This window comes from Sturnus vulgaris, chromosome 1 (genome assembly GCF_052056855.1).
Source record: "Sturnus vulgaris isolate bStuVul1 chromosome 1, bStuVul1.hap1, whole genome shotgun sequence".
NCBI lineage: Eukaryota > Metazoa > Chordata > Aves > Passeriformes > Sturnidae > Sturnus > Sturnus vulgaris.
The window spans coordinates 117,602,307-117,655,223 of record NC_142243.1 but is presented as its reverse complement, the minus strand read 5'-3'; the positions used below and the strand labels follow the sequence as shown (position 1 = coordinate 117,655,223).

Below are 52,917 nucleotides of genomic sequence, written 5' to 3'. Positions count from 1 at the left end.
TCTAAGCATAGTAAGATGAAACTCATCATGAACAAATTCAAGGTATTTTAGTAAGGCTGGAACAATCTATATTAAAGATGAGGAATGTAAAAGTAAGGAATAATGACAAATAAAAAAATCTTGAGGGGTAATTATAGATGACAGCTAAACACCGGTCAAGAATATCATGCTGCTGAAAGGAAGAGGAAAAAATCCACCACATTGGGCTATGTTCTCTTCAACCTGTGAAGCAACCTTCAAAAAGACAAAATAAGAGTTTTCACCTCCCTAGACAGTTGATTCAGTTTAGATTAACAATCACCGAGGACAGGGCAGAAAATCATTACGTAGTTAACCTGCATTAAGAAAAATTTAGCTACAAAGATAAGAAAAATGCTCCGAAGAAGCTGAAGACCTGGAATTGTGTGAACATGGTGCCTATGGATAAAGCATTCCAGTTTTTATAAATAGAAATCAAATCCATTTTAAAATCAGGTTGGCAAATATCTGTATAAAATAGCACACCTACAGCTGATTTTGCTTCGGGTCACAGAATCACAGAATGGTTGAGGCTGGGTGGTTCTCTGGAGGTCATCTGGTCCAACCCTCCCACCTAGAGCCAGTTGTTGAGGATGGACACTCCACATTCTGTCTGGGCAACCTGTGAGGGGGAAGGCTAGTCAGCCCCTGAAGTTACTTCTAGCCTTAAGTTTTCTGAATGAAATGAAAAATGAAAAATTATGCTAATATTTATCTTCGACTTTAGAATTTGCCAATTGATCTTCATTTATATTTAAATCCTTATTTTACCATTTCAATATCATAATACAGCCTTGTTAATTTAGAGATGGGAAAAGGAACATTTCTAAAATAAAATAGAATAAATAGATTTTATACCCTGGAATTATGCAAACAATCTCTTGGCAATATTCCCCTAGAGAAAACATTGTAACTGCCCAGTTCTGATTTTGCATTGCATGCTCAGATCATGCTAGTTCTTCCTAGTTTAATTTTCAACTCATGCACAATGTACATTAGTCCCATTGGTCAGCCTTGCAATGAAAATAAAAGGCAGATGTTCCAGTCAGCTTTGATATCAAGTTCCTCATGAGGGGTTTAATATTTCCAGTGAACAGAACAGAAAAAATCTTTTGCATACACATATTATTAATTATTCACACAAAGCTGTGAGAAACTAATATTTAAAATTATAAGGGCTGCACAAACTAAGCATGTTCTGAAAACTTTATTTTTCTAATGTGTTTCAAGAATTTTTTTTTACTCAAATATTGAAATTAAAAAAGTTAAAATCAATCCTCAAATTTGAAAACCATCCCAAAGAGAAAATTACAGAAATCTTTTAAGGAAACATACAATTTCTTCCTCCCATTTAATAATCCAGAATCGTGTAAGTTTAGTATTGACCTTGCAATTTATATGTAAGTACATGACAGATCCCAGGTAAATAACATCTCTGTAAGCATCTCTATCCGACCATAGTTTTGTTTTAAGATACCCTGCTACATCCTAGAATACCTTTCCTAAATAAACTCCAGAAGGTAAATACTTAAGACAATAGCAAATGAGGGGTGAATGAATGTAAGAACATCAAAGGTTCTTTGAGGGAGCTGGACCACAAGAGGAGCTTTGAACCCGGGTTAAAATGTCACAGGGTGCTACCTGAGCACTGCATTTATCAATTTAATTCCTTCAGAATCAACAAATAAACTTTGTAACAGAGATAAAGAAAATTTAAACTCATGTTTCTTAAAGCTGTCTTTGAAGTTACCTTACACCTTAATGTATAACTACCAGTTTAGACACACATTTTAGAACAGTTAAAAAAATTCTCAGCAAAGATGCAATCATAATGAGTCACAGACACAACACCTCCCAAAAAGCCTGAATTCCATCAAATAGTAAAATAACAGTAAAGCTAGTTTTCATTGTTAAGAATTTTGGGAAATAGGTACCATTTTTCTACTCAAGTACTCTATCCAAGATGAACAGCCACAGACATTAAATACAGAACACTATCTAACAAAGTAAATAACACTACAGAAATTCAATTAATGAGAAACTCAGTACTAAAAAATATTTCCAGATCTATCAGCCTTTTAAAAGAAGACTCTAAAACTGTGCTTGTGAATCTGAGTATTAATAGCCAAAGCCACATTTGCTCTATTATCTGCACTTAAAACAAAAAGATTTCTTTCATTGCTACCAGTTCTACGTACAGTAATGCATAACTGAGAAGCGCTTCTAAAAGTCTCCCCCACAAAATCACTCAATTTACCGATGTATCAAAACAATATTTTTTAAATTTGTTAAGTCTTCATGAAATCCTATCCCATGAAAAATACTGCCTCAGACCCTCCCTGTTCACACAGTGGAAGGATGGGCAGACAGCCCTAGTTATTGTTCTTCTTTTTCTCTTTTTTTTGATTCCTTCCACTTTGACATTGTCTGAAGTGCAGCAGACAAAAATACCAGCTTCTGATGTACAATGAAGAGGGTGAGGAAAGGGAAGGTCAGCTTTCTCATGCTTCCCATTATTGGAGGAATCAAAGTAAGGATAGTGGCCTGTGATGATTTAACTGTAAATTGGAAAAAGTCCTATTTTGCAGAAGATGGATGCATAGGAATAAGTATGATGGAAGATTATACTGGCATTCAGGATGTTTTGACTATTTAGAAAGGATACTAACTTGATTTACTGTATAGAAATTTATAGGGAGAATTTTTAGCTCTCTTTAAAACAAACTGATTTGCTTTGTTTTTGTTTTGGTTTTGGGTTGTTTGGTTTTTTTTCTCACTCAGAGCACACCATGAATGCTTCCAAAAATTTGTGAGTACAGCAATTAAAAAAAGAGGAATTTGGTAATAGTTGCAGTTTTAACAACTCACTGCTACACTTAGGCAGGTACATTCACAGCATCAGTCATTGCTTTTTCCACTTGCTAAAGAGACCAATGCCACAGTCCACAGAAAAAACATGGCTTTGGCCAAATCCTATGACTTTATGTTTGAATTTTAGTTCAGCCTACTACCCGCAGATGTTTGGAATCAAGTCAATGATGAGTTTAACTGCAAAGAGTATCTCAAATACACAACAGCTATTGTTGAAACAGATGAAACTGAAACAGCACATTAATGGAATTTTGTTTATTGTACATCAGTATGGGAATTAAGAATACACACCCTGTATCTTTGAAGGAGTGAAGGGAGCTCAGTGTCCCAGATGATGAAATGCAGAATATTAATTCTCAGTAATAGTTCTTAAAACACATGGCTGTGTTCTCTCAAGCTGTAGGAGTACCATGACCCAGAGTAGGGTACAGATAGTTTCATTTTATAGGCTGTTATGCTCAAACATCCCTTCCCTAGACAATCTGTCTATGACCAAGCACATGAAATATTTGGTAACAGATTTATAAAAAACAGTGTGCAAATGGAGCAGTAAAAAAATTCACAGGATTTATCTTCTAATAGGTATTAATGCAGGAGAAGTTTACAGAAGATTCTGTTTAAGGAGTAGATATCAGAGTTACACAAACAGAAAATATTTTATGCAAGTATCATGGAACCTGACAGGTCAAGACTCTCTGCACAAGTCTTTCAGCTCTGCTTCAATAAATGTTATACTCTAACATGCACACAATATTATGAAAAACATCTTTTAAATTGGACCCCCATGATCAAATGCTGCCTTCTTGAACTCTGACAAGCTTTATTGTTTGGTATGATTTTCTGACAAAGAACTTGTTCTGAGGCTGTTTAAGACAGACATTACTGAATTTTAATCCAAAGGGTTTATGAACAATGTATGTACATTCCTGCTTCAGAAATACCTGGCAACAATGTTGTATGGCAATTCCAACCAGACTATCTGCGTAGAAGATAAGCAGATTTAGCCAAACATGCTTTTATCCAGGATTGCAATGCATACACAGAATCCTGAAAAACTTCCACCTTCAGGAATTTGCTGTTTATTTTGGAGCACCTATTTCAATAACATGAACACTTACCACAAAGGTACTCACTGCTCTTCTCCCTAACAAATTTGAAATGGAATGTTTTGCTTTTAAATCTGAGAAGAAATAAAATAAAAGGAAATGAAAATGAACCATCCACAGGATAAGTTAACAAGAAGAATCTAACAGTTAACTTACAGAGCCTTTAATTTTTGCCATGACAACAATTCTATGATGTTTCCATGTCTGGAAAATTAAATTGCCTCTGTATTTTTGAAGGGAAAATTCTGTCAATACCATTTTATGTCTTCTAATATATTCTAACCCTCTTATCTCAAAATCTTAATTTGAGTTCAAGGTGCTGTTAACACCTTTATGCACTAAATAAAACAAGGTTGTTTTTAAATTGGAGTCACATCTACTAAGCAAGAGAAAAAAAAAGATGCAAAGAGGTACATGTGCTTGACTGACAATTACCCAGCTAGGAATGTGCTGATACCCTGCCCCAGCTCAAAGCTGAAAATTGCATCTCAGAGAGAAGAGGTAGGAGCTAAATAGCAAATTTGTTTATACAATTATTTTCCTTCCAGGTAAGAGACAGTCTTCCACTAAATCTCTGTTTGAGTGTCTGCTCCACTACCTATTAACCACTCTTTTCCTACTGCTTTTCTATGATATTTTAGCCACATCCATTATTTAGCATTTTTCCTCAATTGTTTCTTCTGTGTGTCAGAAATAGGATGATACATTTCTTACTTTGTTTAAATACATGCTCATTCTAGTCAAAGGGGATCTATTTAATTGCATGACCATTCTAACCACTAACATGAGTATACTCATTTTGCTTTTGTTTTATTCCCCATTATACCAACAGAGTTGTTTTGTTAAATCACTAACCACATTTCTTTCCCATCAGCCTGGTTTGTTTCTGTTTTTTTCATTATTCTTCACCTCAGATTGCCTGGTTTTGCAGAAAACTGACTTATGATAATGTGAGTGAAAGCTTGAAAAGAGAAATCTAAAGATATGCAACATTTAGGATTAATGTCCCCTTCTACACTCAATATTTTTTAATCAAACAAGATCCTGGAAGTAGACCTCTACAAATGCCATACACAAAAGAGAGACCCTCTCCATGAACTATTATGTGTAATACTGCTTTCTGCTAACAGGCAAAAGAAAGCAATATAACCTCTAATAATTTTAGTTTTGCCTGCTAACAGGCAAAAGAGGATGTAGCTGGGATGCTTAAATGGAAATAGCTTGATTACTCTACCTCATATAATAAAAATGGAGTGTCTCAGAAATACAACTCTAATGAAAAGTTAATAGCCAACAAAGAGTAGGAAACAAAGGATACCTGCCACTGGAACCAGCCAAATGCCACCAACATACTAAATAAAACTTGGAAATCTTTTATTGACTAGCAAGCTCAGCATGTTGGAATAATAAGGAAGTTTGGAATTTCCTCTCTCATTTCGAGTGTCTTTGCAGAAATATCAGCTGGTAACTACATCAGACTGTGCTATGTATAGCTTTGTTGATTTACTGAGGTCTTTAGAAAGCACACGCCCAATGTTTTTCTTCACATGAATAACCCTTATAGAAACTGCCTAACATACCCAAAGTTTGGAGAATGAGATAGAACATTAGTTTTTAAAGTTTAGGTCACAAAAAAGAGAAAATTGCTTAATTTCAGCACTATAAAATTGAGGTAATTTAACAAAATTAATTTCTAGTTATGCAAGTTATTCTCCAGACTTCCAAAGGACAGCTTCTTGCAACACAAGTAGTAGTTCTGAAGAAAAGTTGGAATACATTGCTTCATTCCAATCCCTTCAATTAATGTAATTTATCTGCTTTTATTTTTTCAAAATATAATTTGAGTTATTAAATAATGTTAATCAATTTTTGAACCATTATTTTCGATTATGCTAAAAGAAAGAAACCAGTACTAAGAAAGCAAATGGAAACATTAAATTAAAAATTGAATATTGCTCCTCAAATATTGCAAATTATTTTAATGTTTCAATTATTTGCATTACAACAGTACTTTCAGAGACAGGGGATAATGCCTTTGTTTTCCAAAACACATCTAGCAAAACAAAACAAAACAACCCACTGAGTGTTATTACTCATTTTAAAATGATAAAGAGTAGAGTTTAGAGGTTGTATGATTCATTTCATGTCATATTGGAGAATCTGTGGCAGAGTTCCAATTAAAACTTGATCAAATGAAGAAAGAAACGCAGCAGCCAAGTGACATTCACACAAGCAACCTTGTTAACATAGAAGTGAGGTAGTTGCTCTGCATCACAGTAAATCATCTCCCCTGCTCAGCTTGCTTTGCTCCTTCCTTCTTCACATGCACAATTCTGCCCAGCTGTAGATGGGAGAGGGAGAGAAAAGGAGGAGAAAAAAAAAGCCACACTGAGTTCTGAATAAGCAGACACACAGTTCTGATAAATTAGCATTTCTAATGGAACAGAATTCATATAGGAATTCAAGCCTACTTTCTTAAGAAAATTTCTAAAAGTGTTGAATGCAAAACTGCAGTTTGGACTGGGTATGGCACTATGCCTACCAGCCATGGAGAAATGATCAGCATTCCTATTCCTTCTTAGCATTTCTGCAAATCTGCTGATTTTTTTGAAGTTGCAGCAAACTTCAAGGAAAGAAGTCACAGATCTACAGATAACAGAATGATTTCTAAAAGCCATTAGCATAAGTACTCATCTAGCAAGAAATGCTGTGTGTATGATGAAGGGTTTACTTTCCCAGAAGTGCTTGTGGGACTTAAGATTGCACAAAAGGGCTGTGAAATGTGTTTCCCTCAGTTCTGGCTCTTTGGTTCCTGGAGCCTCAGGTCACATTCAACTCATAGTTCCTATCAAGCTTTTCCCAAAGGACCTTTGGGCTCCTGCAGTAGCCAAACTTCCCTGGAACAGGAAACTCTATTTACACTGATGTCTTAAAGCCTGGTGCTCATCCATAAAAGGGAAAAATAATACTTTTAAGAACAGCATTTTTCTTAACCTTTGACAGACCACTAGTTAGTCTAAAATGCACGTGCTGTAAAAGATTTTTGACACAATCAACCAAAACTATTTCTGAAAAAGTAAAAAATCCTCATACCCCTGAAGTGACTGCAACATTCTCACAGTGTGCAATGTTTTGACTGGAATGTCAGAGAGGACAACTTTCAGTGTCTCATATGACAGAAAAGCTATCTATAAGCATTAAAATAATAAATTGTTATTATCTTTTATCTGCATCATTTTTGATGCAGGTAATTTGGGGGGGTCATTGTACAGTGAGTGGAAAAAGTTCTGTTCCAACTATCCATTCATAGGGGAAAGCAAAAGCTTTCCCTGTGAGAGAGCTTTGAAAATTATTAAAAATAACCCTCATGATGTCAATATGATTCATGACCAGAAAGGTCTTGTAAGATCTGCTACTTATGGGACAAATTACAACAGGGTACTGGGAAGGTAAAGTAGAAATATCTCCTATTCCCTTTTTGTATTACATATTTCCCTTTGCAGTCTGTTATTTCACAAAGATCATAGTGATTTCCATCTGCCAAAAAGCTTTTTGATTGTTTTTTAACTGTCACTTTTCATACAGGAGAATAATCAATTAAAAGATTAAGGTGGGGATTTTTATTTTAAAAGCCCTAAAGACACAGTGTGACTTCATCTAAAGACACTTTCTAATTTAAAAATAAATTTATCTTTATGAACCTATGATTTGCAACTTTTTATTACTTCAACGCTAAGGTCAAGCATTCCTGCATTACTATATCTTATAATCACATCCTCTGACTTTCCTTCCCCTTAACATTTTTTGTTTACTGCTTTCTTTTCTGTCACATCTCAAGTGAATGAGACTGCCAGCTCTTAAGTTTCTGTAAAATGATTAGCACTTTACAAACCACAGAAAATAAGAGCATCTGTTCTATGCAGGATAGATGTGCTGAAGGCTGCTTTGAGATACTGAGCAAAATTCGTCTGAAAACAGTCGAGTTTTTTCATGAATGATATAAAACATCTAAGTCTCCATACAAAAAGCCTAAATTCTGTATTTAGACTGAGATTTTTCTTTTGAGAATATACTGATGTTTTCAGTAGATGTTCCTTAATCAAACTACTCTTCTTCCAAAATCGTTGTTTCAAGATGTAGATGTATCCAATAAAATAAGATATTTTGCTTTTGGACTCTTACTCATATTTTTACAGAAATCTACCTTCCAAATAGAGGTTTCAACTCCTTTGTCAAATTTCCTTTAGCTCCAGAGAAGAAATTGAGGTGCAGATGATGCAATCTGTTTGTAAGTGAATTTGCCTTTTTAAATCTAGCTGTAAAAAAGGACATTAAAGATATTGTTACAATAGCATATTTTTGGTGATGAGATTATTTTGCTCAAGGTCAGCTATTATAATTTCTAGTTTAAAGGTGAAAGTTGAAACGTGCAGTTACCTTGCTTACTAAGAATAGCAATCAGTATCTGCATGGCCTTTTCCAAATCATATATTCATGCAAGGTCTTTAGTACATTTACTGAGACTCTTGGATGGACAAACCTAATTTAATTTGGTTTCAAATGCTAGACATTTCTTGACCTCAGACCAGAAGTCTGGAGACATGATAGTTTTTTTCTAGGAGATTAAAGAAAGCAGAAGGACACAGGGGTTTTCCATAACTTTATTTCACTAGTCACAAGGAGTTGACAATATAACATTTCTAATCTGTCATCTAGGAAATGAGTAAGGTCCTAAAAATAATTGGGAGTATCCCAAGGTGAATAAGTGTAGATCTATGAGAAAAGTGATACATTATCTCTGTATAATGCTACGGGTTTATCTTGGCATTTGTCCATCTCTGTCTTGATCTTGTGCTGAATTTTTTATCTGTCTCACACTCATCATCACCTCAATTCGACAAGCTCTTCAAAGCAGCTGGTTGGATTTTTCATTACTTCTTATTACTACATTCTTGTTTTAAGTTGAAATTTAAGGAGAGATATTTACTATTAATAGCAAAAGCTTTTTTAAAATACTATTCTCCCTCCAGGTTTTAAGTATCCATAACATTGTGCATGAAATAAGAGACATTTCCCATTACTATCTAGATGCTATTTTTCCATCTAGATCTTTCTAAAAATATTAATGGGTCCAATTTTATCAGATTTTTTCTGGTTTGCACTCATTCTTTTGCTCCTGTGACTAATTTATTGATTTTGAAAAATAAAGTCTAGGATAACAATTACATAAAAAGTGTTATCCAAACATAGGCTTTTGGGTTTCAGATACAACATACCCAATGAACCTGAAAATCTATCTGTGGCATTAAAAGTTGCAGTTGAATATGTTTGTAAATATTTGTTAATTTAAAACTCTTAAGGCAACTAGCAGATTCAATTTTAGTGTAAACATCAGTAGTTTACTTACAGTAGTACTGCAGAAGGCAAGCACTTACTGACACTGATTAAAAAATGCTACTTTATAAAAAAACTCCACTAAAGTTGAACAAGATCTGACACAGTTTACAAAGGTGGAAAGTAGCAATTCTTAAGGAATAAAATGTCTCTCTGATATGATGCATATCCTTCTTTTTAGAAACTTTCCCACAGAAATAAGATATTTTAAATGCTCTGTTTCATATGTACAACAGAGGCCTAAAAGCCTCAGCTCCGAACTCCTTTTCCTCATCTGCTCTCCATTTCAGGTTCTGAAAATATCTGGGAGACTGAAGACATAATCACAGAATGTTAAGGGGATGGAAGGGACTTTAAAGATCACCTAGTCCCAGCTCCCCTGCCACAGGCAGGGACACCTCCCATCAGACCAGGCTGCTCAGAGCTTTATCCAACCTGCCCTCGAATGTTCCCAGGCATGGGGCACCCACTCCTTCCTGTTCAAGTGTCTCATCACCCTCACAACAAATATTTCTCCTGCACATCTAACCGAAATTTCTCCTTTTTCAGGTTGTTTCAGGCTGTACCCCTCAATCCTTATTCTGCCACTAGAGCTCCTGATGAAGAGTCCCTCTCTGGCTGCTCTGAGGCCATCACAGAACTTTCCCTGTGGGAGTCAGCCTGACTGGTATTCCAGGACAGGCAACCATCACTGAAAAGCAGTTGTATCCCAACCCTAGACCATGGGAATTATTTGTTAAGTTGTGGTGACCCCAGAGAAATGTTCCAAAGAGTTATGGGATTCCCATGCTAATATCTAATTTATTAGTCAATTGCCACCACTCTCATATCCAGAATGTTCTCCCTTCCTTGTGTTCCCATTGGCCCTCAGTTGATCCATTGTTCCACCCCACCTACCCCAGTGGACCCTCTTCCCCTCGTCCCACCTCTGCACCACTTTTCCCTATACCCATTGGACCCCACCTCAGCTCCATTCCCTCTCCTCCCCATATTTATACCCTGGAGCTCCCTTCACCCTCGTCTTCAACCACCGGTTCCTAAGGAGACCTCAGCCCCTTGGTTATTGTAATCGGATTTTTGGGCCCTGTCCCACATTTACTTTCAGTTATTAAAGTGTTTTATGTTACTAAGCCATGGTCATCACACTGCTCTTCTTTTATTTTGCCACTTATACCCTGAATATCTGAGAACCCTAAAAAGGATTGTCAGGGACCACCCTTGACTCCGATACTTCCCTTCTCCAGGGGGAACAACCCCAACTTTGTGTGGTGTAATTGGATTATCTAGACTTTCCTCTGTATTAATTTGGACCAAATCTCTGTGTTCATCATCTAACTAAAGCACAGATTTGCAAAACAAGTCATGCAATACTTCTCCACATTTGACTGATGTATTAATACTTGTACAGCACAGTCCCAAATACATAATTTTCTATCCAAATATGCAGTTATGAGTTACCTTTTTACTTTCTGCAATTGTTTGTTACATGCTTTCAGTCACAAAACGAGTATCTGAATCTTTTAAAATAGCAATTGATAAAATATATTGAAAACTGTATCTACTGGCAGTCCAAGCAGATAGTAGCTTGAGCTTCTACAGGTTTGCAGACCTCGACAGAAAAAGCTTGCTTTAGTAATTCAAAATCTGTGCTCAACAACTACAATTGGAAGGTCATTTTTTGTGGACACACACATTTAGAGAGCTAGGGAATTACAGCTTAGAAATTCTTTTCAGGCCTGGATTTCTCCTGACTCTCAGGTCCATTCCCAGGCTGACAAGCTGACTGCAGCTTCAGTTAAGGAGGAAATCTGCCAGAGTGATAATATGGTGAAAAACAGAGTGGAATTCATAATAAAGATTAACACCTGGTGTCTTTCCCGTGGGATACATCCTGAGGTACTGTCCCAAGGATGTTTTTCCCAATTGTCCAATGAACTACTGTCCTGTCCTAGCTGCATGGAACACACTTTAAATATGGGATGTCCGTACAATAAAGTTGGCCTTTTTTCCCCAAAAGAAGTCTGTGTGTGTTGCTGTCTTTTCTCTCTCTTTGCAGTGCAGTAACCACAATTTTTAAAACGACAGAATACAAAAAAAAAAAAAAAAAAAAAAAAAAAAAAGCAAAAGAGATTAATTTTCATTTAATAACTGGCTGAATAGCATGCTTGTCATATTTCCACTCCAGCTTGGAGTCATAGTTAGGAAATACTAAGAATCAGGGAATCATAGAATAGTTTAAGCTGGAAAGGACCTTAAGGCTCATTTAATTCCTACCTTCCTGCCACAGGCAGGGACACCTTTTATTAGACCAGATTGGTCAAAACTCTGCAACCTATACTGGAACACTTCCAGGGGATGTGGCATCCACAACTAGTCCAAGGTCTTTAAATATCCTGAATCCTACAACCATAAAATAATTATATAACCTTAGCATGAATAATTCCTAGTATGTTGTATTTCAGTGATAAAATCACAGGTATAAACATAAGCTATCCTTGCTTTAATGTTATCTGCACAGCATTAGGCAGATAAGTTCTCTGTTCCTTCGTTGAAGGACATCAATTCTGCCCTTTGCATGGCCACAGGACAGTTGTACCCAAATGTATTACATTTGAATCTCTCAAATGCCTCACAATTCAAGATTTCCACCAAAAACCCCAAACCCTTTCAAAGCAGACCTTTTTGAAAGTTTTTGTGTTAAAACAGTTTTTTTATCATTTTTCCAAACAATTTCAGTAAGTAATAATTTCAATTTAGTGCTTCATAAAGCAATGATTGAAAACAAAACTGCTCTTCCCCAAAACTTATAATCTAAGTATCCATCTAAGAATAATTTTGCAACAAACATTGTATTTACATGCACCGTCCAAGAAGCAAAGCATAAAATAAACATATATTTACGGAAAAGTTGATCGGAAATGACTAAGTATTATAGTCAAAGTGCTATGTTGGTTTATTTTTAATCTTACCATGTGCTGTGTTTAGATGATCAGTTACTAAACTGACAAACAAATCTCTTAATGGTAACTGAACATTATGAGCCTTTTGCAAGTGGTGTATTTTAAGGAGGGACATTTAAGAGGAAAGGGTGGAGGTATGAAATGAATTTGTTTAAAGCTAGTGGCCAAATTCACATATAACGGGACACTACCAAGTTCAGATTTTCGCTAGAGATAAATCTGGAGTAGAGATTTCAAAGCAGTTTCAAGAATTCCATCACATTGAGAATTGTTTTATTGGAGCATTTTCAGAAATATGAGTTCAGTCATTTCCTCTTCCCTTTATTCCCTCATTCTTTCTCATATTAATTTATAGTGATGTGTTTATAATAGTAACTTAGTCAGACACAGGTTAAGCACAAGAATCATCTCGAAGTGACTTCAACGGTCACATGAAGACTGCCTTTCATGCTTGTCCTTGACCTGGATATAGAAAGTAGCATGAAAACAGGAGACCTCACAAACATCAAAACACCCAAAACTGAAAAAATAAACTGTTTATAATTGTGGGGGTCTCATAACTGCATAACTATCTTTTTTGTTTTATTATTTTCCTGAAAAAGTTAAATCTAACCCAAACCCCCAAAAATACAATTCCTGAAATCCTGTAATTTCTCACTAAAATCTTTCAACTGCTGACTGAAAATATTTGATCACTTCCTGACTTGACTTTAAAAGTGAGTAATTCTCAGGTCTATAAAGGATTTCACAATCACACATACATTCAGTAGTCTGGGGGAGGGTCTCAAACTTCAGCAGAGTTATACAAACTCCTCCTTTAAATCAGAAGTTATGATTCTGATGACCAACGATTTCAACACATCTGTGGAAATCTGTGAAAATTTACAGCACAATGCTGAATGCAGTTGTACCACGGACAACGTGCAGGTGGGATATACAAAGTCTGACCACTTTTATAACAGCTGTTGAAGTGTGCGTTATGCAGATATAAGTAATAATTTAAAAATATTATTACCTTTTCCTCACAGTAGGAATCTATTCTTTTACTTCTTCTGCAGGCCTGGAAGTCAGGACCAATAGAATACTGTAAGAAAAAGTCATGCAGTGGTTAAAAAGGTAAAGATCTTGTGTTTGAGCAAAATGAGACCAGGAGAGAAGTGTATCTGTCTGTATTCTGCCCAAATCTTCAACAGCCCCCTGAAACCCACTTTCTCAGGCATGCCTTTATTCTCATTCTCTGAAACATGAGCTGATCACTTACCCTTCCCATCTGAAGTTATGGTTTTCCCTGTCCAGACTTTCAAAGTTTTCATTGATGTCTCCATGTTCTTTTCTCCCCCTTCCTTTCCCCCATGTCTATTTATCCAGTACGGCAAAAACTAAGCTTGTATAAACCTCAGATCAGCTCTAGCATATCATATGGAGCTGTCAGTTCTAATGGAACTGATTGCCCTTTATTTCTAGCTAAATATTTAAACCAAATACATAGAAAATATTGTATGTAAATATTGTACAGGGCTAAAGGCAGTGACAACATGTATCTGCATGTTATTCAAAATGTAACTCTTGCTTGTGTTGACGAACAAGAATCAGTTTAAAACAGCATTAGAGAAGTATCAATACAGCCCAATAACACAATTTGCAAAATCAGCTGCTAAGACTAAGCTTCCAGGTAAACAGTGACTGAATCCTGTGTTATCAGTTCCCAAATTGGCAACATGAAAATAAGCTTCAGTACATTTAAATGAACAAACATACCATCTTCAAAAACAGCTAAAGGCATATATAGAGAGTACAGAGATATAGTCATAAATGCAATTCATAAATTGAAATGGACTCTGCAGATGGAACTGAAGAAAACTAATTGTCCGTAACTAAAATTCATGTTTCTCTAATTTGATCAAGGTATGTTAATTACTCAGTTAAGTAGGGCTTCCCCTTTATGTCACACAAGTATTTTTCTATAGATCTTGTAAATATGGGTTTGATGTCAGTCATATATGTATTTATTCTTACAGAATGTCATTCATATGATAAGGCAGTAAGACAAATATCTATACAACTGCAGTCGGGGATTATGCATAGATAAGGTGGGTACGCTGACAGGAATTCAAGAGGGAAGAATTTCACGGACCAGTGAATAAGTCCTTTTTAAGTCTTCATTTAAGAAAAGAAGCATTATAAGTCTTCATACTGAACAAAATCCAAAAAACTACCAAAATTATGCCAAACACAAACAAGGGAAAGAATCACACACGCCTGCTGTGTGTTATCCAGTGAGCAAGAAGCAGCCATAGATGTGACTTTACGAACTGTTTTCCAATCAATTTTCAGATTATATTTTAGACACTTTTCAGAAAACAAATGAAAATATATGGAATTTTGGTAAGGGTAAATTCTTTATGGAAAATGTTTGCTTATATCCAATATTCTAGTAGTCATAAACACTTCCAATTTTTGTACTGAAATCTGCAGAAAAATCAACATTCAAATTGGCACTTCAGAAAGGGGGACTAGGTGGTCTGATAGAGATAGAGCAGAAACTACACTTCCACCAGTAAGAGTGTGTGAAAGAAGTTCCTGACAAAATTTTTGTGTGAAATTTGTGGGGTTTTTTTCCCTTTCATTAGTAAAATTAACTTAAATCAAGCTGGGAGGACTGATCTTGATAGGCAGGTATATGATTCTAAAAGTACAGTTGCCTTTGAACAGATGGGAGGGTTATAGGTATAGATCCAAATGCAAGAATGACTTCTCAGTAAACCAGCAGCACATGTGAAGACTCCTGATTAATTTAAGGTCTTTATTTCTATATCAAGGCAATTGTATAACTAAAATGTATCCACTGAAGAAACTACTTTTCTGTACTTTATTAATTCTAAGCAATTCAGCCAACAGGACTGTGGAAAATTAAAGTAAAATTAACTTTTTAAAATCTTTTAAAAAATCGTATTGGTCTTACTACAGGTCTAGTAGAAAAATTAGTAAAAAAAACCCAATTCGTAAAAGTGATGAGTAAGGTCATGTTGAAATAATTGATAAAACATCACAGGACCTCCACTCTCAATTTAGAGCAAGCAGTACCTCAATATGTTCTTGATTTAACTCTTATGTGCACATTTTATTGTATATTCATTAAGTTGATTTTAATAATCTGAATCCTTTTTTTTAGCTATGAGAATCAATACAAGGAGGGTCTGTCATATTTCCAGACCATAGAAAAAACACTCCATCCTTCTTTTCTGTAAAGAGAGTAAGGGATTTAGCCAGTGATCAAATGATAACTGTATGGCAAATACTAAATATTTTCCTGATATCAGGACACCTACACTTGAAATGCTATTAAAGGTTCCCTGAGATAGAAGAAAGTCAGGAATTTATTCATTTTAAGATAAAAATGCAAAGTAGAGAAGAATTAAACACAAAATCTAATGAATGTTAAGCAGTGTATAAACATGACAAATTTCTTTATATTTCTTTGGTATGTCAAACTGAGATCCTTGGTGTCATCTAGTAAGCTTTCCTGTGTTAACACAAAACTGCCCTCCTCCAAATAATGCCATCTGAGCCAAACTGTGTAGATAAAACCATGTCATCTTATGACGAGTGCACCACCCTGATTGGTAAGAATGATGGGTATAATGGATTCTTTTTTGGAGAAGAAAAGGGAACATTTTAAAACTTGTGGCTTATGTATTTTTACCATCTCACAGTTGCACAACACCAGTGATAACATTATAGAACTTACCTAAACTACAACTACTGTCTGAATAAAATCGCTGTAGTTCATAAGACATTAATTATCCTCTCTCTATAGTCCACTTAACATAATGGTCATTCTCTTGCTTATGTAAGGAAATATTTAAGACTAAGCACTAGTAAGCATGAAAGATATTTCCGTCTTTCTGCAATGAGATTCAGTTATTGTATAGAAATCAAAGTAAGAAGTTAAGCTTTTTAATACTACTGACTGTGCCTATTCCCTCATTCCACCAGGAAGATACTTTGCCAGGCACGTATCTAATTTCAATGAAACTGGATGATTCTGGCCCATTAGAAACAGACATACACACACATATACATATATATATAAGAAATTATATTTTCTGAAACAACTTTGTTTTTAAAATACATTAATACACTAATAGGTTTGTGCATTAAAATGAAAGAGAATGTTTATTAACTATTCATAATCCAGTTACTAATACTTTATAGACATCTTATAGAAATTGGGAACACATTCTTTCTCACCAGCAGTGGGCACATAGCATATCTCAAGAGCACGAGACAAAACCAAGTCAGAAACATGTATGAAAGACAATATTGGATTTGTTATCAAGTGTTTTTTTTACATATACTATGCAAAATAAGAGGTCTGTTTTAGGAGGTTTTCTGCCCTTCCAACCTGTGAGACAAATGATTCTTACAATTTCTCAAATCCTTATGGTGATAAAAATTGAGCCAAACAGAAGAATTTATTTTAAGAATTTAAGAATTTTATTTTATTCTGCTCCCTTTAGACATAATTAAAACCGACATTTTTTTGCAAAGAAATGTCAGATTATTAAAGAATTTATATTCTTTTTCCTCTAAAGCTCTGCTGATGTTTCAGAACCTGAAATAGAAGTTTATTCTCCTTCCCTACGTGACTCATGCTCTTGGTGGATCATGACAGAAGGGATAAAAATACAATGCATTACGGCATGCGGGGTCTGTAAATCCCAGGAAAGAGGCGGCTTGGGACACTCACGGAGCGGCGCTGGCGGCCGAGCGCTGCCGAGTGTGTCGGCGGGCGGCCGCGGCGCGGACACTCCGTGCCGCCTCGGAGGACAGGAAGCATCGAGGCTTTCTGCGGCGCTGCTTGGCCCGAGATAATGCCATTGTATGGGGAGGCTGGGCGGCCTCTCCCAGCGCTGGGAGCCCGGCGCTGGCGTCTGGCTGCCTGGCCCCCGGCCAGCCCGGGGCTGGCTCTGCGGGGAGGGCGGCCGCTCCTCCGGCAGCTCCGCGCACAGCGCGGCCACACCTCGCCTTCCAAAGGAAATCTGGCCAGGGCTCCAGACTTTATGACTTCTTCTTTACGAGTCCCCTCTCTCTCTTTTTTTTTTTTTTTTTTTTTTTTTTTTTCGCTTTGCTGCGCTCTCAGGGAACTATTTAAAGTCGCAAGCAATAAATGAGCTGATGACAGGGTTATTGGGAAAAGTCATACTTTGATACCCCGAAGCGCCACATTACATTCCTCTCACTTTTTAAACAGTGGCAAATCGCCGTCGCTGCCACCCATCATGCAGAAGAAAATATTCGTTTCAGCAGGCAAATTCTACAATCTTCTTAATTTTTATCCCCTTTAATTCTACCACGATTATTTAAGATATATGTTCTGTTTAAAACAGACATTGTTCTTAACACACAAAGGAGTTCAAGGATGTGGCATCAGTGTGTTCCCACCCACCATTTGCTCTGATGGTGTTAGATTCTCTGAAAAAAAAAAAAACAACATTCAAGTCCCACACCAATTATTGTGTTGGGTACATTTTAAAAATATATGTTTCAGTAGTGGTGAATCAAAGATATCAAAAGTTTAATAAAATATTTCCCTGTACTAAACTATGCGAAAAAAAGTCACCAATCAGAAAATACAATACAGCACAACCAACATCTGCTACCTTTGCTCCAGAGAAGCCTCATTTTACAGCCCAGGCAACTTCCCCAAAAACATACTTCTTATATCTTCTAAGATACTGTTAGTCAGATACATAAATGCTTATCATACTGGATTTAAATATGTCCTTAAGTGTTCTTTTGAAAGGGTAGAAAATAGAACAATAGGTACAGCTAAATAGTAAAAATGCCAATATTTGCATTTTCAAAAATATGAGATATTTATTAAAATTAATGGAAATTAGTGTAAGACTAGGAACAGATTTCTCTATCAGCATTAAATATATTTGTTTTATTGTATTCTTGCTTTTTCATTAGCACTAAATAATTTCTCAAACTCTATGCAATACTTCTTCATAGCTTCATTTTATGATAAAGTAACGAGTATTTCACAGATAAATTGCATTCCTGTATTTATTTTATACAGATATTTTGCAAAAGGCTATTATTAAATAATAAAAATCTAATTGCTACAGCGGTAATATTTGATAGAGCAATAATTCTGAGTAGCAACATAACTTGAGCTTATTTTATTTTCGTAACTTTATTTTTATGCCCTTAGTAAGTAAAATTACTATAGCAGCTTCTAAGCCCTAAGGCTTCAGTTCCTGTAGAGCATATGCAGAGATGGTTTTATATTTAAGGCTCTACACTTAACCTGAATCCACAGAAAAGATGTGTTGAGTATGACCTTGTCTACAAGAAGTATAATCCATATACTGTGACATATCAAAAGCCACAAAATTCAAATTGAGTTTCAAATTCGAGTTTAATGACAATACATATTCTGAGACAAAAAACAATGTCACTAATTTTAAATTTAATGTCTGAACAATAGGAGGTTTACTTGTCTTTAATTTTGAACTTCTAGGATCAGTATTTTCAAGCTTCTCTTTAATCAAAGTATGAAAAATACATCAGTGTCACATCATATTTTTAAGTCATGCGGCATTCAGAGGGAAAGGTTTCAAAGAAAATCAAAATTGCAACTTATTTAAAGCTTGGCATGATTAAAAAGTTTGGATATATTCTGAAAGAATATAATATCAATTAAATTATCTTAAGTTTCTCAGATAAGCCAATACAGTAATCAAAAAGTGATCAGTTGTAAAAGAGGTAAAATCATAAATAAATTATTTTATTGCATATGTCAGCATATTAAAATACTCAGAGTGAGGCATCAACATTTTTTTTTAAAAGAGTAATTCTGGATGACAACTTCATGATTGTTTAATGCAATATGTTTGGCGCTTATTGCTCAATTAATACAAAAAAGCCATGGCATATTTTGAACAATTGAGAAACAGAAACTAGCACACAGGTTTCTGTTGATTCCTATAAAAGTTATAGTAGAGATGAAATCCCAAAGGGTTAACCTCTTCCTTGTGGCACCTATTGTTTTTATGCAGTGACAATATATAAAAGCTGGTAGCAGCCTAGACATGACCCCACAGTAACCTGTCTGCAGGCACTTCTCCTGTCTCCTTTGCACTGATCCAGCTGCTTGTCCAAAGATCCAGTAAATATTTGCAAGCACAGCGTAAGGCAGTGGCACTTTTGGCGCGGAGCTGGTAACAAGAGACAACATCTCAGCTCTGAGTCAACAGCGGAAAGCAAACAGTGGCTGCTAGTGGGGAACATCAACTCTCATGCCACAGCCGGCTCTCAGGTACTCATGACCGTGACCTACACACTTTATCGGGCTTTGATCAGCATTGTGAGAGCAGACACCAGTGCTGGCTGCCCCTGGTGCAGCCTTGCAGGCTCACTGGTCCTAAAGGAATCTCGCCACTCTCCTCCTCTCTGGGTTCCTCCCTTTGAGCAGGCACTACAGAAACGACATGATGGGCCATGATATGTCTGTGTATATGTACCTATGTAGCTGCTGATCTCAAAAACTCTAAAATTCAGCCCGCAACACAAGGGAAACCTTGACAGCTGCACACATGCTGCTATTAGAGGTAGGAGTCTGAGGAATTTGGCAGCAAGGGGCACTGTAAGATTAGCCACTCTACAGATTAAAATGAAAAAAAAAAAAAAAGTCAAATATAATGAGTCACCTGAATTCAGCATTGCAACACATGAATGTATTTTTCTGCCCAGCAACAATAGTGGCAGTGCTTTCTCTAACAGCTCAGGCTCCCGCTCTGCCTTACAGCTCTACCATCGATTCTAAACAAATGCAGAATAACTTGTGTTTCAGCAAATTATATGTGACTCAAATAGTAAGAATTACTTTGCCAAAGGGAGGTAGCTCTGCACAAGAACTTAAGTAAGATATGGGCTTTGTAGAGTCAAGATACTTTCTAATTAATCTAAAATCAGGAATAATTAAAGCCAGATCTTGTAATTAGCTTAGTAAAAAATTAATGAGTCTATTACCATTGTTAGTTTTTCTGCAGCCTTCTGCAGAAAGAGCTTTGGACTGTTATTAAATATCTTAATATTTTAAAACTGTTAGTCTTTATTTGAAATAAAAGTTAAAGGAAAATGAAGAGAGAGATAATAAAATATTACACTTTTCCTTGTCCATTTCATGTGAACTGAAAATTTTCATATTTTTACAGAAATCAGAACTTAGACCAGGCTAAATGCAAACATATTTTGGAAAATTTTTTTATCTCTTCTGAAGCAACTCCATTTTATTACAATGCATTGTATAGTACCAATGATGATGCAGACTGTATTTGTATCTAAATTAAAATACAGACAGAGTTCGCCCTATTGCCTTCTACAGAATTTACTAAGACCATCTTTCCAAACCATGCAGAAAGAAAATTAAAAATTCTTAGCAAAATTGGTAGTTGTCCAACAGATGAAGGCTGGAATTGTGAAAGAAGGAAGATTCTTTAATAAAAAGGAGTCACAGTCAAACAACAGAAGAGGTGTAAAAAAAATCTTTGTCATGAGCTCAAGAAGGATTAGAACAGTAAGTTATTTGGAATTCTTTCATCTCTGCCCTTTCACCCAGAGAAGCCTAAGTTAGAGCATCACAGGGTTCAGGTGTGATAGCTTAAGTGATAATTTAGACCAAAGTGGTTGGCAAGGAATTTTGTGATCAATATCTTGCAGTGATTGGTGGATTCGAAACTGTCGTGAAGTAACTCACTACAGAGCAGAAATCAATATTCAGACCTGCAGGTAACAAAGATCCCATGGCACTTCACCAGGAAAAAGAAGTCTCACAGAGCATGTGGCAGAATGGGATCAGAACAAACTGAGAGTGAAGCTTCAATATGTTTTGTGATTACAAACAAGAGATAGATTATCAAATGAATTTTGAAAATATTTCTCAGACTGTTTTTAACTGGACACCAACATCCCAACTGTATCTTCCTTTGCATGCTCTCAGAGTTTCCATGTGTTTCCTCCTCTTGTCAGCACTCTTCTGCTCCTCCATCAGCATCCATCCTCTCTGCTGTATTCTCACCCATGCAGAAACACTTCAGTAGTGATCTGTGCCACATATTTTCCTGTAGTACCACTGCCTCTTCCACATCTGCCCAGTAGCAGGTTCAGCAACACCAGCAGAAAGCCCAAGCTGCTAAGCCCTCTTGTGGACTGATATGATGGGAGCAAGGAGAGCAAGGTAAATGGAAAAATTATTAACTTTCCATATGTGGGAAAAATGAGGGAATTTGACAGCACTGGCTTTATTTCCACGTTCTGGAAAGCAACTTGTAGACTTTTCTAATCATTCTATAGACTTTTCACTTACTCAGCATACAATTCCTACCTACATATTTGCTTTTTAATTCTAAATAATTAAATTCAATTTTTATTCTCTTCCTGTTTTTATAACTCTCCTTTTTCCCTCCAATAACATTATGATCTCCCTCATCATATGCCTCCTCTTTTTTTCCCCCCAACTCTTTGTGTTCCAAGTTGCATCCCTTTCTTTGAGATGTCAGAAAGAAGAGAAGAAAAATATGAGTACTTTCTCTGTTCAACTAACATAGTTCAGGACTAGTGGCAGAAGAGGACTTCCTTAACCTTTGCTACTGCATTTTGTGGCACACTTGGTAGTGGCAGAGACTCTTAATTACATCATAGTTTAAAATCTGGTGGAAATTATGTGCATCCGAAATTCCTTATTTTCTATTTATGAAAAGTATAAGACACATAGAGCCATGGAATTCTCTGCCTCCTTACAAACAACTGAAATTTCAAGTCCCTCAGCCAAATAATATAGCTGCTATGTTATCATAATTTAGTATTCATTAAGTACTAAAATTCTGCAACATGACTCAGAAGAATGTTGCAGTTGTGGATGAGATTTGGAAAAACCTCAGCTTCAGAAAACACCCACCATGACCTAGAAACTCAGAGGAAACTTTTTTATTCCCTAAAGTGGGTGGTTTGGGCACCTGGGTTGAGGCCTGAGAAAGTGCAAAGTGTGATCAGTTTTGGTGTGATCTCTGTTATAGCGATCTATAGTCATCACTGTTATGTAATGTAAGAAGGAAATTCCAGTAGAAAATTCCAGCAGAAAAATAAAATTTCAGGTTCTCTGCCCATCCAAAGACGTCATCTGCAGGAAAATGTTTTCTTTTAAGCTGCAGTCCACATCGAATATGCAGATATTTTTGAATATTTTGGTTCAAAATTCAGTATCTTATTCGTCAAAAATAAGCACAAAGTTACAGCAACCTTAACACCTGCACAAGATCAAAGATACTTAACTCTGTCTTAAGGTGACTGAATAGCAGCAAAAACCATCCTGGAGTCCTGGATCATGGCACTGCCTTTCCTCTGCTTTTCAGCCTCACATAAGAGAGGACATGAAGGAAAGAACCTGGAAAAATGCTGATTTGTATTACAATGGTAGAGGGGAAAAGCAGCTCTGCATTGTACTTGGTCATCTTTGTGTCCCTGTGACAGATACCTGGAACTGAGCAGTTCTAGGTACAGGGAAATTCTGAGTGCCAGGGCATGGAGTGGGGCTTGCAGTTAACTGTGCTTCCCAGAAAATCTGTGCCTGGAAAAAAGGAACCCATAGGACAATGAAAGAGGCAGTCGTGCTGATTCAGTAAAACAGAGAACATGCTAAATATATAGAACAGAAATTATACTTAAATACATAAACAGAAATTCATCCCTATCACTTTTGGGAAGGATGATATTTTTTAGTGAAAAGTTGTTCTATTTGATAAAAATCAAAACAATAGCACAAAAGCTTAGCAAGATAAGTGAAACAGGGGAAACAAAATTTCTTTTCAAATGAAGCAGGGTGGCAAGAATGCAAATCTAGGTGATGAAAAAATATTTGGATGTCTAAAGGCAAAAGGAACCCCTTAGAGGGGCTTATTTCCTGCTTCCTATGATTCTATGGTATACAGACCATATCTTTGCTTAATGCAAACTGAAATAAGCAGTATCAAAGTTGCAACAGATGATGATTTCATTCCATGTGCACTCTATATTTTTATAGCTGGCGTGTGTCTAGCTCTGTAGGAGCCCTACCACAGGCACAATCTACTGCATGGCTACCAACTTCCAAATACCATATCTGCACAAAGGAATCAGACAAGGGGGAGGCTGACTCACTTTTTTGCTGATAGACATTTCAGCATTACAATGCAAGGAAATAAAGTAATGCAGGTTTAACTGAAATAATTTCGGAGGCACTACTCCAAGTTTTCTACTCCAAACAGCATCTATAACATGGCAGTGTCAATTTACTCTTCTTGTACACTAAATGCACAAGATTCCAGAGGTAACTATTTTTAAAAAAAACACATTTATTTTTTTCACATTTAGAATTACATGCATTAATTAATTTGCCAGATATAAACTGAACACCATAATTTAAAATTTTTTTCAATTGCACTGGGGGTGGCTCCTTAGGCAACAACAACAAAAAGAATAGATTGCAGATTCATATGAATTAACACTCATTTTGCAGTCTATGAACAGGTCACAGTTTAAGGCAGTACACGCCTAGAAATGTTATTTTCAGATAAAATTGCCCCATGGAGACCATTCACAGCATATTTAGTGTTTTGGTGATGGATAATATTTTGTTTGATTTTATGAAACAAGTTATAGCAATCACTTTTTCATATTTAGGCATTTTTCACTCTTCAGAGGATGGGCTTGTGCAGGAGGGACCATGTTGGTGACACAGCCATTTTCTAAATTGTTTGAAGTTCTGTTCATAGCAAGTATTTGATTGGGAGTAACAGCTGCATATTTGAATAAATGGAGCCATCTTAGGACTTTGGAAAATTTTGAAATGCATCTACAAAGCCAATATTCTATTCTGCTTTTATCTTCATTGTTTCTGAATGTGCTATATCATAGCATTGAGGTTCCTGATTAAAGATAACCTGTCATGCAGTAACACTACTATTGATTTAATTTAAATTTCTTAAAGCACAGAAGCAGTGAAGACAGGCTACCAGCAAGAAATCTGCTTTAGGAAACTCTTGCTAAGATTTTATTCCACCAAATTTACAAAAACAAGTTACTAAATTATCACTTGTCTATGTTGTTACTCTGCTACCACCCTCTGTACCTTCAAGGCTGATGTATTCCAGCTGAACGCGAGAGATGAAGCTAGAAGAAAACAGCAATGAGACATTAAACCAAACTGGGGTTTTTTTTCAGTTCATCAAGTTAAAATAGAAATTAAAATACTTTTCAGAAAGACCCAAATAACTTCATATTTTCACCTGAGTTCTCCCCTAGAGCAATTGTCCTCCAAGCTGGGAGAGTAGGACAGAGGAAAGATAAGCTCAAGAAATTTGCTCAGTGTAATCAGCAAGAAAGATTTGTTTTATACTGGAGGTAAACAAAGATTTTATGATTTTTTAATTTCCCAAAAGTTGGGATCTTATGCATACTCTCTTACTATTTTCATGTCTTTTGTAACTGAGCATCAGCACAACCAGCTCCCTGACATAGCTGTAGTGGACCCTTTCCTTCTATATTTAAGACCTGGCATTTTAAATGTTTTATTCTTGAAAGCACTTCTCTTCTAGAAATTTTCTTTTGAAATCATGTCACCAAAAATATTTTCTTGATTTCACTGACCTCCTGGAGTTTATTTTGAACTTTCAGGTATCTGCCTATATTTTTTTCAGGACATGTTCTGAGATCTGTTTAATTTTGAAAGTATTTTACTGCCCAGTATCATCTCTAGTACAAAGTCAATCTTCTAATAGAACATCTAGGATTTTGTTTCTGTATATGTTATCTCCAGTTAATTTCTGCTTAAAAGGCACAAACCTCACATTTCTTAGTTTCAATTACACAATCTTCCCTCCCACTCTGTGCTAAATAAGGACATAAGTTTATTTAGAAAAGATGACCATTTTGAAGAAAGAGGCACACAGTCCTATATTCACTCACTATTTTCATATTCACTCTTCAGAGGAGGTGCTGCTCTGTCTAGGCAAGGAAATTTATGGTAGCATTACCCCTGCTTGTTTGCACAGTCCTCCACCAGTAGCAACCTGTGCTAATGTTTTGCACAGGTATATACAGAAATTTTGGCACATGTTTAATTTAAGCAGGCCTGGTCTTGCACAGCACAGGCAAGTCTCCAACAAATCAGTGAACTGGCAATTTGCTCAGCTCAAAAATATGCACTGTTTCATTAAATTCTTACTTTAACACACAGAGAAAGAAGAAAAGAAAACCCTCACTTGAAATTTACTTACAATCCAGCTGAATAGACAACTTAATGTGTCATACAGTTCTATCAGGAACTCTCTCAATAATTTTAAGAAATGCCACCATGGGTCCAAAGTCACAAGGCTACAAAAACAATTTTCAGTTTTACAAACAGATCTGTACAGGGGACACGGAAAGTAACATTCCCTAGACTTTACAAATTTCTATCAAACACAAGGTAGAATTAAGACAGCAGATCAGCAACCACCACCCAAAAAAAAAATAAAAAAAATCTCTTCAGTCTACTCATACCAAAGTGAGCATGCTGACATTTTCATGTGGTTGACTAACTTTTCTTTATGGCCACCATAAATTCAACTTGTTATAATTACTGTCAATAAAATTAATGAAATTACAGGCTGCTCAACAAAAGGAATATCAATCTGTAGCATTTTATTAGGTCAGTAAGACCTTCATTTATCACTGGTACATTTTGTGTAAGGCAGGGATTTGGCTCTTGATTTGTAGCTGTTGTAATTTCTTAAAGTTACATTCCAGGATCTTAGAAACATCTCATATATTGATTCTGCTTGCTTGATCAAGAAAGAAGTTTTAAAAATAAACAGAACTTCTAAAACATTTTCTCAAGATTTAGAATAACTTCAGTCCTGAGCCAAATGCAAAATATATTGCAGTTTAAAAAACAAAATGCAGCAAATTTTTAGTAGCTGCCAATTTGGAAAAGTATGTTAAATATAACTCCCCCTAAAAGGGCTTGTAAAGTTCTCCACTTTGTGGCAGCAGGCATGGAAAAGTCCATACCTCTCTAGTTTCCTGTTTGATATAAGGAGAATGCCACGCTTTTTTAATTTGTGATATAATATTTTCTCTTTTGTAATTAAAGTGAAGTCACACAAAAACATTTCCAGTATTAAAAGAAAACCATAAACAACACATTCTAAACACAGAGCAACATAACTGTTTTATCTTCTTGTGTTGAAGAATAAATGAATAAAAATGTTCTCAGTGATTTCATGTTCAACTAATAACTGAATTGCTTTATAGGTACTTTGACTGGATGGTACTCTGGTGTCAGAGTTTAATTCTTGAGTCCCAGACAACAAAGACAATAGGAAATATACTGGAATTTGTCTTTTGAAGTGTTATGCCATCCTACTTTCAAAGCTATCTGAGTTATTTCACAACCTGACTTCTGTTTTCAGCCATGTCCTGTGCAGTGAAGAATTCAAACGTCACTGAAAGTCATTGTGAATTAAAGCTCATGCCATATGAAACAACAAGCATTACTCTAAAAGAAAAAAAAAACAAAACCAAATAAACCCCAACAAAATGAAGCAAACAAATAGCTTGAAAAGCTTTACTTTTTAACAGACTTAACAAAACTTATTCACTTATTCTTTAGGGTCTTCTCACCTTGTTTTAGCAAAGAAAGCAATTTTGGCAGGTTATGTCTAATGGCCACAAGTTTCTGAGAGCATTCTGGGCTCTCAATGAGACAATCAGTTGATGTTCATTAGAACAATAAAGGTGTAATCCTATTCAAATTGTTTTTAAATGCTGCAGCTTCTAGCCATCAGAGGAGTCATAGTGTTTGAGAGCATTTTTCATACCACTGTCGCAAGCTGAAGTCTAATATTATGTACCATCAAAAATCTAAGCTAAAAATCTAGATACATAAGTCATTTAGGCACTGAGAAAGTGGCATGTGAATTCCTCTTTGGATGGGTTTGAAGAGAAGAGATTGGGCTAGAACTCTGTCATGCATTTGGATGATATCTTATATGTGCAGATACAAAAATTCTACTACATGTAATGGTCTCCACAGACTGGCAGTAAAAATCTATCCTTTATGATTAGAAAACATGAGCTCTATCATTTACTCATTTTTGTAACATTAACCCACACCAAGAATTTATGTCTACTTTCTGTTGATTATATCTAGCTAAGGATGAGCCTGATCTTCTCCAGGGTTAGAAAACAAGCATCTTTCCCCACTTAGCTACACTGGGCACTGTCTTCAAGTATTAATTCAGTTATTGACAATCCTTTTTCAGACCAGTCACAAACACAATGAAGATTAAGAAGGCAAAGTAGATAAGGTAGAGAAATTGATACTGAATTTTGCAGGGTTGACATTGCAAGCTTCTATTTTAGTGACCAACTGGAATAAGATGCTTATTTCGACAGTGTTCTGATGTTTCCCAGGTTCACTCACCGAAGTCAGGGAACTGAAAACATTAAATCTCCTAACTCAGCTGTATGCAAAATTACCTGCTTTAGGACAGTTACCCTATCCAGTGCAAATGAAGAAAGTTTACAATACATCAAGGAAGGTTCTTTGAGTGCCATTAGATCTGTTTCTGTTTAGGAAATATTCCCATATTGATAAATTTCTTTCCTTTCAGTGGTTTTTGTTGCTGTTGTTTTGTTTTTTGTTTTTTGGGGGGGATTTCTTTGTGGGTTTTTTGGGGAGGGGTGTTGTTTTTCTTGTTTTTGGGGTTTTGGGGGGTTTTTAGGGTTTTTTGGGTTTTCTGGTTTTTTTCCCCCTACTTAGCATTCTCAGGTCAAATCTCAATAAAAAGCAGCTTGAACAGGCATCATAGGGATTAACTTCAAGCAAAATTATGAGAACAGAATAGAGAAAGCAAATCTGATTTGCAAAAAAATGCTCTGCAAGCTCTACTGAACTGATTCAGGACCGTCAGTGTCCTGCCTAACCACAATGGCAGTCATGACCACAGTTGTCACAGTAATCAGTGTTTCATAAAAGAAACATACAGGGACAACACTTTTTCAAGCTGGAAAAATAGAAAGATCAATGTATTAGAGTAAAAGATATGACTTTTTATCTTGAAAAACACTTATCTGAGCAAATAATCACAGATGCTCCTCATGTGAGGACAGGAGGACTCATGAAAAAGAAAAGTAAACCATCACGTCTCTTATGATTTTTTGCCTCTTAAATAGAGAAAGCAAGGCCCTCCTGCACTTCTGGTTTTGGAATACCTTCAGCAGAGTCTCACTGAGAAAATATTAGAATTAGTATTTTTTTTTTTTTATGTTCTTCAGTACTTATTCCAGGTGAAACACAAGGCACTAAAAAAACATCTTGGGAGAGTTTATCAAGCAAGGTCACACTAAAGAGTGCTAGGTTATGTCCTCAAATAATTGTTTAATTTTGAACAATAATGCTGTGTTTGGAAATTATACTTCTCACTTTAAAATAAACCTCCTCCTGATTTAACACTGATTCATGGCACAAGACCCAGTTTCAATGTAATGTCGAAATGAAAACAGTGCTTTTTAAATGACAGGTCAAATGAATCTGAGTGATTTTAGTGAAATGTGTCTATTTGTGCTTATCATCAAAATTTGTTGGGTTTAAGTATCTATCAAAGCTCTTGTAAGGTGTTCTCTTCTTCTTTGGTGAAGGAAGAATATTTGATGTGAAAATCACTTAACAGTACAGTAGGAAAAAAATCTGAACAACAATTAAATAATGTGGGATTTCATTACATAATTATCTCTGGTCATAAGAAAACAGCACTTAGTAGACCTGATGAGAGACCAAATGGGAGAATTAACACAGATACAAACAAAAAAAAAAAAATTTTAAGAAGTTTACACTCTAGTAGGTCATACTTGCTTTATAGAAAGACAATTTAAATTCATCTTTTGTTTTCACCCAGGACTCTTGTGTGAACCCCATAATGCAGCTGCTTTGCTCATCACTTTTAAGGATTTGAAGATTCACAAATATTTTAATTTTATTGCAAGATACAATTTTGCAGCTGTCCTGCAAATAGTATTGAAGAATACTGGGGACAGATGAAGTGTATGTAGAACATTAAATGTCTCTCTTTTCAACATTTACAGAAAATACAGTTGTTACCAAACTTCAGGTTTTTCTGTGCCACGAAGAACATTTGTTATCTAACACAGATGTGGGTGGTATGCCTTTTCTAAGAACCCTTGTTGTGTAGAATTGTGCTCTGAGTTGCTGAAGTTGGCTCAGTAAAGGATCAGACTGGGGAGGGAATGAGGTCTGAGCTGAGCAAACGAAGATTCCTAACCTTCATTTTTACCTTAATTATGCTATAAATGTTAGGCTTATAGAAGAGGACTAATTATTCATAATTTTTACACTTGAAATAGCTATCCCTCCCTAATTTTGTTACTTTAGCAGTGCCATTTGAGAGGATAGATCTGTATTACCACAGCACTTCTTTAACAGACTCAAAATGTTAAGCAGTCTCAAGAAGGGAAGGGACAAGGATCATATTCCTGTAGGACTAAAATGTCACCTTTCTGTAAGTCACCTGATAAGCAATGGATGCTCCAACCAAAACAAAATACTTTCAAGCTATTATTAGCTTCTAGTAGCTAGTAAGATGTTATGCATTTTCAATACTCTCTATATTACAGAATTTGGATCAGATGGACTTTATAAACAGAAATTTCAATTGAATAAAAATTTTACTCTTGGAAGACATAATGCAAAATGAAGCTACATCGGTTTCATGTAGAAAAGTGAAACCAGGAGGTTTATAGCATTGGATTGGTGTAAAAGCATAAACTCGTGGTATCTTTTTTTACTGGCAGAACCTGCTGTGGGAAAAAATAATATTTCTCAACCCAACTGTTTAAATCAGGGCAAGGGCAGACAAAACAGACTGTGCTGAGATGTCACATCTACTGTACATCCTCTGGCAAGCAGGCCCCAATATTCTAGACAACACATAAACAAGTGTCTTTTCACAGAGGGACAGAATGGCTCCAGTCCCAAATCACAGCTTCCAATAACAAAGCAGGGAAGTGAAAACTCCAGTTTATTTACAAAACGTACGTGCCACAAATGACAGAGATAAAAGACTTTCCGAGAAGAAATTCAAGGAACATCTTAACTTGCAGCCTTACAGTGCTCCCTTTGAAATATATTAGAAGTGGAGACATAGGTGTGTCACAAACCAGCTGTGAAACTATGGCATAAAGTGATTCGGAATCTCATAAAAGAAAAATAAATGGTATTAAAAGAAAAGTTAAAGACTATATCTATCTTGAGAAAGTGAAAGCTGTTACAGGGGCTACAATTTCAGCTTCTAAAAGAAAGCAATACAAAGGTTTTTCTTAGCTCTATAATTTATGGGTCAACTGCAAAGACAACATAGAAGTCCGGAGGAAGAAAGAGTTTGCAACAAAAAGGAAAATGTGACAGAGGAGAGTGAAAGGAAAAAATTAGATGGTCCTGTATATTTTCCATGTTCTAAAAATTTTAGTGCAATTTTGCTATCCTGTTAAGTCCTTTTCATCTCTTGTTAGCATATTTTTGACACAGATTTAATTTTTCACAGGTATTTTTTTCTAGAATACATCCTATTTAAATCAGAAAAACGTACCATGTGGTTTACAGGTGTTCAAACCTGATTACCTTACTTCCTAGCTTTATGATCCATGAGAAAATTTAGGCAGAAGAAGTAGAACATGCATGAAGTTACCAAAGGTTCTGGAGTCTTTCAGAGCATTCATCTGCACCATGAGAGTCGGATCTCATACCAGCTGATACCTACAGGGAGCTGGGACTTGAAAGAGCCTCTCAGGTGCTGGAGGATGCTGAGGGTGGAAGGAGGTACCAGCCATGCCAGGGAAGTACTGCTGGGCATCAGCAGCAAGTTAGGTTGGCACCTCAGTAGCCTTTTTTTGAGTCATAAGTGTTTAAATGTAGGAGAAAAAGCCCCACCAGCAATAGAAATTCCTGAGATTTTTCCTGCAAATAAAAAAAAAAATACATAAAGTTTATTTAATTTCACACTTTCAGTTAACAAAGGGAAAACTTAGCATAAATTCTTTTGGATGTTATGTGCAATGTATTACCTTATTTTTGGACGACCACACAATGGCTGCAGCTGTTTTATAGGAAACTATGTTTGAAAAAGCTAATTATATTTCAAGTATTCCAAGGGAAGTGGCCAGAAGAGAGGATAAATGGCAAGGATATTCATCAGGCACTGGCAGGAGCACAAGCATGTTGTGATTGAGGTTTTAACACGTTTCAGAAGCCTGCTGCCTGAGATAGTTTTGTGATTACGTACTCGCTCATCTATTTCCCTTCGGTGTTTATGTTGGAAAGATGGCACGTTATTTTGAAAGAAATGAAGAAAAAAAGAATCTTGCAGAGGAAACTGTAGCAACTAGTCTTGATATGGAGTAGTTTAGCACTGAAACATACAAGCAAAACACACAAATGTTAAACAAAAAAGAATGTACAGTACTAATAGTTTAATGCTTTCAAAGTGATTGTGTATTATTATTGTCCTGAAGTTAGTGTGAGTCTTCCCCTTGGCTCTAATAGACCCTGAATTAGATCCTTCTGGTTGTTTTGGGAGGACAAAATTTGCTTTTCTTGGTAAGGGGGACAGATGATTCCTTTCAGACCAGAGGCCAGGTCTGTTTGCCACTGTAGACACAGATGTGGGCATTGCCTCCATTGGCATTTCCTTCCTCTTTCCAGTTGTGTTATGGCTCCCTGCATTTCTTCTGATTAGGACAACTCCTTTGGTCATCACTCAACTAGAGAAGTAAAAAGAGCATTGGAGTTTTTGTGACACTTCTTGGCTCTCAGGACAAGGCAGGGTCTGTTTCCAAACAGTGAAATACACAACAGTGTATTTTTCTTCAGACCAGAATCTGTTGGTAATTTTGTCATCCCAACGTCTTGAAAGAAGTGTAATTAAAAAAAAAACCAACAAAGCAAAAAACAAGTAAACAAGAACTTGGTGGTTGTGAGATTTTTTAAATAAATAGAATCTTACTAAATCCTCTACCCATGTTTCATACATTAAGGAACTGAGGAAACAAATAAAATCACAATTCCTTTTCTCTATAGTCATAGTAAAATTTAACTAAAAGGAAGATGAAAAGACTTCTATCTGTGGAAACTGCTATCATTTTAAAAGAAAAGTGAAGAACTCTGTCTTATATCCTCCTTCTGGATCAACTAAATTTCCATAACCTGACAGGATTTCCCCACTGACTATCAAAATCTTTGGTCAAGACCTTTTTTCAAACAATGTAGTAGTAAAGTTGTTAATAAACAGGTTGACTTCTAATGTACATGATTTTTTTAAAAAGGGACAAAACAAAACAGTGATGTCTCCAATTGATTAAGATTAATTGGGGCAAATTTTTTCAATCCTCATAGGATGTGCACAGAGACACAGGGTAGATGAAGACATACTAATATAAGGAAGATTTGTAGTGAACATAATGTCTCTGAAAGCATCTGAAATATTGTTTGTATTGGTGCAGCTCACATTGGATACTATCCCCACTCCTCTCTAGGACAACAGTCATGATACAGCACTAACAACAGCCTGACCATAAGCAGGGATGTAACTCCAAATATTACAAGCCTGAGACACCCACTATTTACTGTTAAGACCACAGCCTTACAGATAAATGCACTCTTTAGGTAAAAGACACACTTAAGAAAAACATTTATCTTTTGTACCAGCTTGTAATACCTTGGAAATATGACAACATATATCTTTTCATGTTCGGTTCAAAATACTTGTCACCACTACATGTAAAAGAATTCAAAAGAAGGCAGAGGACAAAGGCTATCCATTTCTCATGGGATCCAAAAAAAACCCCACAGGTTCACTTGGATTACAGCTGTAGTGATTTTCTCAGAAAATGCTGTGCTTCAGCTGAAAGTAAAAAAGGGAAATGACACAAATGCATGAACTCCTGAAGTAAAAGACACAGAAAAGTCCCTGTACTGGAAGATACTCTGGTATAATAAATAGTTCCTGGAAGAAACCAAGGTCAGCAAGTTAAATGCTTTTCAGCTACTCACAGCACTATTCTATAAATTTAAACTTGAGAGGTCCAAAGGAGATCTCATGGCCATTACTGCTTCGTCACTGCCTCAGAGCTAACAGCTTTCTTAAACTGGTACATGTGAGTCAAAAATCAGATTTGAAAGCAATTGTCCTTGCCCAAAGCTGAAAATAAGTTTGACTGTAAAACAAATGTAATTATGTCTCTGCAGGAAGGAACACATCCAGAATGATCATGAAGTTGGTTGTAATCAATGACCTTTTCCGAAATACCTTGAACTCTTTCTTTTGTTGATGGGACTTTCTAAAAGTATACTGGGAGCCATAGGTTTCTGGCTTGCACCCATCTTAAACATTGCTTATCTCACAGTGCTACAATTTGTTATCAGATGACCCTGTGCTCATATACAAACACAACCACTATCAGGCACAGACAGGCTATAATCTGGCAATAACTTTAAAAAACAGAAACAAACACAATGTGTAGGGAATATTAATAAACCCACTGAATTCTGGCACAGCATTATTAGACTACTACTAAGTATCTGGAGGGAAGTACAGTAAGACATGATAAAAATCCACATTAATTTCAGTCCTATTCCCTATGACATAAACTGTCCTAAATAGCTACTGTCACATGAAGTGCTCTCTTTAGAACAGTTCAAAATCCTTCAGCCTTATCTAACTTTTGCAAATGCAAGGATTACCTTGTTTTATAAGTTTCTATTGTGTCCAATGAGTTAATACACAGATATTTGTACAAAACCAGTCTTTTAAGCAAAACCATTATAGCTTTGGGAGAAAGACTCTTCCTTCAGCAGATACTATGCTAGCATATATTACAGAATAAAATTAGAGAATTTCAGAATTGTTCAGTACTTGTAAGAGGAGTCAGATTTTTTAAAAGCACTCCCATATGTAAGGTAGTCTAATTTTAACAACTGCCAGCAACTACCATGGTTCATAATGTTGTTTAGGTTGACAATCCCTTAAAATGTTTCCTCCTCAAATATGACATTTCATTGTACTAACCTTCAACTGAAAATCAGCAAATCACTGTCTGTTTACTCTAAAATGGGGATTATTTCCCTGTGTCATGAGAATTTAATCAAAACAGAATCCAGGAATGACTATGCAGCTATCACATACTTTATTGATAATTAACTGAATAGATAAGATTAGAGAATCAAATTGCATATTTCTTCTGTCAGATAAACTTTTTGCAGACTATGGTGGCTTTTTGTTAATTAAAATATTTGTCTGTATCAAAAAGATACATTTATGTTATTTATTGAAAGCTATACATGACTTTTTGAAGGCCATGACACACAAAATAAAAGGTTTTAAGCTTAATTTAAGCTCAAATTTAAGCTTATGTATAAATGGGTTTTTGTTTGGTTTTAATGTTACTTTGGTGGAGAACAATGTATTTTCTCAGAAGCAAATTCATCTTCTTGGCCAGTACACATATAGTCATAAATTCCTCATTTTACATCCCTTTAATCTGGGAAAAACCAGGAGGAAGACCAACTACACAATCTCTCTTCATATACAGTACCCAACCTTGGATCCAGAGGTCAGAATACAACCTCAACCTAAAATTGACAACTGAAATATAGAGCAGGGCACAGGGACAGATGTGTTCAGTACCAAGCCTCAGCAGACAGTGCAAATATTTTCTCTTTATATTAATCTCTAGATTGTTTAAAAATATTATTGTATTTCTTTTTGGATCAAACCTTGCAACACATCCATGCTATATTACCAAAACCCGGACCCAGAGACTTTGGTCAGCAAGTTTGCATGGCAGTAATGTGGATCACTTAGGAATTAAACTTAGCAAGTGTGGAAATAAATGGAATTCCATTTAAATGGTGCTCGTTCTGTCTAACCTTATCCCTCAAGCTGATGCAAGAGTTCCTGGAAAGCTTCAAGCTTTGACATTTTACAGATAGGCTTATTTAGGAGAGCTTGGAAGATTTTAAACCACTCAATACCATTTTTCTTAGATATGTGAGGCACATTCATTTTTTTTAAAGATTTCAGTAGCTTATTTGCAAAATTAGTTGAAAAGAAACAACATTGTTCCATCAAAAGTTCAATGTTAGAAAATTCAATCTCTGGATTGACCGTTTTTCTGGGTATTTTAATGCAGGTACTCTTCTCTCATCATTACCATGATGTCATTAATTACAATATTCCAACTGACTAATCAGGAAGGAGGTTGTGCCTAAACTGGATGAGGTTATGATTCTAAAGTATTGTTATCTTTTTCTGCTGAGGAAAGATTGGTAGGAAACTCCCACTCAGGAATCCTTTCTTTTGTGAACTGAAGGGAGGTTGAGGTGCCAGTTCAATTTGCTTAATCACACATATTAGGAGATTGCACCCCAATGCTTAGGCTGTGAAATAAATCCAGCCATTGTCACTTTTTACCAGAAAAAAATTGTATTTCAAATACATTCACGAGTCTCACAGCATATTTACAAATGTGGGAAAGTACAGGTTTCCTTAAAAATATTTATTTACTAATATTATCAAAATGTGAAATGGAAAAAGAAAGCAGAAAGGGATATAATGACATTTACATACATGCATATATATGTATGTGTGTGTGTACCAAGATAAAAAAATTATGTGATAGGAGGATTTCCATGTAGAATAATTTACTGAAATCTCTTAATTAAACCACATTATTCAGCTGAATATACGTTCTAAACAATTATAAACATATGATATAAAATAGATATTTAAAATATTTAAATATTTAATATTTATATATTATATTATTTAATATTTATATAGATATTTTTATCCAGTAAAATTATAGCTCAAGAAAAATGTTATCAAATACCTGATAAGACTTATTTTTCAAATAATCAAATTACTTAATGAAAAGTTAAAGAATTAATTTAATTTAAAAATAATTATTTAATCACCCATGTACCCATCCTTTAAATGTTCTCTGATTCTTTTTCTTAAGTGATGTCAAGACAATAAAAAATTAAATCTAATTAAATTTTGAATTCAAAATATGTTGATATATTCTAATATGCCCCTAAAATTTAAATAGATTATCTTAGATAATTTGTTATGGAATTTGATTGAACAAAATTTACTTTTATTTTTGCCTAACATGTTTATAGTCTGCCACATTTGACTTCAGTGGAGTCAATCCCCTTATTTCCTAATACTGATAAACTTAGATATTAGTTCTTTGACATTGAAAATCCCAGATTAAATTAACAATTTAATACTAAAGATCTAAAATGTATTCAATATTAATTCCCCATTTGGGATTTTATAATTGAGCCTACTTTATTTGAAATAGAGGCTTGCAAGGCAACATGGAAATCTACATATAACAGGGAGTATTCAATAAGAATAAAGTGGTAATATCACCTCTTTTACATGGTATGAAGGAAATAACTATTCAAATGTTATGTCTGGTTCTGATGTTAACACTTCAGAAAAATACATGAAAGGTTTGGACATAATTTTTAAAAGCAAGGGAATAATTTGAAGTTTGAAAACACACCTTGAAGAAAGGGGCTAAAAAAAGAATCTGCTGAACTTTTCAAAGAGACTGTGAAGTATTTGGACTACAAATATGTACAAAAGGATACACTTTTGATAGTAGACAGTGCTTTGGTATACCTGGAAAACCATAAAATATAGAGATGATTGGAAACTTATGGAATTTGACATAACTGGAATGCTTCCCCAGTTTAACCATAGGAGTATTTGACATGGTGTTATTCTGAGATTTTAATGATGGCAATCAAATTAAAAGTTGATGATGTTTAAGATTTGTGAATGCTATAGTTTGAATTAGTGATGGTTAATAGTTTCCTCTGACCCTAAAATATGATAATAAAATGGTCTCTATACACATGAGAAGTTCTGTAAAATACATTTTTGTCCTTAAAAGTGTATGAACCATAGATTATTCCTACATTTAGATGTTGCTAACTTGTTGCTCATGGCTTTGAGGCTAATTGACCAGAGTGGGACTACACTCTTCAGCAAATTCAGTGTTTTAATTTAAAATAGTTATTTGGGTCTGCACAGCTGAGTCTAGTCAACTAAAGTCATTAGAATCATTCTTTTGACATCTCTACAGTCCTATGAGGTATTGCCCCTGGTATTGCATTTTTTAGTTCTTATCAGTGTAAAAACAGCATTAGCAGAGGATTCCATTTTTGCACTGGGGGTGCAATTACATTAGATTTTGATGCATCATCTTAATTTCTTTTACATACTGAACTTCTGCAATATTCTCCCTTTAAAGTGTTTAGATCCAAGAGATATATTCCTCAACTAATCTAAACTGACACAGGGCTGTTAAAGTAATTGCAATATTGATTTCATCATCCCGAGAGATGGATTCTCAGATTGCAGAAAAGTGAACCTAAAAGAAAGAGCAGAACTTTCCTTTACCCTTTTCCTTTTGGGGTTTATTTTTCTCCTTCTTTTCTCTATTTCAAAACATATCTAAAAGAAAATTAAAAGGGTATCAGTATGAAATTACCCAGTGATCTGAGGATGATAGTTGTTTCTAAATGTAAAGGTAAGGGTATTTCCATTTGCTGAATTTAAATGCATTCCAAGTGGCACAGCCAGTACAGTGTCAAGTTTTTTGCTGCGATAAGGCTGGAGGCAGGAAGCCATGAGAGGTCAGGAAGGAAGCACTATCAGCCTGAGAGGGGACTGAACAGCAAAGGGAGCAGCAGAGCCTCTTGTATGTTGGCTGCATAGCAACTGAGCTCTTTTCCAAAGATGAGCAGCTACAAGTGTAAAATCCCCATCTACTGTCTCTTTAAACTTACTGGGAGGGGAAAAAAAATCCCTTCTTGCTGTGTTTGTATTTTGCTTCTAGCTGCTTTGTAAAGGGAAGAGGGAAGCAGGGGAAGGCAACAGGGAAAGTACAATTTCACATAAACATTTCTTCTGGGATGCAGACTGGTTTGTTTATAGCAATTTAGTTTGACCCTGGGCACACCAAAGGAAATGGCTTTAATGCTGGTTTTGCTCCACCAGACCAGAGCTGGATCCAAGGCATTTAGTGTGCATTGGTTTGTTTCCAAACATCACCAACATCACCTGCTTCCCGATATAAAGCCCAATGGGAAATAGGTCAGGGAGCAACTTAAGGAGAAAGGGAAAGCTCTAACAGAATTTGGCTTGTCAAGAGCCACCAACACTGGGAAATCCAGGATTGTTGCTCTGTATTATACCACCAAAGTATTTCAAAGTACATTCGAGAGACCACCTAAGTTGGGCTGACAAAGTCATTTTCCCATCCCATGAAATGAGGGAATTTATATTTTTTTCCTTCCATGCTGTGATGAAATGAAGAAATTTTACATTTTTCCTTTGAAAATGAGGGCAGTAGGAGAGCCACTTGCCTAATGGAGTATTCGTTCATTTCTTATTTCATCATTTGTTTCGCTCTTTCATGATGTTGAAGATCTTCCTCTGGTGTTCACTTATATTGGGAAGAGGAGGGTGTTGGAGGAAGCCTGGCAATCTGACTTCTAGTAGATTAGAGATGCTATCTCTAAAAAAATCCTGATGCTGAAAGAGATGATCTTAGAACACCTGATATCTGGTAGGACAGCCATGAAGGAGAGGATAGATCCATACCAGAGCCAGAAATCATAATGATGAATGAGACTGCTTAATATTTGTCTTAGATCTCATTTATTCTTTTCTTATTTTCTGGTTCAGGGAATATCAAGTAGCCTAGAGAATGTTAGTGTCTTTCTTGGTTCCATTGTGAATTTTATAGGATTTTGCCTGTTCCTCTGGCTTTAAAAATCATACTTTTCAGAATACAAAGCAAGCAAACAAAAGAGTATTCTGTCCAAATATTCCTCACTAACTCTTAAAGTCAGTTAATATAAAAATGTATGCCCACATCCCAGTGGTTCTGACCTCCAGGCACAGAGAGAATTCAATTTTGTTGCTACTATTTTATGCTTATATAGTTAAATGGAAGCCAAACAATTTACTATTGTAAGAGGCCATCCAAAACATAAAGGGTGCAGGCCAGTGCCCACTGCATTTAATGAAAGCAAGATATCAAAACCAGCACCAGCTCCAAAAACCTGTCTAAAATTACAATTACTCACAGCAGTAAACTTGTACACGTGCTTTGGGACCCGCGCCCAACTCTGTGCACAGGAACTCATTCCAAATTAACCAGTGGGATTGTTCAACTGCACTCTCTTGAATTATGGAAGAATAACCAATAATCTGGTCAGACCTACAGCAAGAGAGACCAGTTCAGCAGGAACATAAAGAAAAAATAAGTACTAAAGAAAATAGAAAATACATCTCAAACCCTGGAGTATTTTAAATCTTTGAAGAGTCAAAGCTTATTCCTGCTGGAGAAAGGTAATAAAAAGTTCACTTTTGTGAAAATATATTACCTACCTGTGCTGCCAAGGTCAGTGAGACCTGTTCTGCTTTGAATAAGTACTGCTGGGGCAGAAAAAGCAGACTGGGAGGTAGCTTTAACTTATGAACTACTGTTTAGTTGCTAAACTCCCTACAGAAGTGAAAATATAGAGCTAATTCCACAAGGTTTATAATCATGTGATTCTATCACCTTAACCTTTTTGTATGGAAGTAAGGGTATGGAAGTAAGGAATTTGGTTCATGGCATGACACTTGTCTAAAAGTAATTATTTTTTGCTGCCATTAACAGAAAACTTGTGCAACATTATTGTGTGGCACTTCCATAATAGGAAAGTTAGTGGAGCCTGACAAAATCTGGCCCAATTTTAGATCAGGTTTTGAGCAAAACTAGGACAGATTCTGGCATGATCTAGAGATTTTTATTAAATTGGAACAGAGGCAAAATTGGGTTGGTCCACCTAAAGCTCAAAATGAATTTTTACACTTACTTGAACATCAAAGTACAGTTTAAGAGCAAGCCAAAATAAATGAACTGAAAGTATATCCACAAATCCTGCAAGTCAGAGCTAACAAGGCCTTTAAAAAGCTTTGCCAGCTATCATTTGCTATGCATACAACTCCCCATGTATGCAGCAGCTATAAAAAATTAATGCTAATACATCATGAAAGGAACAATATTTTGTTTACAGTAAGTGGTATGTTCAAAGGCATGATCAAGTTCAGCCTAATTTTTCTTCCCATAAATTAAATCTGACTGCTTTACTTGCCCTCTACAGGTACTTTTCTCCATGTACAGGTAACAGGGTCCTAGGGAAGAGACAGAGACATATGCTGTCCAAACCCAATATATGTCTAATTTGCCAAGTAGACAGTTCTTTGCAGTATTGTGGCTAACAAACACAATTCTTTTCCTCTCCAAGTGGACAGCTAAAAGATATTTTTCATTGGATGCACCCAGTAAAGCTAACTCTGTAGATTGGCTGTAATACCTGATTAAAAATGATACAGTGAACTGAAATTCAGACGACCAAGTTGGAGGACAAATTATCCGACCTTGCAAAAAAGTAACAGCACAATGCAGTTTGGAGGATACTTTATAAATACCTTTTAAAAAATATTTATGTAAATGGAAAGAGGCTTAATTTTGTGACTTCTTTATCCAATAATTAACTTCTATGACCTCTCCCTGATCTTCTTATTCCTTCTTGTTGTCTTCCTAACAGTCAAATATAAATTTATTTTCTTGGTTTGAATCATAGCTATTGAATTTCTTTCATTAAAAAATGTTTTCAGACCAGATACAGCTATTTACCTACTCCCTCTTGTGTGCTGTTATAGACATGGTTTGAAAAACATGCTTTATTTAACTTATAGAACCAGAAGAAATCTCAACTAAAAATGTCATTTTAAAAATCAGAACTGCTGGATTAGCTGAAACCTCTTTACCTCCTGCTTGAAGCCTGGAGTTGGCTCAATATGGGGCATAAAAGTGTAAGGTGAAAGATTTGGTGGGCATGTTGTTTGCCATTAGAATTTGGTTTGGAATTCTAAGAAGCTTTCAGGAGACTTACCAGATAATGATCTGAAGCCACAAAATTCCTCCAGGCATTTCTCCATCCCACTTTGTGTAACAGTCTTCTGTGGCTGCTGGCTACTTTTAAGCCAGGGCTCCCTAATCTGTTCCTAAATGCTTTCATCACCAGATTGCTTTTTATTTTAAGCAAAGTGAAATCCAGTGCTTGAGAAAAGTGCAAGGATGTCGATTAGTGGATACTAACTCTAGCAAAATAAGAAATAGCATTCACAAACTTTCCATGAGGAAGTGAAAATGAAGCTTTTAGGTATCATTTCAGTAACAGACATGTTACACACCCTCTCCACTTGCTTAATAACCTAAAATCTCAATTTTATCTTCCTAGACATCTGGTGCAGATCACAGATAACCACAAACATTTGGAAAAACAGGTCATGATATTCTGCATGAGATTAATGATCCAAGCAGACTTAATTTTAGGTAAATGTTGAAAACATCCCCCTCACTCACACATACCTGTGTTTGATGGTCTATCAGCAGGTATGATGATTCACTGTCCATCACAAACAGGCCACCAGTTGGACAGACAGGTAAGAGAAAAATAGATTTGTATTTGGTTTTGTTTGTTTGTATGTGGTTTATTTGTTTGGTTTGGGTTTTGTTTTTTTTTACAAAGCCTGAAGAGACCTGAATGATATTGTGATAAGCACAAACAAATGTCAAATAAGCAGAGTTTAATTTGGAAAATTTCCTCAGTCTCTTTTGGTGAAGTCACAGATTTTGTTTTTTTGTCATTCATACCCTAGTTTCACCCCTAAAAAAGTAATCAGCCTTCCCTTGCTTTTAAAAGCAAAAATAGAGATTTGGGTACGATAGGTGGTACTGAGTGTAGAAGACTGATGAACGTGGCAGCTGCAATCTCTTGGCAGAAAAGCAATGGTCAGTCACATCTTCCTGGGGTGTTTAAGCAAGCAGGGAGGTAAGCAAGTAACCCAGACAGGCATGAGAGTATCATCCCTCACTCCAGCAAGCAATAATAGATGTGTGGACCATATCTCATGATCCTGAGTACAGCAGAACAACTGATCTTCCTAATGTATGACCGTCTTGAGAGAAATCCTACTCCACAGAAGTTGCCTTATTTTTGTTATTTTCTAAGTACATAATTGTGAGTGAGGCTTAAATATTCTCCATTCATACTGAGATTTTCACATGGGAACCCAAGATACCATCACTTTTTCTGTTGTCGTTTGGTACTGAGTTATTTACTGGGATATATTCCTGAGAACTTTAACAGGAAAGAACAGTAGCTGACATCTGGCAGAAATATAGACAGTTATGTAGATTATAAACAGAATGATCTATCACTTTTAGCAAATATATACCAGAACAAAAGACATTAAGTAGAAGTCTAAATGGCAAAACATCGATGGCAGGAAGAGATCAAAGAAATCCTGCTCTTTGCTATATGAATAGAATAGGTGAAATTACTATACAAGGAAGAGTCTTATATAAAATTAGCATTGATATGTTTATCCTTGTTTTGAATACAGCTTTGTTTGAACTGAGAAAAAAATCATAAAGCAGCCAACAGCACTTGAGCATGGGTATCCTTTATTGCTGTATTATGTTTTCAGGAAAGATTGATTTCCACCCTCTCTTTTTCCTACCCCCTGCCATTAAACATAAAGGTTTACTCCACTAGTACATTTTTATTCATTTGAAGGAATTGAATAGAAACATTTTGTAGAAGTTTGAGCTAAAATATATGGAGGAAAACATTTCCTTCTTAAGAAGCACATTTAAAAAGCACATCTTAATAGAGCACTATACACTTCATGAAAACCAAAAATATTATAGGACTGCCCTATTTCTCTCTCTTAACAGTGCTCCCAGATAGAATTTCTTCAACCACTTATTATTTTTTTAGGTATTATCAGTGTAAACTCAAGACTCAAACCAGAAGCTGCAATCAAGGTGACTGAATTGTATGATTTTCATTATACTAACTTTGTTACAGGAACAGTTGTAATTAAGTAGGTGCTCTAACTTGATAACTGAAGGCTGCATTTTGAACACCAGCAACCAGTTTTGCTGCTCCTACAATAGTAATGCATTGGCACTTAATAAAAGTTGCTGTTGATGCAAGATATTATTGATATTTGCCTGTGCCTTCGTGCCAGAGTGGTGCATTAGCATCAGGGAAGCAATATATTTGTGGATGCCTCAGATATTTCAACAGAGGATCCAGACTAAACTGTTGGCATATATGGCTTTACACAAAATGGCTGATTTTGTTATGATCTTGTAGCACACATGTCATTTAGCACTGGGGTTGGTAACCTGACACAGAGTCAGAATGGGCAGTGTAGGACCATGAATTCTGCACATAATTCATATGGCAATGTCTTAGCTGGACAAGCTTTGCTTCTGGCCTAGTTTTTCTGCATGAAGTCATTTCAACATAGGAATTGTGAACCTTCAGAATGAGAGTGCAGCCACATTATTCTCTACCAGGATTTTATTTCTATATTCTGAAGAATTTTATTTTACAGGTCCTTAAAACTCATGTGTGTGGGGTTTCGCTATGTAAATGAAGTGGCCTCACTAAAAATGCAAAACTGTAAGATGGATCATACCATTCCCAAACAGTTTCTAAGAGCATGTTGCTAAGATGAGTAGGTTGTACTTCAGTGGCTCTAAAGTCTAGTATAAGGGATTTTCATTAATGAAAGTGAAGCAATTAGATCTTCCATAACTTCATAACATGCAAAGTACAAAAAAGACAAGTTGGAAAATGCATCATACAACACCTTTTTAAATTTGCAATAGGGACAAACTGAAGCAAATCAACAGTGTACCTACACTAGTGTGCAGTACTCATAAAAGGCAGGTATTATGGTCTGAGTAGAGAGCTTAAGAAACCCTGAAAGATTCATTTACAGAGAAATATACACAAGTGAAAGCCCTTACTTTAACTACTTTCATAAAGTTGCCCTCTGCTCGGAGGCAGCAGAGTTCAGAAATCTTTCAACCCCCTGGGATTTGGTGTGTATTTAATTATCACACTATCTGCTTTCTTTAAATGATCTATAAAGAGGAACTGACACTGTTTAAAGAGTTATGTTGTCTTTTGTGCCTCAGTAAAAATTATATGTGCCCCTAACTTATATCAACACCTGTTTAGAAATTTTCTGTTACTTCTGACAGAATATATAGTTTTGTGAATATTAAAGCATTTCACATAAATATCAGTACTGTATTTTTAAAACTGAAGCATTTTGATCTCATGAGGACTTTTAGGACCTTCTGTTCAGATTTATCAAGTAGTTTTATATTTTATTTTAACAATAATATACAATGCAAATAAAAATAAGGACTTGAGTAACACTTGTTTTGTTTTTCCAAATGTAATAAGAAATTTCCAAATTTCCTCTCTTGCACAAAATCAGAATATTTGCTCCAGGTTAGATATGTTTTTTGCTATTATGTGTTTTACAGCTAGACCTATAGGCCAGCCCAAATTTACATACATGTGTATATATATGTATGTATGTATGTATGTATGTATGTTACCTACTTCAGGTCTTGAATTAGGTTTTTGATGACAGCCTCTCTAGCTTCCATATATAACAGATTCCTTCTGACAGTCATTCAGGGCAGGTGCTTGAAAGAAGGCTTTGTTAATATCTCCCAAAGAAACCGGTTCTGGCCTCCACCCCAAAGAAAGCCTTACAATATAATGAAAGAAAATTCTGGACAGTATATTCTGTAGAAATAGTAAAATCATAGCATAATATAAGGTCTTTGGATGGTTTCTTCTTTCTTCTCTCTAGCTCTGTAAGTTTGTTAAAACTTTTTTTTTTCTGCAGAGGTCTTTTAGTCCTTGGCTGCCAGCCATGGTAAAACAGCTGAACATCTTGATTATCAACAACTTCAGCTGTATTTCCATCCTAGAAATAATTTCTTTCCTGACTCAGGTGGCAATTCAGCCACAGAATAACAGGAAAATGAACTTATGTTTCCAAAATGGGATAAAACTTCTGACAATCACGCTTCAGCAAGAAATCTGACCTGAAATGTGTAGTTCTGCCCTTCAGTTTTAAAACCAAAAGGTTCAGAAGGTGCCCATTCAAGTTCACTCTGTATAAAATTATATCTTTAATCTCCTGAGGCTTTCCTTCTGTGTTAACAATTATAGCAATAGTGGGCAGTGTACTGGTTCCTTTCAGTAAAAATGAATGTGATTATCAGTATATATCAGAAACTATTAATGAAATTCAAGTGTTTTGAGGAAAAATGTTCCATTGTCCAATCTGAGAGCAACATATTAGTTTGAATGCAAGAGTGACTGGAGATTTTGAATTAGATTCACCTGCTGTGAATTACAAGCTCACCACCAGCTGTTTCTGTCTTTTGAAGTCTGGCATTAATAATACATGTCCCAGATCAGCAGGTCTGTCCTACAAAAGTGTTATCCTTTACCATCTCTGAACTCAAATCATTAGTGCATTTAGGGAAAGGAGATGAACAACTAAGAAAGAAGTGTCATCAAAAACTCTCTCTCATGAATTGAAAATGGAAAATAATTTTAGTAGTATATCCATGAAGTTGGTTGTGTTTCCAAACCCTAGAGTTTGAAATTCTGCTTAAAATACCTATACAGACACTGCTTCCGTTTAAAAAGATTTACAAATATTACCTCTGAAGAGAAGGTGTTAAATTCCAAAAGATCTAATTGCCAAACTTTCACAGTTTTAATTTAAATATCATGGCCTTTATAAATTAAGCATGAAGGCTGGGCCCTGCTGTGTAGATGTAGCATTTCATTAGTTAATCAGAGATTAATTAAGAGGAGACTTTAAATATGAATTAGAAATCACCATGCTGTTTTGAGCAAGATTCATTGTCATCTATTACACGCAGCTGTTTTCTCAAAAAGCATTTCTAGTACATGCAGATACTTATTACTTCTGTTAAAGCAGAATGTTGGTATATGACTGCCCCTAAAGGACACCTTTTTAACAGCAATGAGTTTGTTTGCCCTTTTGCTATGAACATTGATCACAAAGTTATATTCAAATATGCTCTAAACACTAGACAGTTTTGTTAAGTAGTCCAACTTGTGTCAAATTAGCAATTTTATCGAAAGAAAAGTAATTTGTTTTCTTACTGGGGGAATTTTTAACACTTACCATAAAACTTCAGGCTGAGTTGCCTTGTGCTGCTTGATCTAACTAAGAATTTAGTTTCACAGTCTCGAGAAGTGGCCCATGGGAATCTCATGAGGTTTAACAAGACTAAGTGCAAGTTGCTGCACCTGGGTCAGAGCAACATCAGTACCAACACAGGCTGGGGATGAAGAAATGGACAACAGCCCTGCTGAGCAGGATTTGGGGGTGCTGGTGGAGGAGAGACTAGAAGTGACCTGGCAAAGTATGCTTACAGCCAAAAAAGCCAGTTGTGTCCTGGGCTGCATCTAAAGCAGTGTGGGCAGCAGGATGAGAGAGGGGATTCTGCCCCTCTGGTCCATTCTGCTGAGACCCCACCTGCAGTGCTGCATCCAGCTCTGGGGTCCACAGCACTGGAAGGACATGGACCTGTTGGAGCAAGTCCAGAGGAGGCATATCACATTGATCAGAGGAATGGAATACCTGTCCTATGAGGGAAGCCTGGGGGAATTGGAATCGTTCAGCTTGAAGAGGGAAAGGCTTCAGGGTGACATAATTGTGGCCTTTCAGTGTCTGAAGGGATCTTACAGGAAAGATGGGGAGAGACTATTTACAGGAGTATGTAGTAATGGGACAAGATGGAATGGCTTCAAACTGAAAGAGTAGGTTTACATTTGATATTAGTGAGAATTTTTTTGCTGTGAATTTGGGGAGGCACCAGAACAGGTTGCACAGAGAAGTTGTGGGTGCCCCAACTCTGGAAGTGTTCAAGGCCAGGTGGGATGGAGCTCTGAGCAGCTGATCCAGTGAAAGGTGTCCCTGCCCATGGCAGAGGGGCTGGAAATAGATGATCTTTAAAATTCCTTCCAACCCAGGCTGTTCTATGGTTCTGTGATGCTTTTTTACTAAGGACAAGGAAACACAAGACCACTACAGACCCCCAGCTTCACTAAGGCTAGGTGCCCGCAATTAAAGGGCAGGAGTCATCTCAACAAAATTCAGTCATTTAGATGTAGCCATCTCCTCCGAGGGTCCTGGATGCAGAGATTCCCTCTATTTAGATACCTACTTTAGTCTCAACCTGAGACACAAATCTCTGGCTGTAGAAGGACTTTTAAGCTTCAGAAGCTTCTAAAGAAGTAGATTTCCTTTTTTCCTTGCAGCACATTCTAGGGGCCTTTCTTAGTGTGCATTCCACAACATAGGCTGGGCATTAGGGACATGTTTTGGTCCACTCTACTGGAAAGAATGAGCTTAACTAACCAGAGCATGGTAAATAGAAAACAGAAAGGGGAAACAGAGAAGCTGGAGAAAGTGAAATAGTATCATACAACTCTGTAGGGAAAAACAGTGTCCCTGTTAAAACTAGGCTAATAAATAGATCAACCTGAAAGCAAAAAGATACCAGGCTTATACGGGATTTCTCTTGAAAGTTTAATGTGTCTGAAAGACTGACAGTTTTTTCAACTTCTTTAGTTGTCCTAATATAAAATATTCCCTCTCTGATGTTTTCCTCTGACATCTTTAATCTGAGAATGCTGTAGAAAAGATACTGAAAATATATGCTTCTGTAGGGTTTTGAGTTTATTTTTTACTTTTCTCTCTGCTATTTTATGTAATAGCTTTAAATATAACAGTTTTCAAGGAAATATTTTGATTTCTTGAGGTTTCCAGAAATTTCATTTAATGTTTTAGAATCACAGTAATATTAATCTTGGCATACTCTTATTTAGACACTTCTGGATTTTATTTCTTATCTAAAATTGCCTCTCCTTTTATGGTTGGAAAATACGTAGTCCACTTTAGTCAAGCCATTGTGTCTCGTTGTCATGTGTGGAAGTGTTCACACTAAGAACATTGAAGTCCTTTAAGTGCTCTCCATAAATTCCCTTTGCAGAAGCAGAGTGGCCGCTCCAAAGGATAATTTAGAGCATGGCATTTCATTTCTAATTTATGTAATTCTGTATCAGAGCCTCTCTTCCTGAATAAAATGAGAGTCTAAGAAGATTAGGTGGTAAGTAAGAAACCTTAATTGGATACCTAAAACTGGAGAGTGTGACTGTTCTTCCTGCTATTAAATAGATAGTATGAACAGCTTTAAGTATAATTAGGAAAGACATTTCAGTATATAGTATTCTTTGTAGTGGCATTATAAGTAAGGCTATGAGACAGAGAAGCTTTACACAGGAATTTAATAACTTTATATTATTAAACTACAACTGGGGACAAAGCACACTAATTTTTGAGCCGACAAACTCTTTACATGTGGTAAAATTGTAATGGCATGGAAGCCATTTACACCAGTTCAAGGGGACCCTGAAAAGCCATAGGAAGGGAAATCCATAAAGGGTTACTACCTACATAGAAACCATATCTAGCTCAGGAAATCCCAGAGCTTCAAATGTTTGAAGGCTGGGGGAGCATTCAGGAAAACAAGATATACGTTTGCCCTGTTCTTATAGTTTCCCTTAGGCATTTGCTTTTGGTCACTGCCAGAAATTGGATACTGTGTTAAGCAGACCTTGGTTTGACCTAGAACAGATGCTGTTATGGACATATTTATGTTTTTTAAGAAATAAACCATAGACACAAGTTACAGATTCTTTTTTGTTTATTTGTTTGTTTGGTTTGGTTTTGGGTTTTTTGTTTTTTTCAAAAAAGGCACTCGTTTCACAGTTCAAAAACATTTTTCAGGTGACATTTCAGAGAACTTGTTTGTCTTTGCATGCATGTAACATTGATAATTCTTCATTCTTCGAAATAAGTTACTTTTTTGCTTGATAAATATCTTGCTAATAAAAAGCAATAGATTTAGAAATGCTTGATATTTTTTAGGGAGGCACTGATACACTCTGTTTACTAAGTACTTCAAAGCCTTCAGAATGCATCTTTACCCTAATTTAGCTTGCTGTTTCTCTAAAAAGTGTAGGAGATGAAAGCAGAGCTAATCTGCATCCACTCACCATCCTGGTAATATAGGCAGCACCAATACAATGCCTTCTTGATTAGAAGTGAATCAGGTGCAGAGTGCAAGGAGAAGACATCAGTAGGAAAGATGTAGATTTCTATTGTTTCAGTTGGGAATGGAACATCCTCTCAAGCCTAATCTATGCAGTGCTATCAGGTGCTAAAATATTCTCTTGGAGGGTACAGCAGCAAACAAACAGGGTCTGCATTGTACTGCTCCGAAGTATCTCCTGCTCACTTGTGATCACATGCTGTTACAAGAGGAATGTGAAACAATAACATGACAGCCCTGGTGAACACATTCACAAGATTTACCTGTCAAGAGGACAGCGGACGTGCTGCACTGAAAGGCAGGGATGATAGCTCATTTCCTTGTTTTGTCTTGTTTGCAGAAAACAGCACCATTTGAGGGGCCTGCAGTTGGAGAGAGAGAGAGAGAGAGAGAGAGTAGCCTCTGTTTATTAAGTTGTGACTTGATAATGCTAGGAGAATTTTCAAGCATTTTCTGTTTGATCTGCTGTTTAGGCCAGCTGAGAGCATAAGCTGTTTAATGGTTGCTTATAACTCCATACAAGCTCATACATACTGTCTGGCAAATATATTTAGAGCCTTCAGTTACTGTAAACTGGGGAAACTAGGACAAAAGCTGTGCTCAGTGATATAAACCATGGGCCTGGCATGAAACCTTCTCCTTTTGAACTATCTACTTCCTTAACTAGAACTTCAAGGTGATTCTTTTTTAAAAGAAAAAGTAAAGCCATGCTTGGAGTATAAAAATTAGATGTTTTAGCACTCACTCTGCTCTACCTGCAAAAATCGGTAGAGAACAATGAAAAGGGTAATTCTTCTTTAGGGACTGGTAGCTACTGTGAGCAATAACAGAAATCAATTACTCAGACAGTCCACCAACCTCCAGAGAGTAGCTTTATAAGAAAAGAGACTGAAGGCTTGGGGTGCAGACAGACACTTAAGCAATGTTTTCATTGCCATAATAATTATTAATATCCACTGGCTATATTCTTATGAAATTCACCTTTTAGACTAGGCCTAATAGATTCTGCTGTAGTGCAAGTAGGTTAGATAAAAAACTGGAATGTCCTACAAGGAGAGACTGAAGAAAAAGTTTGTTTCTCCTCAGGCTGGAGAGGAAAAGGATGAGGGGAATGTGGCCAAAGGTTATCACAAAGACAGTGAATAAGGTGCATATAACAAAGCTGAAATGGTCAACCACCAGTTCTGCAGCAACAGAACAAGAGGAAATTTATTGAAACTACTAGAAATGGGTTTAAAAGAGGTAAAACCTTTCTTTGCACAGTAGGCAGTAAACTTTGTGAGTTTGCTGCCATATGAGACAGTTGAGACAGTCAATGGCAGCAGGTTCAAAGAGGTTTAGTCAAATTCATTGGGAACAGTTCCACAGACAGGTTCTGAAAGGAATAGGCAGAGACATCACCCTAGACATCCTTCATGCAACAACTGTGGCTGTTGGGAGGTGTAACAGGAAAATACCACAGGGTGTTGTTGGGTTTGCAGGCCTTTCACCAGACAGCATCTCCTCTTGTCTTGTTGGAGTTAGACTGTGGGCACAGGCCATGCTCAGGCTCTGCAGGGCATTTCTCATGTTATGCCATGAGGACTGAACAGCAGCTTCTTCAGTCAGTGAATGTTCCTTCCTCTCAATTTAAACCACAAGCCTGAGACTTGTAGGAAAAGCTCAATGTCTGTCAGCTGGCTTTCCTTCGTATGCTACCCTCAAAAGAGAATACACTTATGCTTAATCTTAAAGACTATTAGGAATCATGTTGATTTTAGTCTTGAAGTTTAGCACATGTGTACCTGAAGTACCAGGCATTCAATTCTTCTGTGAAACAAAGAGAATCTAAGAATTCACATCTGAAAGATAACAGATAAAACCACAATGAGTGAATAAACCAAAACGTCATTAATTGCTTCCTATTACAAGTAGTCCATCACTTTCCTTAACTAAAGTCTCTTTCCCTTCTTCCATCTTTGACCTTCTCTTACTAGTGAAGTAAAACTTTGACCTGATGTTTCTGTCCCTTCTTTCTGACTTTTTATTAATCCTTTTCCTACTCATTCTAGCACAATTACAGGACTAAGGAATGGGGGGTCTTAACTAAAACATGTCGTGTTTTGGAGAACTTCCATGAGATCTCTGGATCTCCATCAATGAAGAAAGCACACAGAATTTCTTCTAAAGGCATTCATCGAAGTGTTTGTGATGTGCTTTTGAGGAGCTTGCAAGGAAATGCTCTGTGAATTCCACATACTGTTACTAAAGTCCAGAATACACAGAGGATTGCCAAGCTCAGCAGCAACATGGTGTGTATTTGTTTCCACATTTTGCTTGCTTTTTCTGGATTTTAATGTTATACTGATATCTAATTCAGACTATTAGGGGCTGAGCTGTCTCTCAAACATTCCACGTAGGTCATGGATCCACACAGAATCCTGCCTCTGAAAGGGAGTGAGCACCAAATACTTTAAACAATTATGAAAGAAGTCCCAGCTGCTCACACTGAATATGCAGGGAACAGTTTCCACCTAGACCTCTAAATTTGAGGTAGCATATGGCAAGGCTGGCATTCCTTGTAGAGAAATACAATCATATTTTTTGTACAAATGTCTGATCCCTTTTTTGACATGTAGGAACAAAAAGATGAGAGAAAATAATGATTTCTCACATTGTCTAGCTAAGATATGCTAACTGATAAGAAGAAAGGTGAAAGGAAAAGACATGCATGCCTGCTGTTAAAGAAAAGCCTATTTGCACATAATGCTCTGGAGAAATTATTGAACATTTCATCCACACAAAACACAAGCCCTGTCACTCTGCCAGGGTCAGTGAGACCCGGGCCAATCTATTGAGTCAGTTCTAGTTATGCAAGTTAAACGGTTTAGTGGTTGCTTTAATTAGGAACCACATTTTGTTTACAAACTCACAAAAAAATGGTAGCAAAGAATGTTCTATGGCCATGCTTACCAGCCCCAGCACTTGTCCTAATCCTCATCCTGCAGAAAGGTTTCTTTGCCTTCTACCACCCATGCCTGGCAAGGTGCCAGAAACACATTCCAGACTGTAACAAACATAGGTATCACAGCATAAAAGTGAGATGCAGCACAAGGCATCTCTTCTGTGAGAATCTCATGCAGGACAAGGAAGGCTGAGACATTATTGGCAGTGTAAGGAAAACAACAGGAATTTAAATTAAAGAACAATAAAAAAAATTATTCACATCTTCCTACATCTGTTAACAACATCACTGCAAATGTTTTCATTGTGACATCAATCTTTCCTTCACATAATGCTTTTTTCTC

At 36.2% G+C, this 52,917-nt stretch overlaps 2 long non-coding RNA genes across 2 annotated transcripts; both read right to left on the bottom strand.

Annotated features, from left to right (window-relative positions):
• Window positions 1–6,021: 6,021 nt before the first annotated feature.
• LOC148225445 (uncharacterized) lies at window positions 6,022–49,970 on the bottom strand. The gene is made up of 3 exons (XR_015804226.1): window positions 49,894–49,970; window positions 13,365–13,433; window positions 6,022–6,336 (listed from the first exon to the last, which is right to left on the bottom strand). It is a non-coding gene; the product is annotated as an uncharacterized LOC148225445 (long non-coding RNA).
• On the bottom strand, window positions 22,907–25,449 carry LOC148225446 (uncharacterized). The gene is made up of 3 exons (XR_015804217.1): window positions 25,361–25,449; window positions 24,525–24,565; window positions 22,907–22,985 (listed from the first exon to the last, which is right to left on the bottom strand). It is a non-coding gene; the product is annotated as an uncharacterized LOC148225446 (long non-coding RNA).
• Window positions 49,971–52,917: the final 2,947 nt, after the last annotated feature.